At 34.5% G+C, this 69,993-nt stretch overlaps 8 protein-coding genes across 15 annotated transcripts; 4 read left to right on the forward strand and 4 right to left on the reverse strand.

Moving 5' to 3' along the window:
• Nucleotides 1-1,998: 1,998 nt before the first annotated feature.
• LOC125201226 (transcription initiation factor TFIID subunit) lies at nt 1,999-6,611 on the forward strand. 2 transcript variants are annotated; one of them, XM_048099255.1, is made up of 7 exons: nt 1,999-2,299; nt 2,696-2,802; nt 4,429-4,526; nt 4,590-5,213; nt 5,429-5,564; nt 5,830-6,227; nt 6,308-6,611. In XM_048099255.1, the coding sequence occupies exons 1-7, from the start codon at nt 2,026-2,028 to the stop codon at nt 6,426-6,428; spliced, it is 1,758 nt and encodes a 585-aa protein (XP_047955212.1). In that variant the 5' UTR covers nt 1,999-2,025; the 3' UTR covers nt 6,429-6,611. The 2 variants fall into 2 exon arrangements, with proteins under 2 accessions (XP_047955212.1, XP_047955211.1); XM_048099254.1 differs by having other exon boundaries at nt 4,429-5,213.
• A 1,541-nt stretch (nt 6,612-8,152) lies between these two features.
• LOC125200674 (Exostosin family protein) lies at nt 8,153-11,681 on the reverse strand. The gene is made up of 6 exons (XM_048098399.2): nt 11,337-11,681; nt 10,919-11,242; nt 9,946-10,232; nt 9,373-9,605; nt 8,742-8,899; nt 8,153-8,612 (listed from the first exon to the last, which is right to left on the reverse strand). Exons 1-6 carry the CDS (start codon nt 11,529-11,531, stop codon nt 8,511-8,513), a joined length of 1,299 nt encoding a protein of 432 aa, XP_047954356.1. The 5' UTR covers nt 11,532-11,681; the 3' UTR covers nt 8,153-8,510.
• Nucleotides 11,682-11,776: 95 nt separating this feature from the next.
• LOC125200673 (uncharacterized) lies at nt 11,777-15,128 on the forward strand. The gene is made up of 8 exons (XM_048098397.2): nt 11,777-12,227; nt 12,609-12,743; nt 12,954-13,142; nt 13,424-13,485; nt 13,607-13,764; nt 14,044-14,192; nt 14,350-14,493; nt 14,844-15,128. Exons 1-8 carry the CDS (start codon nt 11,856-11,858, stop codon nt 15,030-15,032), a joined length of 1,398 nt encoding a protein of 465 aa, XP_047954354.1. The 5' UTR covers nt 11,777-11,855; the 3' UTR covers nt 15,033-15,128.
• Nucleotides 15,129-20,050: 4,922 nt separating this feature from the next.
• LOC125201792 (tRNA/rRNA methyltransferase (SpoU) family protein) lies at nt 20,051-22,138 on the reverse strand. Of its 2 annotated transcripts, XM_089064473.1 has the most exons (5): nt 21,736-22,138; nt 21,025-21,056; nt 20,768-20,955; nt 20,633-20,683; nt 20,051-20,548 (listed from the first exon to the last, which is right to left on the reverse strand). In XM_089064473.1, exons 1-5 carry the CDS (start codon nt 22,017-22,019, stop codon nt 20,159-20,161), a joined length of 945 nt encoding a protein of 314 aa, XP_088920599.1. In that variant the 5' UTR covers nt 22,020-22,138; the 3' UTR covers nt 20,051-20,158. The 2 variants fall into 2 exon arrangements, with proteins under 2 accessions (XP_088920599.1, XP_047956001.1); XM_048100044.2 differs by having other exon boundaries at nt 20,768-21,056; nt 21,736-22,136.
• Nucleotides 22,139-25,209: 3,071 nt separating this feature from the next.
• LOC125204394 (Di-glucose binding protein with Kinesin motor domain-containing protein) lies at nt 25,210-30,538 on the forward strand. The gene is made up of 18 exons (XM_048103052.2): nt 25,210-25,514; nt 25,875-26,173; nt 26,265-26,436; nt 26,525-26,595; nt 26,687-26,870; nt 26,966-27,075; nt 27,154-27,253; nt 27,325-27,411; nt 27,482-27,658; nt 27,752-28,022; nt 28,106-28,267; nt 28,352-28,567; nt 28,666-28,703; nt 28,805-28,968; nt 29,061-29,312; nt 29,417-29,557; nt 29,647-29,715; nt 29,799-30,538. The coding sequence occupies exons 1-18, from the start codon at nt 25,313-25,315 to the stop codon at nt 30,303-30,305; spliced, it is 3,222 nt and encodes a 1,073-aa protein (XP_047959009.1). The 5' UTR covers nt 25,210-25,312; the 3' UTR covers nt 30,306-30,538.
• A 6,706-nt stretch (nt 30,539-37,244) lies between these two features.
• On the reverse strand, nt 37,245-38,295 carry LOC125202353 (dof zinc finger protein DOF5.7-like). Its single transcript, XM_048100733.2, has one exon. The coding sequence runs from the start codon at nt 38,213-38,215 to the stop codon at nt 37,391-37,393; it is 825 nt and encodes a 274-aa protein (XP_047956690.1). The 5' UTR covers nt 38,216-38,295; the 3' UTR covers nt 37,245-37,390.
• A 3,188-nt stretch (nt 38,296-41,483) lies between these two features.
• On the reverse strand, nt 41,484-45,678 carry LOC125200681 (uncharacterized). The gene is made up of 16 exons (XM_048098410.2): nt 45,483-45,678; nt 44,598-44,670; nt 44,380-44,501; nt 44,189-44,242; nt 43,984-44,100; nt 43,791-43,910; nt 43,579-43,714; nt 43,305-43,475; nt 43,073-43,228; nt 42,902-43,008; nt 42,704-42,794; nt 42,475-42,616; nt 42,236-42,392; nt 42,046-42,162; nt 41,847-41,973; nt 41,484-41,773 (listed from the first exon to the last, which is right to left on the reverse strand). Exons 1-16 carry the CDS (start codon nt 45,578-45,580, stop codon nt 41,525-41,527), a joined length of 2,037 nt encoding a protein of 678 aa, XP_047954367.2. The 5' UTR covers nt 45,581-45,678; the 3' UTR covers nt 41,484-41,524.
• A 4,363-nt stretch (nt 45,679-50,041) lies between these two features.
• On the forward strand, nt 50,042-53,470 carry LOC125200682 (E3 ubiquitin-protein ligase HAKAI homolog). Of its 6 annotated transcripts, none has more exons than XM_048098413.2 (5): nt 50,042-50,304; nt 50,413-50,772; nt 51,649-51,707; nt 52,191-52,663; nt 52,741-53,470. In XM_048098413.2, the coding sequence occupies exons 2-5, from the start codon at nt 50,521-50,523 to the stop codon at nt 53,280-53,282; spliced, it is 1,326 nt and encodes a 441-aa protein (XP_047954370.2). In that variant the 5' UTR covers nt 50,042-50,304; nt 50,413-50,520; the 3' UTR covers nt 53,283-53,470. The 6 variants fall into 6 exon arrangements, with proteins under 6 accessions (XP_047954370.2, XP_088921530.1, XP_047954368.2 ...); XM_089065404.1 differs by having other exon boundaries at nt 50,432-50,772; nt 52,756-53,470; XM_048098411.2 differs by having other exon boundaries at nt 50,043-50,304; nt 50,432-50,772.
• Nucleotides 53,471-69,993: the final 16,523 nt, after the last annotated feature.

The raw sequence follows: 69,993 nt of genomic DNA on the forward strand, positions 1-69,993 counted from the left end.
GTTAAATTGCATTATGGATTGGATATGTAATTTCACAAAATTAACTCAAGTATTTTCGGAAATGTCGCAACGAATATATAATATACTTATGATGGATGAATCATAGTTCGCATTTTTTTCTTAAATTGATTTTTAATGTAATCTTTCCCTATTGCGTACTATATTTCAAATCATAATAACAATCTCGATTTACTACTGTCTTAGCCTAAACTGTTCTATAGAAAATCTTTAGTTAATTTAAAAAATCCCATAAAGCTTACATCTAGTTGGCTGTTTGTGATTATAAAACAATCAGTCAAGCATGAACAAAGGGTTAACTTTAATCACTAAATTAAATCTAACATAAGTGAGTTTTCCATATTTTTAACCTTTTCACATGCAATTATATCTCCTTCATGCTTGTCCATTCTCGTGATCAGATGGAGATAAAATCCACCACACAAAAAAGTAAATTCAACTTATTGTTTGTTATACATACTTATTTTCGCCAACAAATTTAAATAAAATGTCGCGTTATATAATTTGCTTATTGATATTGATTTGAGATATTTTTTTACTCAAGAGTCAGAGGAATTAAGACTTCAAGGTATAGTGGTTGAACTAAATCAATTGCTCGCGCATTCCAAAATAAAAAGGAAACAAAAAGAAAGAAAGAGATTATAATATCACTAGGTTTAATGTGTACGAAATCCATAATTGATGAATCCACCAACCTCACCAGTCACTAATGTCAATACAGTTAGAGAAGTATGTTTAACCGATTTTTCACAAAGTCCACATGTCCTAGTCAAAGGGGTATACAATTCTAATTTTTGTGTGAGACCATCTCACAATAATATTTTTAAATTTATACCTAATTCATCTCGTAGAGATTTTGGGAATAATATATGTTTTAATGCTAAAAATTAATAAAACATAAAAGATAATCAGAAGAAAGTACTCCGTTGAGTTAGTATAGTAAATAGCGAGACCCACATCATTAAACTTACGATGAAAAAACATTTAGTATAAATTAATTTTATGAAATAAACAAAATAGCAAAATACAGTAAGGCTTTTTTTTAGATAAACTTATTTCAATCCTTATATTTCGCCCATTTCCTAATTTTAAAAGCCTTGTGTGCGTAGAGCTTCTTGTCATTCTTGTTGTTGCTTACTGATTTTGATTCAGAATGAATTTAAAATTCTATTTATTAAAAAAGTTGTACTATGAAAATCCTGCGACATAAAAATGACTTGTTGTATACAAATTAGAAAAAAAGATCACGACAATCCAAGGTAGTTTATTCTTGACTGGATACAAGCCACCAAAAGAGGAAAAAAAAAAGTAATCATATTTATGAAAAGAAATTGCTAATTGGATTTGGTAGTCCGAACTCAAAAGGTGGTCCACCAAAAAAACTGAGAAGTAGACAAATATTAATGTGATGTAGTCATACAATTATTTATTACTTAAGCAAATTGATTTTGGGTTGGTTAGGGGTGTGTGGCCTAATTATACATACTCATAATAAATAAAAACCCAAACGTGTAATTCAAATAAATATTATAGAGGTATAGAAAGGCTGTGTGAGTGACATAGATCTGCACTGAGATGTATAGTGCAAAATATTCAGTAATCAAGCATTTATCACACTAAAGTGCATCTATATTGGAGCATTTATCACACTAAAGTGCTTCTAGCTCAACCAATCCAATAATTCTCCCCATTAATATATCCTTATTGTGTGCTCCCTTATAATAGCAATTCTTAATAGCCTTTTGTTTTTATAATTGATAAGATAGATCGTACATTAGTACTATATGATATGATTGCATATCATTATTTTTATTACTATGAATTTTCTATAAATGGGTCAATTAGATAATAATGGGCCATAGTAGGCCCAATGTTGTTATCATGGTAAACCCAATAAAATATAATGGGCCAAAATTGGCCCAATTAGAATCGGGTGATAAGAAAAAATGAAAGTAAAGTAATCTGCAAAATCAAGTGAAAAGCAGCAGAGCAAAATTCAAAGTAGGAATGGCGTTGTTGGGCGAGGACGGGCGAGGCTACGAGCTGGCGCGCAAGCTGGAGAGCCAGGGTATTTGGCGGTCGTGGCTCGGCGACGCACTCTACTCCTCCTTCATTCCGTTCCTCTCGTCGCCGGCAGCCTGGGACTCCTTTATGCTTCCCGACGACTCCAAGTCTAGGCCGCAGATCTCGCTCGAGCTCCGAGCCCGCGCTCTTCTCTTCGATAAGGCATCCGTATCTCTGTTCGCGCAGCCTACCGCTCTCTCCAAGCTCAATCCTAATTGTGAGTCGAAGTTACCGTTTGCTATAACTTTGTGTTTTCCCCAATTTTTTAGCTCGGTTTGAAACGAAGAAGTTTAGGTCTCGTTAGGTGATTAGGTTTTTGGTTGTGAGTTACGATTGCTTTGTTTGTTTTCTGTCTGCTGCTATATCAATTTATTGATTTATAATTTTGCTTGAAATCAGTTTATTGATGTCGTAAGTTTGAACTCCAATGTTTAATTCGCTTTCTTACTGTTGTGGAAATTCAATTGAAGTGTTGCCTTATTCATCCACATTAATTACAACGTCCATGCTTGCAGCAATTGTTTCTGTTATTTCCAATTTTTGATGTTAGTAGTACTATTTTTTTCTTTTCTGTGCTTTTGATAATTAAAATTTACATGATAAATTGGTCAAGATCTGGAGCTGCACGGTGATGATGTGTATTTTACGTTGGAAAATGGTGGGCAAGATGTGGACCAACGACACCCAGGCGTTGCTGCTTCAAGTACTACATCATCAAAGGTATTTAAGTTTTTATCTTAGTAGCTTGTTCGGTTTTCATTGGAGTGTCTTTTATTGTTTTATCTAATTGTGTTTTTCGGCATTATCGTGTCTTTTGTGGGTATAATCGATTGAACAGGGAAGAAATGGATGCATTGTAGATTTAGGGAGAACTAGAAAGAGCATTTGCTTGTGAGAAACTTAACTAGATTACCTTGAATTGAATTTAATCACCATTCTCACTCATCACTAAACCCTTCCGTAATGAGTTATTCCTCCAAGTCGTTGTTGGTTGCTGATCATTTTTGTGCTTGGATATTATAGTTTATCCAGAATGTTAGATGTCCTACATTGACTATATACCTCAGAAAATATGTATTTTCACTATTCAAGATGTTTAAGACGACAAACTTTCATGTCATTATCATTGTTGTTTTCGGAGGCAGATATGCTGTTCACTAATCAGAAAAAAAATGCATGTAGCCTAATTTGTAGATTCCTATGAGTATCAAAATCTCTCTCTCTCTCTATCTATCTCAGCACACATCTCCCTCATATAAGTCATGCAATTTGCACTTGCACATGTCTTCTTTAAATTGCCGCTGCACTTTGAGTGTGCAGTACTGCAGTTAGAGTGTTCAATTTCGGCTGCACTACCATTTTGTCGTTATAGAATCTGGTAATGATATGTTACCTCCATCTGGACTGAGGGCTATTTTATATCAGGTACATGTAGAATGTCTTTCTTTTCTTCTAGATGTTAAACCTATCCATCTCTCATAACGTCAACTGGAATTTGGTGTTAGTAACGTACTTAGTTTTGAGATAAATTTATCGATCTTTCCTCCATGTCATTCATTGTCGGTTGCTGATCATTTTTCTGCTTGGTTATTGTCATTTGTCCAGAATGTTCGGTGTCCAACATCGGCTATATACCCCTCAGAAAATATGAAATATTCAAGATGTTTAAGACGTTAGACTTAAACCCAACAATTTGATGACATTTCGCGCCATTATCATTGTGCTTTTCCCAGGCAGATATGCTACTTTACTAATTAGAGAAAATATGCATGTAGCCTAATTTGTAGATTCCTATGAGTATCAATATCTCTCTCTCAGCACACATCTCCCTCATATCCGTCATTGCACATGCCTTATTTAAATTTTGCAGCTGCACTCCGAGTATGCAGCACTGCAATTGGAGTGTTCATTTCAGCTGTACTGCCATTTTGTCTTAATAAAATCTAGTAATGATATGTTACCTCCATCTGAAGGGAGTGTTATTTTATATCGGGTACATGTAGAATGTTAAATCTAGCCATCTCTCATGATGAAAACTGGAATTCGGTTTTAGTTTCCAGTGTGAGGCCAGGCCAGGCCAGGTAATATTCTCCCTCCACTATATCCCCAGCTGTTAAAGAAGAAAATATGAAAGACAAGAAGTAATAAATTTTCTTTCAATCAAGTGTCCAATATCTCCATGCTATACAACCATCTTAGTATGTGGATATTTAATTTATGATCTGGCTTTGTTAGTTGTGTATATTATTGATCTGTAAATCCATGAACATGCAGACATGTCCTAATGTTCTTTTTCATTGTTATTTATGCTGTATAACATATTAACATTAGTATGGCACTGTACAGGGGCGCTCAAAAGCATCTAGCATTGGATCAAGATTTAGTGAACCAGACGTTGATGCTGTATCACAAAGACTTAGGCTGGAAGAACTACCGGAAACATGGTACAATCAGTTTTTTGAGAAATATAGGGCAACCAAATCTTATACATTGATGTTTGGGGATAGGGATTCTGAAAAACGGACACCTGAGCAGATGTCTACTTATCTTAGTTTGATTGAGAATCACAAGAGAAGGAGAGTAGCCTTTGTGGACAATATATCAAGCTTGCGATCAAACCCGGTAATGGTTGATGGCAGTCCGGCTGACGATGCTCCCTTGTTCCCCGAAACAATGTCCATTTTTAATTGTGTTCCTGATAGTGCAGTCCTTATAACAAGGAGACTTGAGAATAATCAGAAAGTTCCGTTCAATGGGGTTTTAGACAACTTACCTCAGACCATGACGAAGAGCCCAGTGATGAGCCCTATTATGATCGAGAGACTTGGTATCCGACCTGAGTATCTCAGCATGGAACAAGGACAAGGTTGGGGAAAGAATGGTTCTCAAGGGAGCAGGAAGCTTCTTAGTCAAGAACAAGCATCACGGATTTCACAGAAAGTGGTAGTGCGATTGCTACACAATGTGGGGTTTGAATCTTCTTCAGACACCTCCTTAGAAGTTATTGCACAACTTTTGAGTAGTCATATCAATAAATTAGGGCGCACCTTGAAGCTCCTTGCGGATAGTTATAGGAAACAGTGTTCAGCCACTGAATTACTAAAGATGTTCCTTCAAACTGCAGGATATAGGTTAGTGATGTACGTTTCAGTATTGTTGAATATAAATTGAATTTGTTGTTTTCCATTTTGTTTTTAAAATACATACTATCTCAGTAGTTGTGTGATTGTATCTGATGCTGATCGTCGACTTTAACTAATTTACTTATGTTCTTAATAACATTATCAGTGTACAGTTACCAGACAACTGCCATAAGCATTAACCTTCTGCCCTGTTTTATTTCCAGTAACTTTAGGACCCTTGTGGAACTTATGAAGGATAACTCGAAGAGTGTTGCTCCACAAACTCAGCAGCAAGGGCTGAGCATCCAGGGACAGAATCTACCGCAGCAGCAGCAGCCTTCCGTTCAGCAGTCTCAGCAGGTATGAATTTTTCTTTATCTTGCTTGATAGCCACTGTGAAGCCTTCCTTTCGCTTTTGTCTGTCAGCAAGTGTCATGTTTGGTTCACATATTTACGAGGAAAACTAGTACATGTCAGAAAATGATTGATTAATAGTCAATTAGGTTGGAATAAAACTAGCCTGAACTATAAACTTTCTCGGGTCATGTCACCGTTTTATTTTCTAACTTTTGGCTGTTAACAATATTTGTTACATTCTAATCGATCTACTCTGGTCATGTCACAGATGCTAAGGCAAATGAATCCCCAAATGCAGCAGATGAATAATCCTCAATATCTGGCGTTCCAGCAGCAACAGCAACAGTGGGAAAGGATGAGGAGACGGCAACAACACCAGCAACAGCTACACCAACAGCAACAGCTGCAACAACAGCAACAACAGTCAACACCTCGTCCTGGCATGAATATGAACATGAGTATCGACAAGGATAGGCCTCTAGTGCAAGTGAAGATGGAGGCTCCATCCGATTTTCCACTGGATACAAATACCTTCACATCGATGAATCCCAGACAACCCCAGCTGCGGCAGCAACAACTAGCTGCAATATCTTCTTTTCACGCTCAAGCCAACAACAATGCCTTTAGGCCTATGAATTCTCTCCAAATCCCACAAATTCATTCACCGTAACTATTTCTTCCTCATCTCCATGTCTTTTAGGGATCCCATTGCTATTTGGATCTGATGCCTATTTTCTCGTACGCAGGACCATGTCAATGGCAAGGGCTCCACCTGTAAAAGTTGAAGGTTTCCAGGAGCTGATGGGCGGGGATTCTTCCGCGAAGCATGATTCAGAGGAAAATAAGCTACTTTCTCCTCGTAAGTAGTGATGTAAATGCTCATCTTTGAGTATGTGAATTAGATAAATACTCATTGGTCATATCTCTGAACCCAGTTGTAGAACATCCCTTGTTTGTGTCTACTAATTCAACGTAGGAATTATATAGAGAATCCAATCTCGCACAGCATTGCACTTGGCCATTCTCAGTTTATCAGTGTTTATATTTTAAGTAGAGTTCTCCATCTTTAGATACAAAGTTAGAAAATTTATCTCTTGCTTCCGTTTTTCATTTTAGTTAATGAAGAATGATTATTCGTGTGAAAAAGAAAAGAAAATGAAATCAGTTTAGCGGCAGAAAATGCTTGCAATTTTTGTGAGTATCAGAGAGTACCTTCTCCTCTTCTAGTAGCGAGTAGACATTTCTGAGAAGATGCTAGAAAGAATAAGTATCAAAAAATAAAAAATCCAAGAAAAGATATCAAGATACAAAGAACACACATTTTTCTTGGCATCAAATATTGAATAAGACCATTGGAATTTGATCATGCAAGATATGAACAATGGCTCAGTTTCAGGCCTAGTGGTTTTATAATTACTCCATAAATGAAAAAGAAAGAAGTTAATTTTTAACCATCCATTTCTAGATACATGGATGGCCGCCTTGACGCCTTCACCATCGATATCTGTCAAAATTTGAGTAGTAAGAATGATACTGCTCCATCAATTCTTGGAAAAATATGAACAACTTCATAATGTTTAGGACTCGAGGTTAACAAACATAATGTTCTCGACCAAAATCACACCATGTTCATATCATCATATGTTTAAAACAAAAAACCTAAAATGATAATATATTTTTGGACCAAATATAGACTTTGGTCTAGTGTTTTAGTAGGTAGGATTTAAGTTACTAACCGGATCAAAATCACTAATACCGTCAAATTTAATAGCATCATCACTTTTTCAAAAAAAAAATAATACTTCATCCGTCCCCTCTGAGTGAATAATTTTTTTTAGATGTCCCACTCTATGACACATTTCTAAAAATATAAACATCACTCTCTCTACTTTTTTCCTCTTATTTCATTCTATCTACTTCATTCACAAAACAACATTACATAAAATCTCGTGTCGGAATAGAAATGTTCCATATAGAATGGGACGGAGGAAATAATAAATTATTCCCTCCGTCCATGATTAAGAGTCCCATTTCTAAATGGCACGGGTTTTAAGAAAATGTTAAGAAAAGTGGGTGGAAGAAAGTTAGTGGAATAGGGGTCCCACTTGTATATATTAGTTTTAAATGATATGTGAGTGGAATGAGTTAGTGGAATGTGGGGTCTCTTTACCATTTATGGTAATTATGAATCGGGACTCTTATTCGTGGACGGACCAAAATGGAAAAATGGGACTCTTATTCATGGACGGAGGGAGTATATGTTAAGGACTTGAAGCAATCAAAATCGTAAAATGTCATACATTTAGGAGCAAAATAGGCTTTTGGACATGGCAAATGATCTTTCTATAACCACAATTATTTGAAATCGTGATTGAACTTAATGCATATTAAATATGAGAGTGGTTCAATTGAGTTGAAAACTTATCTGTTGGAATCACAAAACAAGTCATTTAGTGGCATAAAACCACACAGTTTCCACTTAATAGTTAATATGTTTTCTGCTGTCAATTGATAAATTCTCAAGTTCTTTGTACTACTATTTCACAAATGACACACATCAACTGTCAAACTAGTACTCCAAAAAGGCCATAGAACTAAAATTCAATCAACCAAAATTCTTGCATTTGAGTCCTTTAAATACATATAGTACATCAACTTCAACTATCATTATCTCATAAAGATCCATACTGTATTTTCCAGATAGTGTAAATGGGAAGAATATGCATGTGTACTAGGGCACCCCTATGGGCCCTATCCCACCTAAATTTTTAGTATCGATACAAAAACGCACTCAATCCCTCTTTTTTCTATCTGCAGATCCAAAACATTTTTGATAAATTGTCACAAACGAATGAACAAATTGCAACTCAGTAGTAATATACAAGTTTTTTCATATTCACAGCCAGCGAAAGCTGGCCATGTGTTGAGCTGGAGTTGAGCGATCGGACTTTAGTACTTGACAACATGATGTCGCAACCATAGCTCATACATGATCATATGAAAGGCGTCGTGACTAACAGCAGGCGAGTTCCAATGGAAGTGCTTTTGGACCTGAAAACGGAGCATCATAAAGTTTAACACGGTCAGATGCTCTACACTCCAAGGTGCAAACCCTAATTGTGCAGAATAGGGGAGGTGAAGACAGACTATTTAAGTCGAACAGTGGGAATCGAACCATACCTTGACCAAATTGTTGTGCAGTCTGACAAACTCTTCTTGTGTTATATTCTTCAGGATTTGCTTAAGCTGATAGACATCTTTCTCCTTGAGTACCACCGCAAATTTATGCCAATTTAATATGTCATTGAAAGGCAAGTCGTAGTAATTAGAGAGTATCACTGCACAAACAATCCACAGTCGATCAAACCAGAGTTACGAAGGACATTGAATAATCACAAATATATATTTCATGCTTAATAACAATTAAAGCATCATTATGCACCCCAAAAAAATCACATGCTTAGTATTCTTCAAATATTGTTACTGAAATTCTTCATTTTTCTTTTTTGGCATAAGTATTTCTTGTACGAGTCGTACTCCTTTTCTGACAGTAGATTACTACATATCCATTTCTATAGTTAGATCTCCATTTTTTAGCACAGCTACATTCTAATCTTATATACCAAGACCAAACTGGAAAATATAGCAGCTTTAGTGACTTGCTCTATGCATGATCCCATTTGTCACAAGAAGGATTGTTGCCTCTGCGTTAGTGAGGTTTTAGCTATTGTATTGGCATATCAAGATCAGACTACCACTTAAACTTATTATTGGATATGAATTGGTGAGATGGGAAAGGATTAGTTCTCACCAGGTATGCATCCGTAATGTATAGAGTCTGCTATACGGGCACTATTGACCTGAGAGCCACCAGGGCAAATGCAGAATTTTGTTCTGTAAAATCTCTTTTGATATACAAGATGCCCAGTGGCCCTGTTAATTCTGTTGTTGGAAATGTCAAGTTCAGTATCATTTTCCCATACCCGTGCCAATATGACACGAATCTTGGAATTCCTATGCCCTGCCCAGAAACCAAGTGTCGTCCTGCAACATATGATGATTAATTTAGCAGCCAAAAGTTTACAAACAGAAAATCCAGATTTCATCCAGACAGCAGTATCAGAAAAAAGTCTCCTTTATTATTTTCTTGCTCATGGGGTTTCAAGGCATGAAACATTTTCATTTCACTCACAGCCAAGGAGGTTAGTAGCAAATTTCTTAATACTATTACCCTCAAAAGCAGATTGAAAAAAATATTTTATACAAGGTCAAGTCGATAAGTTTAGGAGGCAACAACAAGCACCTTAAGAAAGCAGCATAGCAGCAAGTAACCAAAGGATGAAGTGAGGAAGAATAAATAGGTCCAGATTTTGAAAGTAAGTACCTATTCTCTATATCATTTCCTCCAGCAGGAAGGGCAAAGGGCTGAAGAACTTGAGGGAGTGCAACATCTTTGTGTGGTATAAACCCAACATCATAGCTAGGAGAGCAAACAACACGAATCGAGTTCTTTATAAGGTTTGGGAGTCCTTCAGTGGCCCTCACACCAACATCATGGCAAGTAACAAAGAAATGATCTGCACCCAGTGTTCTATTCCAATATGGGTACTTGGACATCAATCCCTCCACATAGTCCCGGACAATTACAGTCATATTCTCATATGAGATACCCTGCATGTTATTTTAAAAAGATACATACATCAGCAACCAAAACCCTCAAAATTTATAGTATTGCAGGTAGAGAACACAAGAAGAATGCAAGCAAAACTATTCAAATTAACCATCCCTAATAACTCAAACCACATGGTAAGCAATTGCACATAAACTTTACCCCTTCTTCACATGAGTCTGAGTCCCTATAGATAACAAATAATAGCAATAGCAGAGCTGGTGAAATACACATTAGCACTCTGCTTTTATAGCAATGAAACAGATCATGGTGATAAGCTCTAAAGCAGACAATTGAAGTGGAAGGAGATAGGTATTTAACCATGGCGTACACTATCACACTCAAATAACAAGATCATTAAGCATTCTGAGGAACAATTCAAAAGAAGGAACAATATCAGTTTATTCAGGAGGCAACTGGATAAACAATTTCTTACGAAAGGAAAAAATGAATTAAGAAACAAGGCAAGAGAAGATAAACTGAGCTCTTAAAATAGAACGCCATCAGAGTGAAGATACATCAATGCAGTTGAAAATTCAACATCTGAATGATCCGCTTTTAGCAAAAAAGATACACAGCATCTACTGAAGAAAAGCGTTCAATAGACTCAATTATGTATCCAGTGATCCGATTTACAAACATTAAAAGCAACCGAATTCCGGAACAAAATTCACGAATGTCGGCATACCTTTCCTCGCATCTTATGGCAAGAGATCGGGATGAAGAACAAATCCGCCCGATCTGGATCATCCGTCACAAATTTACTATCCCTAAGATTCTGAAAAAAGTATCCTTCGCTCGCATATTTACCAGTCAGCTTCCGCGGCGTCTGGTAATAGGTCTTCGGATCCCCATCGGAGTAGACGTACACCTTAAATCTCTTCAACATCTCCTCATAGTTCAACCTAAAAACCTTCGGCAAATGGTATACATCGGCATCGTCACTCTCATTTCTCTCTCTCTCCACAACCAAACTTTTCTCCGCATTATCACCTTCGCCGTAATCAACATCCTAATAGCAGAAAACGACGAAATTGATCGAATCAAACCGTAAAAAACAGTGAATTCCAGGAATTGCATAAACGCAGAGATGGAAAGAATAGTACCTCGGGCAGGGAGGGTTGTACGGAGCGGGCGATAGAGGTAGTAGTGGGGGAGGATAGGAGAGATGGTGAGTGTAGCGATTTGAGGGAGACGTAAGTGAAGGAAACGAGCGTTACAATAGCGACAGTGAGGAGAGAGCGCCGGAGCGTGCAGACAGCGGCGGAGGGAGGTTGCTGCTGGAATTTCGCCGCCGACATTCCGGAGGCGGATGTGGTCGGTGGCGTTCAGTAGCGTAGATTTATTATCTTCTGAAGCTAAACGCGTGAGCTTTAAAGCGACGGTGGCTGAGTTTGGCCGGAGCCAAGAGTGATCGGAGAAGTATTCTGTGTCCCTTCGAATTCGATAACATATCTACATTTGCGGTAAATATGAATACCAAATTTGCAATTAACTTATTTTAAAATAGATAAAATATCGAAAAATATGAAAAATGACTAATAATAATACTCCAATAATAATAGTCCAAAAATCGACAGGAAGAACGACGCGAGTCAGAAGTGATATGCCCTGAATTTCCGGCAATGTGGCGTCGCAATCACACCAAGGAGCTCGGATGTATAGCCGGCGCCGATCTGTCGGCTGTCGGCGCCGGAAAGGAAGGATGGCTGGTGGAAAGCCCCAATCTCCTTGTTGCCCTCGACACCAATTCCATCGCTCTCGCCAACCGTTCCCTCATCCTCATCCTCAATTGGTCTCAATCGATTAACGTCGGATCCCTTATGGATTCAAATCTGGCTGCAAAGATCAGGCCTGAGCTCTCCCCGATCGAGGCCGAGTACATCTCCGCCATCGAGTGGCTAGTCTTCGATGACGACATCAGAGTTCTCGCCGTCGGCACCTCTTGCGGCTATCTTATGATTTTCTCCATCCAAGGTCGTCTCATCCACAGACAGGTCCCATTCACAGACTTTAGTTGTCAATTTATTTTTTTTTGTGGTGTAGATAATTGGATGAGCTATTCGTTTCTCGACGATTTTGGCCGATGTTTGCGCGTTTATGTGTTTCTGTTTGTTGAAATGCTGTGTAATTTTAGTAGTTACATGATCAAATTAGAGCACATCTCATTGCTTGCTTTGAAAATAAGGTGCGTATTACGCTTTTTGTGTGTGTGTTTAGTTTACGTTAGTGAGGCAGATGACCACTTGATCAATGATATTGTGAAGTTACATACTCTCTTGATGTCTACCTTGTATTGAGCTTATGAGGAAATAAATGGTTATCAAGAGTTAAGCTTAAATTGTTTGAATTTTCTGCTGATGGTGTACATTTTGCAGATTGTCAATCCGGCAAAGGTTCTTAAGATAAGGGTCCGTGGTATTAAGCAAGATCTGACTCAAGATACATCGTCAGAGGAGGTTTGCATTGTAATGCCTGGTGTAGTTGGTCGTTTTGATGGATCTGATATTAAGGTACTTCAAATTCGTTGTTGTTTACTTGAGCATCCAACTTTTGTTATGTGCATTTGCTTTGAACCATGCTTGGTATCTGATTTTCTCTTTTGTTGGAGTGATTTCCAGTTTGTTCTTTGTGAAGATGAGATTTTCCCTGATCTTTTCTTCTCTTTGCTCTATGAATGTCTGTTCAAATTGTGTTGTTTACACAACTTTTATGAAATGCAGAGTCTGCTGCAGCAGTGGTTTCAAGAATCAAACTCTCGGCTTTGGGATCAGGATTCCAATGCGTTTCAGGATAGTTCTGGGAACCCAATTAGGAGCCTTCCTTACCAACTATGGAATGTTAGCAAGTATGGAGTATGTGCTGATGCTGCTATAACTGGGGTCATGCCCCCGCCGCTGATGGAAATCCAGGTAGTCATATAGTCAAACCGGTATTGCCTGGAACCTCTATTAGACTATTAGACTTACTATGCAAATCATGTTGATGACTGAAAACGATTCTATGCTTCGGTGCATAGTACTTATGAAAGCAAAAATTCAGTCTCTTGTTTTCTGTTACTTCCTTTAAATGTCTACTTTCCCCAGTTAGAAGTTCTTCCACAATGTGGTGGTTTCTATCTGTCATTTTTGTAATTTCCTGGGAAGTTTCTGAATTTATTCTGGTATTTGAATTCAGCTGATTTTATTGGCAGTCAAGTCAGCGCTACTATTGTGCAGTCACCATTGGAGATGATGCTGTCATATCAGCATTTAGGTTAGTTAGATTTTGAAATGCTTAACTTATTTTCTTTGGAGTTTTTCCTCTTTCAACCTAAACTTGATATTGCCTTGATTCATGTTTCTTAATTTTATTGGTTGATTTTACTTTCCTGAAGGCTTTCAGTTGACAACAGCAGATCACTTGTGGGAGCTATCTTGTCAAAAGTTGTTCCTGCCACATTTTCAACAATAGCTTCACTCTCGAAATTGATTTGGCGTAGCGAATCAAACAGTCCTAAAAAAGCAGAACCTAAATCTCAACCATTTGCCCGAGGTGAGAAAATTGCATGTAAATTTTGGCTTCTATCTCCAAATCACTATATTTTCTTTGCACTGAAGATAATACTTATCTAATAGTAATGTAAACTATTTGTATAATTTTTTTTATGAGCAAATGAATATAAATTTAAAGGCGGTGCCACGAGGGACTCAAACCCTGGCCAGAGGCATTACCAATCTACCACTTGACCAACTCACACAAACTAACTATTTGCACAATCTTAGTATCTAAGATGGTTGCTGGACTTTTTCTGACAATGTCACTTTGTGACAGCCTCTCCTCTGACTTGTCTGAAAGATCATCCAAGGAAGGGTGAGAAGCTCACACTGTCACCTAGCGGTTCTTTGGCTGCCATTACCGATTCACTTGGGCGTATTTTGCTCTTAGACACTAAGGCTCTTGTTGTTGTGCGTTTATGGAAGGTACCTGACAATTTAACTATGCTATTCTGTTTTCCAGTAAACCCGCCTTATTCCAGAGTTTTAGATAACTATATTCTCGACTCTACCAGTTTGAGCTTCAAGTTCTCTCTACATCATCACCATGTAACATATACTACAACCTTAATTTACTTTCCAGGGATATCGTGATGCAAGCTGTTTATTTGTAGAGATGCTTGCCAGTAAAGATAAAGCTGCCTCACGTCCTGCTTATTATGAACACACAAAAAGTGATTATTGTCTCTGTCTAGCAATCCATGCACCACGGAAAGGAATAGTTGAGGTATATTTCTCTTGAATACTGGCTTTCCTTGTAGATAATTATGATAAAGTCAGTGATGATGAAGCTTTTATCTCAACTACTAATTGATTTATAGCAGGAAGAACCAACATGTATTTTCTATAAAACTCACATTTTCCTCTGCTTTGCAACTGCGTAATACACATGAACACGAAACAACACCACAACACATTCTGCCGTAGTCTTGAACTCTTTCTCTCTAAGGGTGTCGCCATGTTTCATGAATGTGCCTTGTCAGACGAACGTTAATAACTAGTTTCAATTAACCGTGCATAGTACTAATATTTTGGATTCACTTACAAGGTCGGAAGTTACTTACTTTCTCCTCGCAGGTGTGGCAGATGAGAACTGGGCATCGCCTTCTGACCATTCCGTGTCCTAAGGGCACAAAAATTCTGCAACCAACTTACAGATTCAGTTCAGCAACGACATCTTCGTCGTCATCTTATGTTCCGCTGGAAGTTTTCTTTTTGAACGGAGACTCTGGTCAAATATCTGTTCTCAATCGATTTCTTCACTAACCTCTTGTATCCAATCAATTTCTTCCTACTGTTTACTTTAGGATGCTTAAATATTGTCTTCGTTTCTAGATCATATACTGTACTTATTTGTTTTAACATTCCTTCTGAAGTTTGGTTGGCCAAATAATTTCCAGTCAGACTAACTAATCTAAACTCATATACAGTACACTATAAACGATGCAAAATCTAGAATAACTTATTGAAAAGTAGTATGCAGATTAATAACTACCCACCAATTTATTTTTAACAAAATCAAGCCAAACATATCAAACCACCCTGTAAATATAAATACAAAATCAAATAAAATCAAATCCATTAGTTAAAAAATTATAAGAACTAATCAATTGGCATTTTATATATTTTTAAAATACTTTTGAAAATACAAAAAATATAATTTTTTAAAAAATATATGGGGTATTATGATAAATCTTATTAATCTTACATAGCGTAATTAAGCGATTGATCATCCTAATCTAATGGCTCTAATTGGTCTTAGTATAAAATGAGTTTTAGTTTGATCAATTTCCTCTATATATTGCGGTATATACTGCTATTAGTATATATCACAAGGGGAGTGTTAGAGTGTCACCATCTCTTAAAATAACATCATACCATCATTCTTAGCCAATCATTTAATGACGGACCCATAAAATATAGTTCGTGGGGTCGGATATAATACATAATTAATAATAATTATTTAAAAAATATTTCAAATCATGTAGTTATATCTTCTGTTATGAATGATATTTTCGTAGGAATATCTATATTCAACAAAATCTATTCAAAAATTTCTTTAATTTATAATAATAGTACGTAGTAATTAAATGTTTCCCTCTCTGTACATGTATTAAGATATTTTTCAATCAAACACCTCCCATCATATTTTTACAGCTTATATAAAAAAAATTAAGAAAATATTATAAAAATAATAATCACTTGGTAATTTATAACTAATTTTAAAAACTCAATAAATGAAATAAAAGTAAAATGAAATTATGGTTAATAACTTATACTCCATATAATAATTATGGTGATAATAATAATTATGGTGATAACGGGAGAGGATCCCCTACTGTGGGGGAAATCACAGCACTAGGTGCTGTGATGTTAAACGACGTAGTTTCGTAACATTTGTTTTATCAATATTCATTGTTTTTAATTAAAGCCGTTTTCTTTTTTTTTTCATTGTACATATGACACGTGTTTTGCTATACTGCCTCCACAAAGTAAAATATAGAGGTTATGTGAATTGGAAGCATAATTTATTGAAGTTTGTTTTTATTTTGCATTTTTGAAATTTTTGTTAGATTTTTCTTTTACGGCTCTTTTTTTGTAAAAGAAATACCATTCTTTAGATGAAATATAACTAAAATTTGAAATTAGGTACAAATATAGGATTGTATGGGATCAAATCTTTTATTTCTTACTTATATTTTTTAACCTTGATTTAAATTGGTCAATTTATTGAACTATTTTTTAAATAAATAGTTATATATTTTTATTATATATATATTAAAAATTATAGCATTATTAAACTAGCTTCTATTCTCTATTAAAAAGGAGTTGTAAAACAGCTAGTTAAAAATTTAACTACCAAAAAATGTTTGCAAATTAGGTTTCCTAAAAAAAAAATTTTACAGCTCTTTTTTGGTACATGTTATTATGGTAATAATACTATAGAGCGGGTTTATATTCTTTTGTTACAGATAAAGTGGTGTAAAATACTACTTAATAGAGTGGCGGATTTGTTCATTTGTTGCTAATTACGCCATCAACATGTATGTTAAAAGAAACCGACTGATTTTATATTTTAATAGGCCGTGATGCCCTATCATCAAATTTTATTACTCCCTCCGTCCCAAGATAAGTGACCTACTTCTTTTGGGCACGGGATTTAAAGAATGGTATTTAAATAAGTTAAAGTGGAGAGAGTAAAGTATGAGAGAGAATAAAGTAGGTGAAGAATAAAGTAAGAGAGATGACTTTTTGCTAAAAATGAAAATATGTCGCTTATAGTGGGACACCCCAAAAATGAATACAAGTCACTTATTTTGGGACGGAGAGAGTATTAAATAAAGAAGTGGGGAATAGTTTAATCTATTACAGAGTATACCGATTCTACTCCTATTTTTTACTGTATCTCTCCCCCATTCCTAATGTCTCCTCAATCCGACTGATTCGTCCTCTAGTTACTCCGATGAAGGCCAAACCATGGGGTGGAGATCTGCTGTGTGGGGTCGGAGATGCTGCTGCATTGGGTCGGAGGTCAAAAAATGAAGTTTCTCGGCAGCCTCATCGGACGGCGGTGGGGTCGGTCGACCCCACCCGACCCCACCTGCATCCGTCGTTGCAATTATTTGTACACGTGGACGAATAATAAGCTGCCACATGGCAAAAAAAAATCTGAAAAAGACGGCCAGCAATATTTTGTACACTATACAACAATTTTTCTTGGCCAGCAATATCCAACACGCTATACATCAATCTATAGATTGTTGTGTAGCGTTTATAATATTGTCGTGTAACGTTTATAATATTGCTGTATAAGTGGTGTCACGGTGTCATTTTAAGAGGTGTTGTCATTTTAACACAAACCTATATCACAATATATAAAAAATTGTGGTATGTACCGTATATGAAAACTATTACCGTTGTTGTATCATATATTAACATATACTCTCTTTGTCGCTAAAATGTATAAACTATTTTCTTATTAGTTCGTCCATGAAAAGTATGAACTTTCTAATTTTGGAATTGTGAAACAACACATTACTCCTACACATCATTTTATTTACAACTTATAACTTTAGTTTACACTACTGACTACACTACTAATGATGTGGAGTCCACTCTCCACTAGCACTACTTACACTACTATTTATCTCTCTCTTTCCTATTTTATCAATTATACATTAAAACTCGTACCAAACCAAATGTTCATATTTTTCAGGGACGGAGAGAGTACCAAAACTTTAATATTATCGGTATTTTTGTGGTACGACATATACCGACTTTTTGATACTCCACATAAAAATGGAATGTTTCTCTCTTATACTCCCTCCGTCCCCGATTAGGAGTCACACTTTTCCATTTCGATCCGTCCCCAGTCCCAGTAAAGAGTCACACTTCATTTTTACCATAAACAGTAAGTAGGTCTCACATTCCACTAACTCAATTCACTCACATTTATTATAAAACCAATATAAAAAATGGGTCCCACATTCCACTAACTTTTTCAACCAACTTTTCTTTATATTTCTTAAAACTCGTGTCCGGTCAAAGTGTGACTCTTAATTGGGGACGGAGGGAGTACTTTACATAGTTCTTCTCCTATCTCGTATACTACTTTACAACTTTTTTCTCTCCCTTTCTCTTTACCTACTTTATTTTCTCATTCTCTCTGTTATTTTACCAATTTCTTATTAAAACTCGTATCGTCCACAAATGAGATTTTTTTTTCGGACGGAGTTATGGAGAGAGTATTCTTTTACCAACCTAACATTAACAAATTTTTTTTACAGTACATACATGCAAAAAATTATAATAATTCTAATAATAATGTTAAGTGATTATAATATTCCCCCTGTCCCTAAAGAATATACACTTTGAGTTCAGCACAAGTTTTATAGTAAAATTGATAAAGTAAGAGAGATGTAGAGAGAAAAAGTAATTAAAGTATTGTTAGTGAAGAATGAGGTCCAAAAAAGAGTTGACTCCCTATTATATGCTATTGTGATAAACATATAAGATAAGAAGCCCTAACTTAACCCATAAAACCATGGTCATAGCCTCATAGGTAAAGGTTGACTCCCATTTATATGTTATTCCACACTTTTGTATGAAATCGATGTGGGATCGTATCATAATGGAAACATAACTAAATTTAAGTATTCATTTCAACTTCCTGTTTCTAAATTTTAATGTCAATTCTAAACAGTTTTGTGTTTGTACAAGTAAATATTCATAAGAGTGAATTACATTTTTAGGCTCTATACTTTCCGCGACGAACATTTGCGGTCCCTATACTTGCAAAATATCATTTGCAGTCCCTATACTATATACCACTTGCTCGTTTCAGGTGCTTTTTCACTTTTTGACCATATTTTCGGACAAAAATGCCCCCAAAAGCCTAAAGGACATTTTTGCACTTACTCTCCAAAAGTAGGTATGTATTTTGATATTTATGTTAGTTTGGGTACTTTAACTATAATTTTTGTTTTCTTCGAATAATTTTTGTTTGAATTAGTTATAGTGTGCACATGGCGGAAACTAGTAAAAAGAAGGATGTGGCTTAAACCCCTACACAATTTTTTTTCTACTTTTTCTTCTTTAATTTTTACATATTATGTTTATCCCTTACAAAAAATTCTACTGCAAAAAAGTAAATGGTTACAATTGAATGAATGAGAAAGTTTGAATCTGTGAATGTATAAACTTACAAAGATTAAAAATAATTTTCGAAAGCTTCAAGAAGAAACAGCTTACTTGACAATAAAATAGAATAATAACAATATAATATTATTTTTAATCGCTATCACTATACTTTTTAAATATTAATATATTAAAGTAATTGTGCTTAAAAGCCACGACATTTAAAATTTTTTTAAAGATTTTTAAAATGTGAAAACCCCTCCTTTTTTTTATAAATCACCATTTTATTTGATTCATCTTAGTTTCAGGAAATAGAATATGTGCTTTTTAATAAATTGATTTTTATTAAGTTAAAATCCAATATTAAAACTATGCATAATTTTTATACTATAACGAATCCAAACAAAAATTATTCGAATAAAATATAAATCACAGTTAAATCACCTGAATTAACATAAATATCAAAATAAGTACCTACTTTTGAAGAGTGAGTGTACAACAATGCCCTTTAGACTTTTAGGAGCGTTTTTGTCCGAAGATGTGGTCAAAAAGTGAAAAAGCACCTGAAACGAGCCATTGGTGTAGTATGAGGACCGCATATGATATTTTGCAAGTATAGGGACCGCAAATGTTCGTCACTGCAAGTATAGAGCCTAAATATGTAATTCACTCTATTCATAATATCATTTATTATGTCGCTATCGCATCGGCAAACACTGCACATTTATGTATTAGTAAAAAGTGAAACATGTTTACTATTTGTGACGCTGCAACATATACATGAAAATCCCACCAGCTACTGATACATTAAGAGACTCAAATTCTCCAGCCATGGGAATGCTTACAAGCTCACAATCCCTCCGGCTAAACTGCGAGAGCCCCGCACCTTCGCTTCCTAAAACCAGGCACAGCGGCAAATCCTCCATGGACTCTGCAAGATCTTTAGAAAGCTTCATCACCGGTTTCAGGTCGTCCCCCTTGGCTGGATGGCCGGCCAACATCCTCATCTGAAACTCATCTCTGAGATCTCCTACATTTTCCCAACTACCCGAAACAATCGGAATCTGAAAGCTGGCTCCCCGGCAAGCTCTGAGTGCCTTGTCGTTGAACGGATCACAACAGCCGGGTAGAAGGAAAACACCATCCTGTTGAACAGAGAAATGTTGGAACAAAATACATGTAAAGAATAAAAAAGATTGGATTTTTTCTATGGAAATAACATCCCTTACCCATCTGAATGCTGTTGCAGATCTTACAAGTGTGCCTAGGTTTCCAGGATCCTGTTTTCAAGAAAATTTCTATTGTTTTCATGTTCATTACATGGTACATAATTAAGGTGATTGTCTGTAATTAGTGAAGCATACCTGGATCCCATCAAGAACTAGAATCCTATGAGGAAATGGAAACAATGTCCGGCAATTTTCATCATGCTTGTTGACAATCCGAAAACTTGAAGGGATTCTCATCAAAGCAATGACTTCAACAGAATCAACAGACTGGATACCGGATATTTTTCTTATCACCTCCGGACTAACTTCAACTACGTGAACAGCTTTATATTCGATTTCTTCAGGAATAGAACAATTATCCACTACAAACAAGCACTCAATTATAGGCTTACCTGATTCTGACATATGAGAGCTGTAAATCTCCCTGCAAAAAGTAGATTTTCACATTAACAAAAAGTAGATTTTCACATTAACAAATGACATATGAGAGCTGTAAATCTACTTAGATAAGATGTAATTTTCACATTAACAAAGCACTACCCTCCAAATTATAGGTAGTAATGGAGCACAACTGAGAAATGGTCTGCATTAACGTCAACACTCTAGCAACAAAGATAACCTCTAACTCTCTAAGACTATTAACATCACTAACTTTCATTTTAATTCATTTGTAGGGTGCAGAAAACCCAGGTGAATGCAAAGCCTCCTAGGAAAATTCTTACAGGCACCAAAAACTCACCAATAATGAAAGCAAGGTAGAATTAACAAGCAGCACATATACATGATAGAATTTTAGAAACAAAAGAAGCCCAAAACCTTCAATGAACACTGACATTGTTCAACTAAGTCTAATAATCCTTGACTATTGGGCTTTTCCCCTTCCTTTTTCACTTTAACAACACAGTTGATAGACTCAACACCTGGTGAATTAAACAAAATGCTATAGTAGACTTTGCAGATAAGCACATGGATATGTTGTGATTGTTTGCATATAGATAGGATAAATGCAGTTGGTGAATTTCTTCACAGGAAACAATAAACAAAAATATAAATAGCAATCTTGATAAAGACAAGAAGAATTTGAGAGGAGAAAATGAAGTCACCTTAGAGGAGTAGTGCCGACAACGAGAACCATGCCATGAAGATGGCGATACGAGGAGCTCTGCCGAAGCTTCACACAATGTTTAACAAAGGGGTTGGACGTGCTTATAATGGAATTCACATTTGGAGGTAAAGAAAACGCCTTCTTTGAGGCATTTTCACGAACACCTTCGTCGCTATGTCGAATTCTACAAGTGGCGTGAAAAGCTGGGTTCTTGGCCTGTGAATTTGGTGGATTAGTAAGAGAAACAGAAGCTGAGATGAAGAATTTGTTCAGACATTGCATTTTTGTGTGTACTGAGATGTTTGTTGGGAAGGTTTTTCGTAATCTTAAAAGTTAAAACGGTTTGGTCGTTGGTTTAGACTCTAGATATCATTGACTTTTCTCTTTAAATTCTCTATCTTTTTCCTTTTTCAAATAAATAAATGGAAAAACAAAAAGTTAGTAGAACCCAACAAAATCAAAATAAAATATTGAAAACTTGTATACAAACAAAATTGTTTAACCGATAAGGCTAGCTCCTTTTGTACACATTTTTACATGTAAAAAAATATTCCCTCCATCCCACAAAAGATATCACACTTGTGGTAAGATACGAGATTTTAAGAGATTTTATTTTATATGTTAAATGGAGAGAGAAAATATATTTTTTATATTTATGTGAGAGAACACTTTTGCAAAAACTGAAAATGTGATATTTTGTGTGAGATAAACTAAAAAGAAAAATGTGACATCTATTATGAGATGGAAGGAGTAGTAGTAGAGTAGTAAAATAGTTGCTTTATTGGAATAATACACAATAACATTATGAGAGACAAATTTTCTACAATAAGTTACTCATCTAAATACTCCATTTCCTAAAACCCTTTACAAAGTGATAAATGGATCTCTACTTATGAAAAGAAAATCTATGTCTTATATAAACTCACTTTATCTCTATACTATTTGGAAAACTATACGATTGAAATAATTGTGTTAACATTTACTTATTTCAAAAGATTAACGAATAAAAGGGTTGAATTTTTTACCTACTCCATAAAATATAAAATGTTATTTTTTATTTTCTTTTATTTTCTTTTTATAATTATTTAGATTTTAATAACACTAAAAGATATCAATTTATATACTATAAAATATGATTAAGTAGAATTGAATCAAATTTCATAACGGTCAATAACTATTATCTCAACACAAAAGATTTACATATAAAAGGTATAATTTTTACTTACTCCATAAAATATAAAATGTTATTTTTTCTTTTATTTTCTTTTATTAAAATATTTAGATTTTAATAACACTAAACGATTTCGCCTTATATACAAAACTAGTGTTAGGCCACGCGCTATGCGCAATATAAAATATTTTTGTTTTATTAATTAGACATTGTGAATAATTCAAATAAAATAAAAAATAACATCGTTACATAAAATTAAAAAATAAAATATAATATGGTATAGTCACAATATGTTAGATAATTATAGATATAAAATTAAATAAGTTTTAAATTTCATGAAAATATTTGTTAATTAAAACACTTATATCAGTCTTTATAATAAAGAAAATTACCATCCTTAACACATACACACTTTAATATTAAAATACTATCAATATTCAATTGATATAAATATTTATTATACAACTAAAAAATATAATTAGGACTATGATATTGCTAAAAATAAAATAAAATAATGAACAATAAAAAACACACATATATAAACATTAGAATAATAAAATAAAAGTTAGTAAGTCATGAAAAATAGAGAACATATATAGTAAAACACAAACCACATCTACCGCTGCCTTATTTTTCTTCTTAATCTCTAAATTGACGATTTATGTTGTATGCATGTGCGTAGATACAAATGTGATATTTTATGATTTTTGTCTTTGTTGCTTCCTTTCGCCATTTCGTTGACTTTAGGTGTTTTTCTTGCATGAAAATTAGTATGAAAGTGACGAAGTTGACGACGAATGCGTAACGCTGTAGGTTCAAAATATTATAGATAGTCAACAACTTATGTGGTTTCTTTATTTGTAAAAAGCAAAATATTGTAGCCTAGACAGTAAAATAAAACAAATTAACATGAAGAAAATACTTAAATATGAACTAATAATATCACTAAAATAGAATGATCTTCAAAATAGGATTTAAAAGTGTTATTTGCCTTTTATCATCTTTTGCACAACTCTCTCTCCATTACCTCCGACTCACATCTTTGGCTCTTCGTCTTTCATTCTCCACATGACACATGTTCCGCCTCATTTACGGTTTCCACAATGATAGAACATGTATTTATAGACAAAGATCACCAACAATGTCTAAAACCTTTCAAATGCAACTATACACAACATTTATCTAGCTAATGGAGTAAATAGTAATTAAACAAATATTAATTTATGATATAAATAAAAAAAAAAACGTTAGAAATCATTGGTATAATCATATTCAATCCATACTCTTAATTGATTATTATTCCCTCCGTCCGCGAATAAGAGTCTCGTTTTTCTATTTTAGTCCGTCTGTGAATAAGAGTCTCGGTTCACTTTTACCATAAATGGTAATAGAGTCTCACCTTCTACCAACTCATTCCACTCACATTTCATTTAAAGCTAATAGTATGTACAAGTGGAACCATATTCCACTAACTTTTTTCTACCCACTTTTCTTAACATTTCTTAAAATTCGTGCCGTTCATAAATGAGACTCCTAACGACAGGCGGATGGAGTATTAGCTTAATTTGACGTCTAAGATATGGACTATAGTATAGAGTCATTCACTAAATTGTGAGTAAATAATTGAAATTATCTTTGACTATGTGTTTGAAAATAATGCATAATTAAATTATTAGATGCAAAATTAAGGTAATTTAATGCCACACCCTAATAGGCGGTTACATCATTTGGTCAAATTCCAATAGAATACTACTTTACCATCAAATGAAGTGAATTAAAAGTAATCAATGAGAATAATCATTGTAACTGCTACATTAAAATTTTTAAATATTACATTTATATCTATGGCACAAAATAGTTGTTCAAAACCTCCCAAAACTCTCATTTTATATATGTATAGATAGATATGATTAAGTAGAATTTGATCAAACTTCACACGATGTAAATAAATATAATCTCAATATAAAAATAATGGCAAAATTTTCATCATCAAATAAGTCATATATTATAATGTTTGTTACTGTAAAAATATCTATTGCGAATTGTTATTATAGGCGCTATAATGTTTTTATTTTATTTTAATTAGATTGTATATAATGACTTTTTTTTGGAGATATTAAAAATCAATTTGTTTCAACAAAAACATTAGTCATTCGATCCTAGCGCTTACCAAAGTTAATTTGTTAATCGGTCCCTGTATTTTAGTTAATCACATCGTTCCCCATTTTTCAAATTCTACTTTAGTCCAAACACCCCAGAAAGAGTAACGGTCATATAATTTGAATCCAAATTCAAACGCATCCGAAAACAGTCAAAACACAGACAAAGGCGCACTCAAATTGCAGAAAGAAACGCCCATTTCCCCTAATCAAAAATCAGAAAACCCCAATTCCCGAATTCGAAAATGGAACAAAATGACGACTTCCAATTGTTCAATGACAATCAAGAAATTCGCAATTCTTCCACCGGTTTCGATTTGGGAGAAGCACAGAATTCGACTCAAGACATGGAAGAAGACGAAAAGGAAGAGTCTGTGGCTGATCTAATGGTTTGGGATTCTTGTGCGAGATTAATCCCTAACGGCTTCACAGTTTCTTATCCTACAGGTACGCCCTCTAGATGTTTTTGAAATTGTTTCAAACAATATCAAGATTAGGGTTTTGTTCTCTGAAGAATACTAGTTCCTTTTCTAGAAACATCTATCTTTCTTTGAAGTAAAGATTTGGGAAATGTGGCTTTGTTTTTTTTGTCTGATGTTAAATAGTGTTTTTGTTTTGCTATTCTTTAATGAGGAAATGAGAAGTTTGAAGATGAGGGAATAAATTCAAGATCTCTTCCTTCTTCCCTTTTTGAACATATAAATAGAGGGAAATTCATGAAAAATCGTTTTTTGTTCATGTTAATGCCTTCTGAAACTGCTAGATTGTTTGTTGTTTTTTACTAAAGCTCATTTCTTTGTTGATCAGATGAAATTATGCTCTTTGTCAATGCTGGTTCCATGACATCGCTGAAATCAGACTCGGGGGTTGAATTTACAGCAGACAATTTTTATGAAGGCGGAGATGCATTTCAAACAGAGGATTTCATCTCCGAGGGTGGAGATTGTTCGTTCGTTTATCAGTCTGCACGACTCGGAAACTTCAGCTACAGCTTTGAGAATTTTCCGACTGGGGATTATTTCATCGATCTCCATTTTTCTGAAATTATTAATGTCAATGGCCCCAAAGGAATGAGGGTGTTCAATGTTTTCATGCAAGACGAAAAGGCAAGGGAACTTGTCGATATTCACTGTCTTACATGAGAAAATTTCAAGTATTTGTGCCTGTAGTTTACAGTCAAGTTTGTTCACAATGCAGATTTTGTCTGAATTTGATATCTTCTCCATTGTGGGGTTCAACAAACCTTTGCAAGTCATTGGTGCTCGAGCTGCTGTTAAGGATGATGGGATTCTTCGGTTAAGGTTTGAAGGGGTATTCGGGAATCCAATAGTTAGTGGAATCTGTGTAAGGAGAGCGCCTAAAAGCTCAGGTATTTTGTTCTGTACCTAAATGTTTCTATCTGGTGGGAATGTTTAGAAGATAACTATGAATGTTCAAGCATTTGTCATTGGTTGCAGTCCCTCAGCCAACTCATGAGTACTTTACGTGTTCAAATTGTTCTACTCAGATAGAATATCCTTCACCTCAGGTAAGTTGTGAATAAACATGTTTGTAGATTTCAGAAAAAGCTATCCTTCAATTATCTTGCTATTTATAATTGTACTATTTGGATATTTCAGAAAAAAGCTATACGAACAAAATCAGTAGCCAAGTATGAGAAAGATATACAAGAGTTGAAAGACACATTGAAGCAAAAGACTGATGAATGTTATCAGTCTTGGATGTCTTGGAGTGCAACCAACGAACAACTACAAAAGGTTAGGATGGACCTTGACAATAAGACATTCCAGACATACTCCCTAGGTAAGAATTGGTTAGGATTGTTGTCACATTTGTGAACTTATGGTAATTTGTGTCACTTAAGATTCTGTGATCCAATTTTGTCAAATTTTCGGTAGACAAAACTCTAGAGGAGCAAGCCACAAAGCTTAGGGACCTTGCAAGCAAGTATGAGCACGACAAGGAATCTTGGACCAAGGCGATCAGCGACTTAGAACAGAAAGTAAAGGTTTGTCGACGCTTCCATATTAATACAGTGCAGAAAAATATATTGTATTGTATGAAGCAAGCTGATTTTTTTTTGCAGATCATGAAACAAGAACATTCGGAGCTTTCTCGTGAAGCACATGAATGTGCAGACTCCATTCCTGACTTGAATAAAATGGTTTTTGCAGTTCAGGCACTTGGTACGTTTTAGAACAACATCAAATAACCTATTATGTGAGATGCGTATAACATAATCCGACTCATTATGCAGTTGAACAGTGTGAAGATCTCAAATTTAAGTACAATGATGAGCAAATGAAGAGGCGGAAGCTCCACAATCAGTTGCAGGAGACCAAAGGTTAGCTTGTGATACCTCTTATCATGTATCTTAGATTTGAATCTGTTCTCAAAATTTAGCTGTGTATCAGGGAATATCAGGGTTTTTTGTCGTTGCCGTCCCTTAAGCAAGTCTGAGGTCGTAGCTGGGTGTGCATCAGTGATGGACTTTGATGCTGCTAATGATGGAGATCTTGGTATTGCAGCAAATGGCTCCAACAAAAAGAGTTTCAAGTTTGATCGTGTTTACACTCCCAAAGATGATCAAGGTGGGCACTTCCTATTATATTTTTGGGTTTTGGAGGAAAATATCATTCTAACACAATATCTAAATTCTTACCTCCTGTTTTCAACATGAGCAGTTGATGTGTTTGCCGATGCTGCACCCATGGTGGTTTCTGTTTTAGATGGATATAATGTTTGTATATTTGCGTATGGACAAACTGGAACAGGCAAGACATTCACAATGGAGGGTACTGAGGAGAATCGAGGAGTCAATTATCGGACCCTGGAAGAACTGTTCAAGATTGCCAATGAGAGAACTGAAACAAACACTTACAACATTTCAGTTAGTGTGCTTGAAGTTTACAATGAACAGATAAGGGATTTGCTGGCTATAGAAACATCCAAGAAGTTAGTTGTTTTCTTCCCATAAATTGAACAATTTTGGAAAGTATAGTTACACAATTAACATACTAATTGTGGAATGATTCTAGATTGGAGATAAAGCAAGCTTCTGAAGGATCACATCATATTCCTGGAATTGTTGAAGCCAAAGTGGAAAATATCCAACAAGTTTGGAATGTTCTACAAGCAGGAAGTAGCGCTCGGGCTGTTGGATCGAATAATGTGAACGAGCACAGCAGTCGATCTCACTGGTAATGCCTTTTGCAGACTTTTAGTTTCTTTATTCCCTGTTATCTATAAGGTCTCATCTCTCTCTCTTTTTTCACACATTTCAGCATGCTCTGTATTATGGTAAGGAGCAAAAATCTAATTACTGGAGAGTGCACGAAAAGCAAACTTTGGCTTGTGGACTTAGCAGGAAGCGAGAGGCTTGCAAAAACTGACGTGCAAGGTGACCGACTTAAAGAAGCTCAGAACATTAACAGGTCGCTCTCTGCTCTTGGAGACGTAATATCTGCTCTTGCAAATAAAAGCAGCCACATACCATACAGGTTGATGAAGTAACAGACAGCCCTTCTCATTTTGCTCTTAGTTATTACACCTTTATATATGAAACCTGACTTTGGTATCTAATTGTTGCAACATTCAGGAACTCGAAGCTGACTCATTTACTGCAGGATTCATTAGGTAAACTTAAATGGTTCATCAGATTGTATAAACTCCACGTAGCTACGAGGATAGATTTCCCATTCTCTTGTACAATTACATAATGTATCTCTTGTTTGCAGGTGGTGACTCAAAAACATTGATGTTTGTACAAATTAGTCCCTCAGATAAAGATCTAAGCGAGACTCTGAGTTCACTTAATTTTGCAACCCGAGTCAGAGGGGTAGAGTTGGGTCCTGCTAGAAAACAAGTTGATACAACTGAGCTCCAGAAGATGAAAACAATGGTATGCTATTCAGAAAGATCAAATTTAGTATAGAATGAGTGCATGCTTTTAAAACAATCTCTTGAATCGATTCCGTCTATTTCTTGATGCAGCTTGAGAAAGCACGACTGGAATGTAAGTCCAAAGACGAATCCTTGAAAAGGCTTGAAGAAAATCTACATAACCTAGAGAGTAAAGCTAAGGGAAAGGATCAGTTCTACAAAACCCAATTGGAAAAACTAAAAGAGTTGGAGGGTCAAGTAGAGTTGAAGTCATCACTGCAATGCCAATCCGAGAAACAGGTTTCACATCTTTCGGAGAAGCTAAAGGGGAAAGAAGAATCATGTTCCAGACTTCAACAGAAGGTAGAGATATCGACTTTTATGTGCATACCCACTCTGCTCAGGTAAGGTAAACTTGGAAATCATGAAAATTAATCCATCTATCGGTTTCCTCGTGTTTGTTGAAGGTCGTGGAGTTGGAGAACAAGCTGAAAGAGAAAGACGAAAATCATTCTACAACATACCAAATTAAGGTTAATGATCTTGAGAAGAAGTTGAGAGAACAAATGCAACAATCTGAGTCCAATTCTCAAACACTTGAACATAAGGTTCTTGCTCTTGTTTTTACATAAATAAAACATGCAGTATTGTTTCGAAGAAAAGTCACATGTATAATTGGAAGTTCTATCATGATTAGGTCAAAGAGCTCGAAAGAAAGTTGACAGAACGGGAAGAAAATGCAGAGTGTCTCTCCCTGAGGCAAACGGTACTCACAACATTCGTAGCTTGTAACGAGCCTGTGGATGCACGTTCACTGCTAACATTATTATTTATATGTGATTATTGCAGATTAAAGAACTCGAAGACAAACTGAGAGAGAAAGAACAGCAGCCGGTGAAAGAGGAGATGACAAATGAAACTGAGCATCGCATTCTAAGAAGTTTGAGTCTAGCAAACCGCAGAGGCAGTCACGGCTCTGCTATGGCCAAGGAGAATGACAATCTCCATGAGGTCAGAAGGAAGAGATTATCAAGAAACAGTGAAGTTGGAGTTACACCTCCGGTGAGCGACCACCACGCCAAGGAGAATGACAATCTCCATGAGGTCAGGAGGAAGAGATTATCTAGAAACAGTGAAGTTGAGAATAATGGTGCAGTTCCACCTCCGGTGAGCGACCACCGCGTCTACAAAAGCAGGCGTTCAGATCCTCCAAAGCCTGCTGCGGCTGGAGTTTCAAGAGTGACGAAGCCATCCATTGCGGTGCAGAGGCCCGTTGCACGTGTGAAGACGACAAGAGATGCAGCAGTCCAGGGGATCAAGGAGAAGGACAGCAAGAAAAGAATGTGGACCAGATAGCGAACTAAGTAATGCCGCATTGCTTCTCTAACTCACAAATTGACATCCTGATGCCTGCCTTGGTAGTGTGTGTGTGCATGTTTCAAAGCTGTAATATTAGTGAGTTTGTCTACCAAATCAGTATCTATATCATATAGTACCAAATTGCTGATTAGTGAGTTGTTTTCGTGTTGTTTGTCTTCCGCTAAAACACTTTTTGGCAAGATTTATATAGTTAGTGCCCGTTCAAATGATTTTTATTATTAATATCATTCATAGGATAAACTTTTCCATAACTTTTGTTCATTTTCACTTCAAAAACACTAGACACTGAATAAGCAATGTTTTTTCAAGTTTGGAGAAGCTCAAAATGAAATAAGCTGTTTCTTGAAAATTCAGTTTCCTTTGTAGTAAGAAATTTCCTGGAAAAATGGATGGAAAAATTGTGAGCTAGACCATCTCCAATCCAACAAATACACAACCATAAATGCGAATTGCAAAATTAGAAGGGGCAAAGTAATTAAAGTCGGGTGAAAAAACCGTTGAAGATGTGAAAAAACGAAAAAAAAATTAAAAAAGAGTGAACTATAAAAAAAAAATGTGCACCTTTTCGGTAGATTTAATCACAATTCACGTACTTTACACTATTTTCGTAAGAAAGGAGTAAAAAAATGGGAAAATAGCCACAAGTGACTGACTTATTTTCAACATGTATTTTGATAAAATGAATATAAATAGTTAAAGTGAAGAGAAAATAAGACAAGATGAGAGAATAATGTAGAGAAATCCAACTTATATATTATTCTTTCTCTTACTTTACATTCTCTCCACTTCAGCTATTTATTAGAGTGTCCATAATAGGTGGGCCGCAGCGGCCGCCGGCTCTGTGTCCATCTATTGCTGGACGTGCAAGAGGCGTGACGGGCTGGGGAGGAAGGGTGCAAGCCGCATTTGCGGCGAGGAAGCGGCGGTGGGGTCGAGGGAGCGACGACAGCCGAGAGCTATGGCTTTTTTATTTTTATTTTTTAAAAATCTTTATCTATAAATAATCTATTCCCAATTCATTTTTTTCATTCCATTCTATTCTATTGATTTTTGTGCAATTAATTTTGTTCCCGTCTAATTAAAATATACCAATAATTGATAAAATAATGTGATTTTTGGTTGTGGCGTGACCACTATTGGGTTGGACAAGTTTTGTGGTTAAGGAAGAGTTTTTGTGGCTGTGCCTTGGGTGGATTTGTGACTGTGCACTCTATTGTGGACACTCTTACTTTCTCCAACACACTCAAAATGTCCACATTCTTGAATGACACGGGATTTTTGAAGAAGTTGTTAGGTTGTACATATTCTTGAGTTGCACGGAATTTTAGGAGAAATTGTTAGATGGTGGATTAAGTAAAGAGAAAAAGGTGGTGAATTAAGTAGAGAGAAAAATATAGTTGAATATTTTAATAAAGCGAGTGAATGATTTAATTTAAAAATATAGAAAGTTGACCTTTTAAGTGGGATAAACTGAAAAGAAAAAATTGAGCATCTTGAATTAGACGTGGGATATCATTTTTCCCAATAGCCCCAAAAAGAAATATATATATATATATATATATATATATATATATATATATATATATATATATATATATATATATATATATATATATATCAACCACATGGACAGGGACATAAGTATAAAAGTTCGATATTGAAAAGTGTATTATTAAATGACTTTTTTTTGTTGTTCACTATAAAAAGAGGTATGGAGATGAAGCATTGGATTAAATAGCGATGGAAACACTATATGATGTTTGGGCCCGCCCAATTTGATTATTGAGCTTTTTTCATTGGAATCTAAAAATATAAAACTACGTTACTTGGCGGTCCAGTTTCTAGTTCAATTTAACATGGTTTTGTGACATGTTTATACTCCCTCCGTTTATAAAATATTGTCCAGATTTAATTCGGTATGAACTTTAAGAAATGTGAAAAAAAATGAGTTAAAAAAGTTAATGGAACAGTGATCCTACATTTATATATTAGTTTTATAATAAAATTTGAGCTTAAAAAGTTGGTAGAAAGTAGGGTCCATTTACTAAAAATAGAAAAAAGCAGAATGGACAACTTTTCACGGACAGATCAAAATAGTAAAACTGGACAATATTTCACGGACGGATGGAGCATTAGGCCATCCGCAACGCTATCTCTTATCCGTCTCTTAACCGTCTCATCTCTTGACTATTCATGGGTCCCACTGTACTTTTCAGCTCATCTCTTAACTAAGAGACAGCACCTGCAACCCTCCATCTCTTAACCATCTCTTAACTATCCATTCAATTTCATTTTTTATTTTTAATTCCAACAAATTCAATTAATAAAAACACACTTCATTAAAATAAAATAAATATTACAACTTAAAAGCCTAAAAAATAGAAAAAAATATATAATTTAAAATCCTAAAAAATAAAAAAAGTACATAATTTAAAATCCTAAAAGATAAAAAAACTACTCCGCCGGCGAATCATCATCCCCCGAAGTCGGTGGTACAACTATACCAAGTTAAGCTCTCATATACTCAATTCCGGCCATATGGGCTGCAACTTGGCCAGGATTTATTTTTGAGAGGTCCGCCATCGTGGCGACTAGGTACATGGATATTAGGGTGTGCGAGCCCGTGCCCGTGCCGGAGCCCGAGCCCGAGCCCGCCTGGCTTGGTCCGCCGCGGCCCATCCCTCTCGCTCTCACTCTCCCCCTGGCTCTAGCCGCCTTCGCCGCCTTGGTCCCTTGCGGCCGACGTCGTGCACCGGAAGAAGACCCCCCTGCATCATCGGTTGGCGTGCCCTCACGTGAGGTGTTGTCTTCGCCGCCATCACTTGACGAGTAGTGGCCACGCTTCGTGCGTTTCGAGCCCGAGGCCGACTCGACACCGCCAGCCCACCTGTCAAGGTGGTGGACTTGCGACCAAACATCGACAAGCTTGAAATCTTTGCCGACGTCGTCTTTGAAGACCCGCAACGCCGCTCTCAGAATGTCGGCTCCACTGGCTCCGCTCTGATAATTCGCCTCTTCTCCCCTGTATATCGCGCAAAAATTTTTGACATCTTTGTCGGTTCGGTCCCAATGACTGCGGAGCATCTTCACGTTGCGGGGAACGGTATTCGTCGGCCTTCGGGCGTTGTAAAGTTCGGTGACTTTTTCCCAAAAGCACTTGTGGGTTTGTTGATTCCCGACAACAGGATTGTACGAGACGCTGATCCAAGCGTCGTACAGAGCCAACGTCTCGGCTTGGCTGTATGCATGCCGGCTGCCGTCTCCACCAACCTCTGCAGCCGCTGCCTCCTCTTCCTCCTCGGCATTGACGCCGAGACTGAGGTTGATCCTGCCGGAGCCGGAGCCTCCACCGATTGGCCAGTCGGGCAAACTGCGATCAGGCGCCAAAAAATTCTCCGGAATTTGGGATAATCCCGGCGATTGCCCGTACCTCTAGGGGGGGAGGGACGATAGTATGCATGCACATCAAAATGTGGTGTTTGGTACGCCGGCGGGGTGGTCGAGCCTTGGGTGCCCGGCGACGAACCGGGAGTACCCAAACAGTTGTACATGCTCGCCCAATCGTCGAACGAGTTCAAGTCGAACCCGACGGAGCGCCGCCTGCCGGAGCCGCCGCCGCTGGAGTTTCCATCGCCGGACAATTTTTCAACAATTTGAGAGTAGTGTTTGTGTGTAAAATGGAAGAGGAATGAGGAATGAAAGTTGTGTTTGTGTGTAAAATGGTGAATGGAGTATGGAGTATATTTATAGAAGAATTAAAAAAAAAAAAAAAATTGAAAATTCGACCGTTTGGTCCCCAACGGTCATTTGACCGTTTGATTTTTTTTTTATTAAATTCGATTTTTTCGAATTTATAAAAAAAAAATTGTTACGTCATAATTACGACGCCCACTCGCGGGTCGGCGAGTGGGCGTCACGCAACGCTCCAGCGCGCGCCACGTGGGCGCGCGCGTCATCTGGCCAGCTCGAGGCCGGCCTCGCCGTGTCGCGTCGCGCAACGAGATGTCTCGTCTCGTCGAGACGAGACGAGCCTCGCAACGCTGACTCGATGCTGGCTCGTCTCGTCGAGACGAGACCGAGCCAAAATCGAGCCCGCGTTGCGGATGGTCTTAGATAATTTACTTTAAACAAATTAGGTGACCAAAATAAACAATAATCTTGTCAGAGATTAAGTAATTAATGTTACTTATATTTTTACATTTATTTTTTGAAATAGGGGGAATTAGATTTGACGACAAAATCCCAATTACTCACTCATTTAATACGAAGATGTGATGGAAACAAACGTAATTATATTGATGAAGTCTATGTTAAGTTTTTTTTTTTTTTTTTTTTTACCACAGTGTACCGAACCCACCTTCGGCGGAATCCGACTAATCCTGCTCGATCGGGTTTGCGGATTAAGGCTGAAAGTCTCCCAGCGGATGATGGAGTTTGAACCCGTGACCTCAAGGTCACCACAGCATACGAGTATGACGCACTAAATGCTAAAATAAAATGATGATTTAGGAAAGGTTGTATGGTGTGAGTGTAATTCACAAGGGGCAAATTCAGCTCACCATATATTATTCACACGATTCACACCTAAAAAGTGATAATTCCAAATCTAAAACTTCGAGTTGCTTATTGTCAAAAGTGATATATCCAAATTTAATTGAGATATAACATATGAATTATGATAATGAAACTTTGCAGCATGGTAATCAATTTAATACTACTAAGTCTAAGACTATTCTTATGTCCAAATACATATGAAAATTATCCATACGAATCGAATCAAATAAATTTTAAATAATTAAGAGGAGTCTCAAATAATAAGTTTAATTCGAAATAAAATACAAGATGAATGATCAGATGATCTAATTGGAGATAGAATTTGGAGGCTAACGTGTAGAGTGAAGACACACGCACACAAAAGAGTTTTTTCTTTCTTTTTTCCTTAAAAATATAGTTGTGATGGCTCATGATATTCTTGCAGTTTGTAAATTGACAGTTGATATCACGTTAATCATACTATGCTACATCCATCCTCTTCTCCTCAGCCACCAATTTCCTTTCATCATTTTGTACCTATTTAATTTAATTAAATATAATAATAAAAAGTTTCATTCGGTTCAGTTTCTAAAATTATTCTAGAAAGTAAAAGGAGAAAAACAAGAGAATTCAAGAAAAAGTAAAGTTAAAACTTATCTAATCATGATCATAGAATAACAGTTTCGATACTTTTTATATTCTCACTAAAAAGAGAGGCAATAACTATGAACTACTCCCTATTTCCCAATTTTAACCAGATTAAAGATTATTAATACTATCTTCGAATAAAATATTTAGATGTAACTAGAATCAGGAATTCATAGCACATTATGAATATGCTAGTAAAAATATCGTACGTACTAATTCATTCATATGGATGACCTTAATAATAAAGAAATTATAGAATAAGTATTCAATTATTAATCACTTATTAAGATATAATCGTGTCAAGTACATATAAATTGTGAAGAACTGTACATTAATTAACTTGATTAGGAGCAATAATGAACTCTAACCACATAATTACGTGGTGCTAAGGTAGTTTAGTGCATTAAAATATAGTTGCGCTATTAATTAACAACATATTAATCGATGGTTGTTCTAGCCTGCTTTGTCGAAATGAATTCAATTAATTTATAGTGTCTTCAATCTAAATTAGACTAATTAGTTTATCGTTTCTTCCTTACGTCTATAAGTTCATGATTTCTTTTTTATTTTATTTATGCATAAAATAATATTCTTCTACTGACGTTTATTAAATTGTACTACTGCTACTAATTAATTAGAGGGAAATTGCATTGTCCCTAAAATTGATTTAAAATATCAAAAACTAGTATTTTATTTCTCATCAATCTATATCTGACTAATGTACATGGTCTTTTTAATCTCGTTTGGCACAACTAATTAAAAATGGTCTATAATTAATACTTTGTCCCCTAAAAATAGAAGCTATTTCTATTTTAGTTGTCTCTTAAAAATAGAAATTTTCTAAATTTCTATTTTATAAAGTGCACCCCACAGTTCACTAAAATTATTTCAACCGTTTTTTCTTTTTCTTTCTTACTATACCAAGTTACCAACTATTCACTCATACTTTAACAATTGTGCATTAAAATTCGTACCGTTTTAAAAGTTTCTATTTTTCAAGGGTAGATGTAGTATCACAAATGTTTCACGGTGACCCATATAGACATAGTTTCGAAAATATCTTATTCAGGTCGGATTGTGAAATAACACATGGAATATAAAAGTTGTATTACTCCCTCCGTCCCGGCTAAGATGACACACTCCTTAGCCGGCACGGGATTTTAGGAGTTATTGATTAAAGTGTTTAATTGGAGAGAGAAAAGGTGGTGTAAGTATTAAAATAGAAAGAGAAAGAAAGATGAATAATTTAATAGGTGTGAGAAAAAGTTGTTGAGTGTATTAATTGGAGAGAGAATATTACCAAAATAGGAAATGTGTCATTTTAGTTGGGACAAACTAAAAAGGAAAACGTATCATCTTAAACGGGACGGAGGGAGTAATATTTTAGACTATTTTTTAAGTTGGTGAAAAATACCGGATCACCAAAGTTCATGATTTTATAACCAAAATCCATTAATTAAACCCATCTAAAAATGCATGGTCTTAGCCTCTGTGCTGTGCTATTATGCATTGTCAGTAGTTGATCCCAAGTCTCCCTACTTTCCTCTTTCTTACATACAGACTGTCTGACTCTAACCAATCAACCCCATCTCCAATCCCCAACAGTATTCACACACAAAAAGATTACATATATCGATGCACTTGTATATTTCAACCTTCTCATATTGAAAGTTTGTGATGGAGTATCTAATTAAGTACACACAGCTTCAAGTAATTAATCATGTGTTCTTGATGTAACTGTAATTGACACACACATATATATATATATAAAAAAGGAAAAAAAAAAAACAAAAAACAACAACAACAACAAAATGCTACAATTGGTACACACACATTGATTAAACTAATTAAGCAACATTTTTTATAAAGCCTACACCTTTTCACGGCAGCGAGGAAGTGTAGTGACTCAATTCCGCCCACGCTTGAATCCCGCCGCTCCAATTTCCGGCATTGTTACTATTGAGGAACCACTCCGTGTTGGAGAAGCTTCCATCCGTCTTGTGATTTTCCAGGCTCTGAAACTGGATCGTCTGCGCCTTCTCGATGCTTCCAGAACCTTCCTTCTGAGTCTGACCTCCACCACCGTCGCCGCCGACCAAGAGCGCCGCTAGCCTCTGCTGCTGCAATTTCCAGTGCAAATCCTGGTTGATGGAGCTCAGCGATTCAATCGAGGTCGCGAGGCTGCTGTGGCGAGCCATTTCCTGAAACCCTAAATCCTCCCCTTGCTTGAACCCTAATTGAGAGGGGTCGAGGCCGAAGCACGGCGGCTGCGGCGACAAATCGGCGAAATTGGAAGCGAATTGGTGGAAATTGTCCATGGCGGAGGAGAATTTGAGGGGGGCGGCGTCGGTGGGGAGGCGGGGGGAGGGCTTGAGCTTCTTGTTCTTGCGGCAGCCGCCGCCGATGGGGACGTTGCGGAGGGCGCCGCCTTTGGTCCAGTAGCGGCGGCAGGTCTTGCAGAAGTGGCGGGGCTGGGAGAGGCTGTAGTTGTTGTAGTAGCAGAATTTGGTGTTGGGGGAGTCGCAGCGGGGGCATTTCACGGCCGGATCTTGCGGTTTGCGGCTTTCGTCTTTGCCGGATGCGGATGGTTTGGCGGCGGCGGAGGACATTGAGTTGTTAGGAGAGAGGAAAGTGGTTGTGGAGTTGGGAAGTTTGGAAGTTTGGAGAGGGAGGGAAAGGTGGTGATGGGAATTAATTGGATTCATGCATGGGGTTGATGGGAAATGAGAGGGTGTTGAGGGCCTCTTGTGATCTTCATCAAGTGGAAAACCATATTTCTGATTTCTATGGGTGTTTACATTTACATCTACAACTAGCTGCACCTATATATAAGTATGAAAATTAATTTGATAGATTTTAATGTTAAGATAAAATCATCATATTAATTCTCTTCATGAATAATGCACTTAACTTGTTGATGTCATCATCCACCACTATGCCATGGACAGTTAAAGTGTAAACATGCATTAGTAGAAAATTCTACCGTATATTACTCCATTTGTTCACTAAAAATAGAAATTATTACCTTTTCTGCTATGTTCCCTAAAAATAGAAATTTTTTCTTTTATAAAATTTCTTACTTTAATGAGATGGAACCCATTTTCCACTAATATTTTTCTTTTTATCTCTCTAATTTTATCAATTTTACATTAAAATGTTGTTTCAAATGTTTTTAGTTTTAGGTGAAGGGAGTACAATATAAATACTATAGTAATGAAAAATATACTACTACTTTATAAACATGATTTGGGGGTAAATTAGAAAAATAAGTACACTAGGTATAGTCTGGTTGGCAGGGGTGATTTGGAGTTTGCATGCAAGGGACAGAATGGAGGAAATCATGTAGTACTTGAAAGATAAACAGTAAAACGAATTAATGAAGGAAAAACAAGAAACAAGAGCCACAATGCTACCACCATGAGAATCTGGATAAGAATTTATATTCCCTAAAAGGGAAAGCTTGACAAAACTTTATTCAAATTGCCTCACAAAATCTAAGTGTTTGTTGCATTAACAACGATAGATATTCCTTGTTAGCATGAATGATTTCTAAGGACTCATACTTCCAATCTCGTTTGTTGTTTATCACAAGAACGTGATATCAATTTCAGGCCTTATTAGATTAGTGCAAACATGGGTTCAAATCATAAAATGTGCAAAAAAGCTATTTTTCAATATAATTAATTTCACTACAAATGCAGTTGGTCTATACTTGAAATACATATATTCTTGTTTCTTTTTTTATGAGCATTTTGAAATCAATAAATCTATGTGACCAAATTTTGTACAACCAAATTCTTGTTTATTTTGACAAAAAAATAGGTTTATTTATGAATTTAATTAAAATATTAGATACATATATAGTACATGGAAAGTGCATAATATTGTTTATGATTTTTTATATTTTTTATATTTTTTAAGAATTATATATGTAACTAATGCCTACTTTAATTCAAATTTTAAAAATATTAGAAAGAAAATTCAAATATAAATATAAAAAATGACGTTAAAGGCTAATAAATCTTTTTAACTTATTCACTTACTATATTTATAATTTTAATATATAACTAATACATCAAATTATTAATATAACTTTATTTTGAAATATAGAGTAATTAGTTATGGTAGTCACTAGTCTATCTATGAAGGCTAGCACCACAAATTGAAAAAGGAATCTTGACGATGCCCATAATTTCCTCATCATCATGTAATTGATGTAAATTGAAATGCAAAGGGAATTAAATTCGAGCAGAGCTTCCAAGGTAGTGGAGTACTGTTATTCAGAGTTATGCTAGAAGAAAGGAATTGAAGTTGGTTAGAAGTGATGAGGAAGTGTGTCAGTGTGCAGTGTTGATGTGATGGGAGATGTTAGAGAGAGAGAGAGAGAGAGAATCCAAGTCAAATAATAAGTAGCATGGTAGATTTGGAAGAAATTGCAGAAGCAGAATGGAATAGGCTGGTTTGGGGAGACAGCCTCTTCACACACCCAACTTTTGTCTCTTCCTTCTTATGTAACTTCCCTTTCCATATCTCCATTTTCAAACTCTTTCGCTTCCCTATTTACCAACTTCATTTCTCTCTTTTAACTTTTTCCAAAATACTACATACGCTATTTCAAAAATCAAAACACAAAATCGTACAATCATAGCCATATATAAACAAATTAGTGTATCTAAGATTATAGTGATTAGATTTTGGTGCATAGGATAACTATGCTGGAAGTTAGTCAGAAATTAGATTTTAATATAATGAATAATGGTGTTATGAAATGTAATTATTGAGGATTATAAATGTGTAATGCCTGAAGGTCTAAACACATAAAAATGAATTTTGCTTCTCTAAAAATATTAATAGCCTGCAGCTCATATGCAACTGTAGCCAACTGTACGAGAGTTACTGCACCGTTCATACTAGTATCAGTATGCTTCACCATCGAGGATCTAATCTGAATCGTTGATATTTGTATTATCGTAAACAAATGCATTATCATATGGATGCATTTATATTGTGTATGTACAAAGATGCATTGCTTAACGTGAAAATCAAAACCACAGCTTCGCACCGTCAAGTTACTATCGTCAAGTTACTATAATCCATTGGTATATAATTAATTACTAATCCCTCAAGTGGCGAACACAGAAATATTTATACTAAAATTTCTAAATTTTATTTTAGAGTATATATTTGAGTAGTGTAGATAATTTGTAGGGGCTTTTACACTATAATTTACACCAAATTTGAATAAATTTTTAAAACAATTAATAGAAAAAAGTAATAAAAATAAATTCATTGAGGGCTTAAGCCCTTCCCCCACTATACTTAGGTCCGCCCATGACTCCCTCCCTTTGTGAATAGGAGTCTCATTTCTATATGGCACGGATTTTAAGTAATGTTACGAAAGTGAGTGGAAAAAAGTTAGTGATATATAGACCTCACTTGTGTATATTACTTTTAAATAAAATGTGAGTGTAATGAGTTAGTGGAATGTATGACCTATTACCATTCAGAAATGAACCGGGACTCCTATTCGCAGACGAACTGATGAAAAAACGAGGCTCTTATTCGCGGACAAAATGAGGATTATTGAATGAGCTATATTTGAAATTTACAAATTTATCTCGTACTGTAATAAAAATAAGGTGTGGGGCCTATAAAAGTTTGGACTATGCCCAAGTACTAATAAAGAATTCAAATTTTCTTATTAAGCCTTCGCTAACCAATAAAACGATAACACGTCTTCTTGTGGGCCTCCAATATGGAGTAAAATGTTATGCTCCTGGGTACATATAGTCTGATATATAGTACTAAGAAATTCAAATTTTCTTATTAAGTCTTCGTTCAAAAATATTCTAAATGAGCTTAATTAGCTGATGTTTAGTCATAGAACTGCATTCCCATTCAATGATTTTGGGTTAACTATAGATGAGACGAGAACATAATTCTACAAACGATAATTCTCTCTTTCTTTCTACCTTAGTTATAATGTACTATCATAGTATAAGAGACTATATTTTTCATGTCTGAATATTCGAAAATGGACCCTCCAGACGAATATAATCATACATGATCCCTCTCCAAGGGCTAGATCCTCTCAATTGAGTCAACAACATTGCATTTTGCCCACAAACAAGAACAGAACCTCTTACACTCACACTATAAAGCCAATACAGTCCATGGATTCCATGTCTAGCAATCGAATTGTCCTTCCCAATTAGCCCCGTCGTAAAACATGGAGCCTCTCCTACCTCCGCGTTGATCCTCACCTACAAACACCAAACTCATAACATCAAAACACAAACACTAGCTAAACCTCATATCAAGTCCAAGAATGATCACCTGCAGCTCAGCATCGTTGGCCGAGGCCAGTGCAATCCGCAGGGTGTAGTTTGCTGATGTGTCGACGTCTGTGAGGTTGAATAGAACCCTCCATGTTGTTGGGACATAGGTTTTGTTTCCTATGTTTCTGTAAAAAAATATTTCACTTGTATCAAAGTTTAAAGATGTACTAATTAGGTATATGTTAAAAAACACCTACCTATTCACATGAGCAAAGTACCAATCTGTCTGATAAACGCTTGTTTCGACTGAATATACCAAATCCCCATCCGGATACAGATCCGTGTAACGATCCCACAAGCCATACTGCCTGAATCTGTGGAATTTCAAGCAAAGTTTATTGCTGCATTGCTCGTGATCATGTGAAAAAAACCACGGTGTTTACTAACCTGTCGGGGTGGACATTGTAGAGCTGGTTCATGAGAGCCGGGTTTGGATCAGGCACGTAGAACTCAGCAGCAGAACGGTCAGGGACCCCGATTTCCCACACTGTAGGCCCATCCCTCGGAGGATCATACACAAGATTTTTCAGCCTAATCTTGCTTCCTTCAATGAAAAACACATCATGTTTTATGTTAAGGAAAAAACACTAGGCTTATGACGTAGTGAAGAGACAGACTGTCCTAACCAGTTTCGATGTTGATCGGAACGTTGTATTTGTAGTCTCCAATGATCCCGGGCACCCAAGCATAGAGGCTATAGTTCCCAGCTCTGATGTTATTGATTTTGAAGTATCCTAAAGCATCACATTGGCTCCAGAACTGATAGCCCTGTATACATCCAACCAAAAGGAACCATTTTAGGTTTTGTGAAATCTTGTAAACAAGTTGGATTGTGGAAGATTTGAAGATATTTACCTTGTTTTCTCTCTGCCATGATCCCAGATCCCCGGGGGAAGCAAGTCCAATGTATGCATTGCTAGCGGTCATAAGGCGTTTGTAGATAAAACTGAAGCAAACCAGGCATAATCGGGGACGGACGCAGAAAAAAACATGGAATTAAACTTTCCAAATTTTGAATTTGTGATTCAAGAAATAAATTTTTTTATTTACTACCTGTCGCGGACAAGTAACCGGCCGCTTACTCTGCCTCTCTGCTTGGCACGAGGGAAGTCGTCCGATGCCAGGAAATCATACGGCCAATGTTGCGTTTCTACGAGCATCTAACAAAGTATCTATGTAAGAAACATGCTAAAGTCTTGAAAAAGAAAACTGTTTTGCAGTTACCTGTTGCTTGGCATCAGGCCACAATGAGAGCGGATCTTGGCCGGGTTGGACCGAGTTCAAGTAGACGAACACGGGTCCGAACACCTTCTTCCACGGCTCGCCACCCCGGAACTCCAGCTCCAGCGGCAGGCCGGCATAGTGAGCGCTGAAGAACATCTGCATACATCATGCATTTTTCAAGCATTGTTTGCAAAACAGAATATTATGTTTTGTTTTAAACGGGCCCACTTACAGACAGGGCGATTGGGCCGGCGTGCGAGGTGAGGTCCTGCTTCATGGGCCCGGCCGTCTTGAACTCGTTGCTCGGGGTGATGATCCAGAACCCTGTTGGAAGGTCCGTGGCTATCCAGCCGTGGACCAGACTGTCCTTGTTGTCGCTTGAGTATTGGTACTTGTCGTCCACCTGTACATGCCGCGTGTATAAAAAATTACGACTTCAAACTAGTAACCTCACATTATTTTCAAAAAGGAGGTTAGGAGTTGAGTCACTCAACAAAAATTAGTACCTCTCCTGCGAGGAAAGCGTTGCTTGGATTCGTTAATAGAACTGCTTCCGGGTAGTCTAGAACCTGGCTTCTGTTCCGGTCTTCGCTTGTTGGCATAATCCTCTGCCTGTCGTCCGATATTGCCATGTATTGAAAGCTAAATAACAAAACATAATGCTTCAATCACCAAACCTTAGCTAAAATTAGTACAAAGAGAGATGACAAAGCTTTACATCTTTTCTTGTAGCTTAAACACTATCCTCCCCTGAGACAAGTGAAGATCCGGCCAGCCTTCGAGGCGCTCAAATATTGCATACGAGTAGAATCCAGGGCACCCGCGCAGCATTATGAACCTTCCCGTTAAGACATAAAACTCACGTTAGACTCTCTGACAAGTCAAGATCATGTTAGACGAGTCGAATATACCTTTTGTCAATGTTGAGGGGAGGAACCCCTGTCTGCGAAGAATCCCAAGTGCGAACGAACGAGAGCTCCACTTGTTCTTCGTCTTCGTGTACAACAAAAAGATTAGTCCCATCAAGCCTGCACCATTTCAATGAAAACAAATACTATAGATTAATTTAATTTGCTTTACCAATTGGAATTGAGAAAAGGATGGAGCATTACTAACTTGTCAAAAATTTCTTTAGGGTGGTCAGGTGAGCTCCAAACAAGATCCCAATACCTATAAATTTAATTTCATTTTTTCATAAGGCATGGCATCTGAATATTCATTACATGATACTCCATTTAAACTAGAAATAATTTTCTATAGACATCAAACCTTAACATTGCACAAAGTAGAAAATGGTGTGTATGTACCCTCTGTTGTTTTCATTGTACTCTTGTTTGAGTAGATTTTCAATTCCATTGTATGTTATTCTAGTGATCATGCCCTCTGGGGTTGACAGAGTCACATTGAGGATGCCATTGTCCAACACTACCTGCATATAATAAATTTAATTTATTTTTTATGAAAATGTAGAACATGTTTATTAGGTGTATAGAATTGTAAAGAATTCAAGAAACATAGTGCTTACGTGGTCGTCGAAATCATGCAACTTTACTGGAGGGTAATATGTATCGCCATCGGTCTCAATTTTGTGAACCTTTCTGCACTTAAATAAAAATTAGTAAAAAATTTTCAAAAAAATTAACAAGACCTAATTGCATATAATATAAGGTGTAGAGAAAATTTCTTATGTGATGCTGATAAATTATTGCAAAGTGCGTAGGAATGAAGAAAAGAAACATTCCTAGTTCTAAAGATGAGCAATAATAAATAATTAAATAAATCATATAGTAGTATCTAGATAGAAGGGATGCAAAGAAAGTGAATAGTGTGTGATGGAATCAACTTTTTTGTTGGGAATGGGAGGTGATCACGGGAGTGTACCAAACTAACTTTCTCTGCCACATAATCATGCTACTCTGCATGTGATGTATACTACAATACATATCTAGAGAGAGAATGGGTGATCAAAAAACATATAGTAGTAGTACATACATATGGAGAGAGAGAGGGTGAGACCAAATAGCTTTTCAAGGCAAAACACAGGAATTCATGTCCTCCAAAACCAAATTCGGTTTGTTGGGTTTAATTCTATTGTTTGTAATAATAATATATAAATATAATCCTACTTCTTGAGCCATGTACTATTTATACTTTACTACTAATATATGTCCACTAGACATATTAATAAGTTTACAAATTCACTTTCCGAGGCATGCATTCAAATATGTGAAAACAAATTCAATAAAAAGGGAATTGAGAAAAGAGTGAAGAACAGAGAAGAGATTAAATAGTCAAATTAAACATAAACAGACTATCTTTACCTCATACATGCATGTATATAATCACCATGCACATAGCATAACTATTTGAAGGAAAAAATAATTAAAAGATGAAAAATTGGAGACTTAACTGCCATCTTGATGCAGAACATTGTGTAAGCAAGAATATTTGAAGAAGAAGAAGAGGCAAGCAACTCAAATTCCAACTACATTGTATCTTCCTCACCATTTTTCTCTCTCTCCCTCTCTCTCTCTCTCTCTAGTTGTGGAAGAGAAATAGGAAGTGAGATAAAATAAATTTCTGGTGTTTTGTGGTGTGGAGAGAAGTGTGTGGGGAATATGAGAATGTGTGAGGCAACAGTTACTGCATCATATATAGTGCGGCTGCGGCATAGCATAGACCATAGAGGCTTATTATTCAAGGACAATTCGCAAAACAAACATTTGATAATGACTTTTGGCGTTTCTTTTTACCCAATTCTTTTCTTTTCTTGGATTTTTCTTTTTTCAATGTTCTACCTCCTATCCCAACAATCGACTTTTTCATTGTCTTGATCCGCTAATTCATCTACTTACATATTTGCTTTTTCGCATTGAAATACGGTAGAGCCCTGGTCTTTTTTTTTCCTTTAATTTTGTTCCTTGTAAATTTTACTATTCAAAAATTAATAATGTCATCACTTTTTAAATTTATTGCAACTTAAATTAACATCCCATATTTTCTTTTCTTTTTGTTCATTGCAAGTTGACAAGTATTAAGTCTGAATGTAAAAATTTTTATTAGAACATAAGTAAAGTTTGTGTATGAATTGAAAAATAACGTTATTAATTACTTTATAAGCAACAATTATATTATTTCGAGAAAGTTAACGTTGATGGTCAGTGGACACTACACTACCTAGCAAATGAAAGTATTCTTAGTATACTGTAAGAAGTTGTGTGCAGAGATAGAAGCTATATTTGGACCAAAATGATGGGTGGTATAATTAGTTGAATAATCCAAGCTATTAGCTCCATAAATACGGTTGAGACATTTATTTTAGTATTTGCTGGAATCCAGACTCAGTGAAATCTAGCTAATCACCTACTTTGATTCCTTCACACTTATATTATGGTAGTACTCCAATTATATATCACTTATTCTGGTAAATAGTATTATGGTTATACTTGTATTTTTCTGTAAAATAACTACATCCGTTCATATAAATAGTTTTAATAAGACTATACCGATTTTAATATAATATTAGTTGTGTAGTAGTAGAGATAGAGAGAAAAAGTAATTCATAGTATATTATATCTGAAAAATAAGACTCAATTATGTAAAAACATAGAAATATGGGATATGCGGGATGATATGTTGTTTTTATTTATTATCTATACATTAACGAATTTGTCCTTTATCATTCTTGATGAGTTTGACTTTAAAAACAACTACTAACAAATTTGTTCTTTTGTATTCTTGATGAGTTTGACTTTAAAAACAACCAACAAATGTGTTCTTTTGTATTCTCGGTGAACTTGACTTCTAAATTATTTATAGAATGAGCAAACATCACTTTGTAAACCGTTGCATCACTATTCACCACTTAATGCGTTGAGTGTAGCGACTAGCATGATCAATTATTTCTAAAGGTTTGTTGAGTTCGTTGTCCAAATTTTGACTATTATTATGCATATTTACATCCATCCCACGCCAAAAATTTATGTATAGAGTGATTCGTTTTCAGTAGTAAGTACTGAAAATAACCCAAAATAGGGACTTTAGAGACAATATATAATTAGCGCACAACAAAACTAAGTAGTATTTTAGAATAAATGAATATAAAAAAATTATTTAACTAAAAAATAAAGTATAACCATAATACTAGTATAAACTTTTTGTACCACAAAGTATTTTAAAGATTTATTTAAGCATGATATAAAACAACATGAATCAATATTTATTCAATAGAGTACTGAATTATATTGTTTGACATAATCCGAATTTACTCATCATTCCATACATATTTCTTTAGGGAATTAGGGTAATGGTCTTCCATTTTTAAACCTTAAGCTATTCAAGTGGAGAATCAATTTGAATTTAATATCTTATCAACAGCACGAAAATTATTAAATAATTTTCTTGTTAATGCTCTCAAAAATTGGGTGAGCATTGCATTAAATGGAATGGAAAAAGATGTCAAAAAATATGGCATATATAGCTATATAAGACTTTCGGTAAAAGTTATTATCATATTCTGTCATCTTTATATAAATAGAATAAAAAACAACAGAAAAAAATAGCTTTTTTCGTAAGAGGAATGGTATGCTGTAAATCTGTAATCTATTACTCCTAATTATTTACAGAACAAAAGTACCGTTCATATTAATATGGAGTATTACATTAATTGGAATTTATAATAAAGTAGTATTTCATTCTTTTAATTATTTTATAAAACACCCCATTTGATTTTATTATTTATATTTCTTTTAGAAATATTTTTAAATTCTAATAATTGGCAGAATTTGTGAAAAGATAATAGTAGATAATATAATTGGTTGCAAGTAGAGAGAGAATGCATACAAATTAATCACAAACTTCCTAAATATGGCACATAATAAAAAAAACTATACTACTAAATCCGGTATCATATCGTTCGATAGCATAATAAACGTATTCATGTTACGTATCACTAATTCAATTTTTTTCCAACTTTAGAGTAACAGCTATCAACTGAGTTTAAATTTGAAATATGGTAAAATCTTTAAACTGTGCAAGTTATGCTTCAACACGAAATTGGCAACGTTGAAGTTTTAATAAGATACGGAGAATGAAAAATATGTTACTAATACAAAAACAAAAATAAATTTATATAAGTAAAGCTAGCTAAATAATAAAATGTGACGATGCACCCATTAGCATTAGATTGACTAGAAAGGGGTGTGGCAACTTAGGCACTTAAATTGTAAGAATTTTAATAACAATTTTGTCTGTTTATATCATAAAATAACTATGGTATAAAAGTAGGTATTGCTTTGCTTATACTCAAAGGGCGGTTTATCTTCTTCCAGCTTTCTTTTTTTCCCCTCAATATTTTAATAATCTATGCCACCGCCATTAGCAATATGCGCATGTATATTTAAATTTCTGCTTTGAAATGTTTACCTACTTATATTCAAAATCTTAAGTCAAATTTACTGTAATTGTAAAATATATATTCATTACCTTTTGATTTCAAATTCAATTTTTACTTATTTATGCCCAAAATCTGAAGTCAAATTATGTTGAAGTTTAAAGGTTGTTGACACCTGTTCAAAAATGTAAAAAGAGATGGATTATCTTTTCCACTTATTCAATTTTAAAAAAAGGAAAAAGATAAATGAGTCCAGTACTGATCAATTTTGGCTCCCAATAAAGGTAAAAAAAATATTACTCCTAGTAACCAAAACATAGTTTTGCTCTTTCGAAAATTATTTGATATTGGAACATAGAGAAATGATGTCTATGTATCGTGAGTTCTTTATTTGAGTACAATTCTCGTTCGATCGTATGTTTAGTATTATTTATTTTATTTTATATATTTAGTTTAATTTTAATACATAAACAAAATCTTATTAATTTCATAAAAATCAAAGTTCGGTTTACTCGTTTTCTCTATGACTTCAAATAAATGAATTCAATAACAAATTAAGTTTTGATTTTTATGAATTTTGTGAATTAAAATATTTTTCAATAATTTTTTTAAGAATCAAAGTAAATATATACTAAAACAAAGCTATACATACGTCAAACGAAAATAGTGCTCACATAAGATACGTAGCATGTCATTTCCCGTACATATATATCACATAACATATTGTTAAAATTTCAGATCAATCCCATTCCCAAGTATTCCATTCATATGATGAAAAATAGGTAAAAACAAACATGAGAAAGAAGTACTATTTAATTAAATAATTACAATGCAATAAACTTATAGTTCTTGATACCAAATGGTGTGAACTAGGGGTTAGAAAATTGTGTGGGTTGAGTCGTTAACGGATCAGCCTGATAATGATTTAATCCAATAAGGTCTAATCCGAACTTGACCTGTTAAGGAAAAATTGTCAACCTGAACACGAACCCGACCTACTGCCTTCAAACTTGAATACGATCTACACCCAACACGAATCCATTAATGACACGATATTATATGGGTTGACACAATACAATAATGACCTGAACATGATATTACATGATTAAAACTTAATTTTACTTGATTAAACCTGATTTTACACGATAAAAATATACTAGTTAATACCATTTATTTATAAGAAATTAATGAATTAAAGCAAATCATAAATTTTTTTAAAAATAATAAAATAGAGAAAAATAATAATATTATTTCTTAATGGGTTATCCGTATCCAACTCGCACCTAACCCGAACCCAACACGAAATTATTAGATTCTTAACGGGTCAACCCGATAATGACACAAACCTAATAAGGCTTGACCAAAACCCATTAAAAAATCACATGTGAATTTGTATCGAATTATCGTGCCGTGTTAAAAATGTTCAGCCGGAATGTAAACCTTATCCTTATGGAATTGAATTTCCCAAGACTTGCCTTGAAGCACCAACAAAATAAAATAGAAATAGTACTACAAAAATAGGATCCCTTGAACATTCTTCAATGAATTTGAAGGCAGCCCAATTACTCTGGCCTAAATAGCTGCATACCGAAGCCCAATTCAAGCGTAATATCCTTTTAGGGCTAAAATCAGATCCTTTCTCTTTTACCAAAGAACAAAAGATTCTGGAATTCAATCACACAAACTTCGATCAATTCATAAATTTTACGCCATTAGTAGTATTAGATTTTACTGTGAGCTTCGTCATTCAATTTTCTATACTTCCGATTCCGTTAACAGCTTCTGTTTCCAGATAGCTCAGCTGCAATGTCGTATATTCACCGATTCGAAAATCAATAAGGTAAATACTCATCTCTTCATGAATTTTCACAAACAAACCTAACCAGCTTATTGTTATCGTTTTTAAATTTGAACCGTTTCATTCTGAAAGTTTCAATTGATATGCCAGTTTTTCAATTGTGACCTAGGCATATTGCTGGATCATTGAAGCTATAGAAATCAAGCAGTAGTTGTTTTCCAAGTTTGAAGGCGAAATTGTTTACGCAACACTAGTAAGATGCTGCAGATTCGGCTTAGCAAGCCAGCTAGTGAAGCTAGTGCAACTGCAAATCCTGCGCCTGTGGATACTGTCACAGTGGCTTGCCCCGATCATCTTGTGCTAGCTGATCTTCCTGTGGCCAAGGGTATGGGTGCAGCATCTGCAACTGCTGTCATCAAGTCTGTTGGGCGCCGCTCCCGTCGCCAGCTCGGTGAGCGTGTCCATTTCTGCGTTCGATGCGACTTTCCCGTTGCTATTTATGGCCGTCTGGTGAGTGACATTTACTGTATTTTAATGGCATTTGAGGTTTAAATAATTAGGGCTAATGAGTTGATTGGTGAGTAAAGAAAATCATACTACTATAGGCCTATAGCTTTCGTTGTAGTATTCATAAGACGAATGCTTCAATTCATTAACAGCTTTTGTTGTGTAGCAGACAATTGTATATTATATGTAGTCTCACTGTAACTCTTTGCAACAATGTGTTTGTGACACATTTGTCTCCTTCCAGAGTTTGAACTTTGAACATTAATTATATTTGAAGACTTTTAGGCTTTAAGTATTTGAAAAGTTATATTTCCCCAGCAGCCTCAGGCTCTCCCCGTTCATATCACTTGCCCCAGCCACCTCAGGGCAATACCAGTGTGCCTCATGCCCTGGGCGCAGACGATCTTTTAGAAGGCATTTAGTTGCTACGGTTAGCCTAGATAGAGCTATTTTTTTGTTGATTCATATCCCATTGAAAGGATAGGATGAGAGAATTTTCTAATAATGAGGATAAAAATACTCAATTGTGTATAATGTCAACCATGCAAAGTAAATGCCTGATTAATGTATTGCTTTAAAAATATGATTGTTACTTTTATTGGGATACCATTAGCTACTTCTGATCTTTTATTTGAAATGTTAGTTTGTGTATATTGGTTTACTTTGTTATGAACCTTACTTCATTTTGTGTTGCAAGGAGCATGTGATAATGGTTTACCTGAACCTAGACTTCTATGTGTGGCACATCTTGATATTTGTGTTGAATCCGTTTGAAGCTATAAAATGTTCTACCAGGAGTGTCAATGCCAATTCCTACATGAAGCTATTTTCTCTGCACGTATCATTAGCTAATATGCTGACAAACTTATTTTATTGCAGAGCCCATGTGAGCATGCCTTCTGTTTGGACTGTTCCAGGAGTCATTCTTTTTGTTATCTGTAAGACATACTACTTTTTTATGCATCTAGTTCCTCTCTATGATATTGTTGCATTTTATTTAAGATCTTGGTTTTAATAGTATTTGTCAATGATCTCATGAAGTCTTTCAAAATTATATTCTGACACTTCTGCATCAGACACAGTGGGGTAATAATATACAAGTAAAAATGTATCAATGGACTAGGACTTGCTATCCAGTTTAACTAAAGAGTGCTTCTTTTAGAAATAGAAAAAGTGATGAAAGTGGTTAACTTTATGCTAATAAATTGGAGATTCATTTACTGGTTATTTGCCAGTATTTTGTGTATTGAAGGGAATGGTTTACAAACTCTATCTGAGCACTAGGGGGGATGCTGATGGTGTCAAGAATTCAATATTCATACCTTTTTCTTTTGGTTGTTTGCTTTGATAGATCTTTAGCCTTGTTAATCATCTGTGGTAATGTATGACTTCAACTATACTTTGCCAATCATCTTCTACAGTTGTGATGAACGCATTCAGAAGATTCAGACAATTAAAATGATGGAAGGAATCTTCATATGTGCAGCCCCTCATTGTCTGAAGTCCTTCTTAAAGAAGAGTGCCTTTGAGTTGCATATAAATGAGGCCCATTCTGATCTTATTCACCCCAATAAGGAAAAAGAAGGGAATGAATCGGAAGCAATGAGTGCTAGGAAACCTTCAGCCTCTGATTCCACAGTTCAAGCACCCCCAAGGCCAGTTTTTTCGCCCCATTCAAGCTCTCAACTTCATGATAGTGAAGACAAAGCCCAGCTGCCTCAATCCAGGGAACAACCACCTCCGAGACCTGCTGTACAGCAAAGGCCGGCGCCACCTTTTCCAAGACAAATTTCCGATCATCCATCAGAGCACCCTGATAGAGGTACTTCCCAGAACCACTTTCCTCATCATACTTTTGAAGCTCATGTGCAGGGTAGTGGTCGGCAAGATTCAGGTCAGTTCCTAAAAAATATATCCGAATTTCATGTCTCCTTGTACCTGCAACTCACAACCTGCTAATTCTGCTACCAGTTAACCCGAATTCAGGTCCAGCTCCAGCTCAACCTCAATATGATTATCCTCCTTATGCAGCTGATGGAACACAACAGTACTTTGGCGGACCATATGGAATGCCAAGACCAGGTTCTACACCAGAAGGTGGACCAGGACAGGGCTCGTTGCTAGGTTTCCCACCTGGTCCTGCCGGACCCATGAATTTTCCTCAAAATTATCCACAGTGGAATGCAGTGCCCGGGTCTGTGCCTCTGGAACCTCCTATGGTATCTCAGAGGTCTACGGATGGCTTTATGAATGTCGACCCTCAAGGAAGAGGATTCTTTCAGAATGCTGGGAATAAGAGTATGGAACAACAGAGGCAGGGTGGGAACTTTGTGGACCCAAGAGACGGTAAAGGAATTTTGGCGCCCCAACCACTTCATCTTCCTCCACCACCTTCGGTGCCTCATCCCCACCTGCAACGAGGCAGATCATACTCTGGTGACGGGAATAATGATGGGCCTCCAGGCTTCAGCTGGCCAGCTGAGAGGCGAGATAGCTTCGGAAGTGGAGACTAGGCTTTATATTTTGCACCCTGCTGATATATCTTCATATTGGGTGTAGTAGTCAAGCTTTTGCCCATTTAGTTCATGTTTGGAAGCCTACTTAAACTGTAAATTTCTGTCTTCAGTGAGTTTTGAAATGATAGTTCAATATGTGAACATTTTGTTATATTTTTTAATTTGGGACATCGTTCGAGGCTGTATCCAAGTATTTGGGGTTTTTTACACATCATAGTACATCACTAGTTAGATCATTAAACATCATATTGCAGTATATTGAAATAATGTAAAATCAGTAATAACTTAAGGTTGCGTTCTTTATTGAGGAAAGTGATTAAAATATTTTCACCCAATCCAAATTTTGACTTGAAAATTTTGGGCACCTATTGTGCACTCCAATTGATGATAATATTATGGTGAGGTTTTAGTATGATACTCTCCTCGTTTACCCACAATTGACTCGGCTTAGGTTTTAAGAAATGTGAATAAAAGTCGATGAAAAAAGTGGAACATGGAATAGATTAGTTTTATAATACATTTAACTAATAATTTATGTTTAGTTATATATATTTGCTACAGTATGATACTCCCTCCATCCGTGAATAGGAGTTTCATTTTGCAATTCTAGTTCGTCCACGAATAGGAGTCTCGATTCACTTTTACCATAAATGGTAATAGGGTCTCACCTTCCACTAACTCATTCCACTCACATCTCATTTAAAACTAATACTCCCTCCGTCCCACCTCAAGTTATCAACTTTCCATTTTGGGTTGTCCCACCTCAAGTGATTGATATCCTTTTTTATCTAAAAATAAAACTTCAACCATCTCTTACTTTATTCCCTCTCTTACTTTATTCTCTCTTTATCTCTCTTACTTTTTCCTCTCTCATACTTTACTCTTTCCATTTTAACTCAATACATATCATTTTCTTAATTCTCGTGCTGAAAAGAAATTCATCACATGAGATGGGACGGAGGGAGTATGTGCAAGTAGGACCCCTATTTCATTAACTTTTTTCCACCCACTTTTCTTAACATTTCTTAAAACTCCTGCTGCCAAGAAATGGGACTCCTAATGACGGACGGATGGAGTATTACTTTTCTACATACATTTTATACATAAATTATTAAGTTTTTTATATACTTTAATTATTTTTATTCTCCAAAAATTACTTACTAGTAGTAAAATTTATCATTCACTAAATTTTACTAATATTTTTTATATCTATAAATAACTAATTATAGTGCTATAAGATCTTATATTTTTGTGATATATTATTAATCATATTTTTTCCTTCACTAAATTTAATACTCCCTCCGTCCCAGATAATTCGTCCCAGTTTTCTATTTCGGTCCGTCCCACATAATTTGTCCCACTTCATTTTTACCATTTTTGGTAGTGGACCTCATATTCCACTAACTCATTCCTACTCACATTTTATTATAAAACTAATATATAAAGGTAGGACCCACTTTTCATTACAATTCTTAAAACCCGTGCCCGGTCAAAGTGACCTGAACTATCCGGGACGGAGGGAGTATATATTCATATATTACTCCCTCCGTCCCACAAAAGAACACTTTTCTTTTTAGTTTGTCCCACAAAAGATGTCACATTTTCTTTTATGAATATATAAAAATTATATTTTCTTTTTTTATTTAACACATAAAATAAAATCTCCTAAAATCCTGTGCCATTTCATAAATGTGACATCTTTCGTAGAACGGAGGGAGTATATAATCCGCTAGGTGGAACCATAATCATGTAGCTTTATCAGTTTGGTCCAATTTTAAAACCTTGTGTCAAAGTCAAACACAAGCTTGTTTTTGTAGACTTACAGCCACAACTCCACTCACCTTGATTGGCAAAGCACCCTGTAATTATTTTTAAATATCCACGACTTCCTACTCATTTTCTAAATTGTATCAATATCATCAAATAAAATTACTAGTATAATGCACACCCCAAAAATTCCACGTTTTTTAAAGCTCAACATATTTTTATAGTAACGCACTTTCCATATCTCCAACAAAAAAAAACATTGCCTCTTTCTCCTCTCTATTTATAGATAGTAATTTCCATTTGATGTCCGAAAACAAACATGAGCGATCATCATCATCATCATAGCCGTACGGCTAACTACGACAGAATGACGAGCAAGAGATGGTGCGGAATAAAGGGGCTTCGCCTCAACTCAAGAAGATTCACGGTGCACCGCCTTCGCACCAATTTCCTTTCTATTTTGCGAGTTTTCAACAAGTGGAACAATTCTTACAGCAAGTGTCTCACACTTCTGCGCCGGATTCTGGCCCGAAAGGCCGGAAACGCTCCTCGGCCTCGGTGTTCGTATTATGCGGCCGTGAGAACGATGAACCACTCCAATTCATTTTGCTCTGAGGCGATTGCAGACTGTTTGGAATTCATCAAGAGGAATTCTGTCTCCAATGATGATGAGAAAGAGTGTATGCTTATGCAGGATTAATTAGGACTTGATTAATTACAATTAGAGATATCATATGCTCTAATTTTTTAAATTTTTTACACACCGATGATTTCAGATTGTGATTGGTTTGGTATTTTTATATTATAAATCATTAAATTTGTTGATATAACTATGAGGAAAGTTTATATTTTGCATATATGTGCAATATTTGAAATTTTCTACTGTTGCAATGTAGGATTAAATGGTATGCGTGGCAATCTGATAGTGTAGAGCAATACTCCTTAGTCAAAGATTGACGCAATGAAATTTAGTTTATACTTATTTGTCAATAGTTAATGGACTTTATTACATTTGAATTTGAGGAGATTTGCAATCATGCACGGCAATTTAAAATCAATCAAAAAATATTGAGAATCTAATTCTAATTTAATAAAAATGAATGCCAACTCTAGAATCTAGACCATGAAAAAACAAGTGTATCACGGAGTTGTTAATTTCTTGAAAAATATTCAAATGTGCAATTTCAATAATTTTTTAAGATTTTGTATACTGGGATGTGGGAGTGGCGCTATAAATTTGTAATATCCCCGGAAATTCTGAGGTTGAATATAGGTGTGAACTGTAAAGGAACTTTTTTAGATGTTAGAAATAATAAAAAATGAAGACCGAAAATACAGTAAATTGTAATCTTCACGCACCTAACTTGACCCCATTATTTTGACTAACTAAACATAATTTCGAAAGTCATTAGCCAATTAATGGCAAAAATCAGTAACTAATGGCAATCGAAATAAAACATTTATTAGATTATTTCAAAAGTAAAGGAAGCAGTTAACTTGTTTTGATTTGACTATGCCATCTCCAATACTTTGGTGAAGACAATTTCTCCAACCATACATTAAATTTAAATTATTTTTAGATTTTCCAATGGAATAACACCAAATATGCTGTTAGTGCAAAATTTATGTGAGACAAATACTTAAAATAGTGGGAATTTTAAATAGTATGGTTTAAATGGTTGGAGTAAAACTATTTTTTGGTGTTACATATACTCAAAAATGGATTTGAGTTTGACGTAAATAGTTGGAGATGACCTAAATATAATTGATTAATCATATATCTCTAGCTAATTTTCAATTCCTAAAAGTTATTTTCTGGTAGTAGTATATCAGGTAGTATTAATAAGTTGAGTTAATAAAATTATTAATAGATTAATAATGCTGACAAATAATTCGTTAAGGAAAATGATTTGGTCATCCATTTTTTTGAGCTAAGAAAGTCCTAAATTTCTACTTCTAAAATGAGGACAAATAAAAAAATAAGATAGGTAAATAGTAGTAGAAACATATGCAGCCGCAATCACAGGATTTTGCATAGGGGTGAGCAAAATAACCGAAAACCGAATATCCGAACCGAACCAAACCGAAATTTTGAAATTCGGTTCGGTTTTAAAAATATAAAAATTTTGGTTTTTCGATTCGGTTCGGTTTGGGCGGAAAAAAAAATCGAAAAACTGAATTATATTTTAAATATATTATTATATATATTTATCCTATTAATTTAGTATATTATATCATATATATAATATATATTCTTCTAATATATTTTTATATAATAAATATTATATATATTATATTAATTCTATATTATATATATTTATATTCTATTAGTATACATAAAATAAAATAAATTAGATAAATTAAAATATACTATTTTTTTCGATTTTTCGGTTTTGTTTTGAAATTTCGATTTTTTCGGTTTGGTTCGGTTTTTTAAGTTTGGTTTTCGGTTTTTCGGTTTTTGGTTTTTCGGTTCGGTTCGGTTTCTATTTTAGCCTAAATTCGATTTTTCGAGTTCGATTCGGTTTGGGCAAAAAACCGAACCGAAATCCGAATGCCCACCCATAATTTTTGCATATGTAAGAACTCCTTAAATTATCAATATTTGCGTCCCTATACAATCAAATTGAACTAAAATTAGTATTGCTGTTAATAATCAAAATGTATCATAAATTTTAAGTACCTTGCATCTTATGGGGCATATGATGCCACATCATTCGTTTCTTAAATTTCAATGATGAGACTTTCTCCAATTGCGAAATTTCATCAAGTTGAAAATAACAAAGTCGATGACACCACGCAGTTTTAAATTAAATAAATCAACTTTAATGATTGTTGAAATAGTTGGCTGTCGCAACTATTATTGTAGTAGTGGAAATGCAGATATGTATTTTCCACAATTCTCTAATTCTCCACGTTTTTATCTTCTAAAACTAATTGGCTAGCAAATTATGACTTACTATTTTATTTAGTTTCAAGATATAAACATCGATCCCTTTATAATGTGAAATCGTTTTATGCTCTATGTCGGTTAGAAATCAAGTCAAATCGCGTCTTAGCACAACATAATTAATTCAAAATAAACTCCTTTAACATGTTTAAACTAAACTTTACGAGTAAAGTGTTAATCATTGAACATCTGTTTCCTATTTCCCAAAAAGAGAACATTAAATAAAATCATATTAATCCTTTTTGACTCAGCCAGCAATGGTGCTGAGTTTAAAAATCATAATTAGTGGATGTGGCATATTAAATTACAATAAAAAGTAGTGGAAATGCAGATGTATATATAAAGTTGTTTATTTCACACACGAAAATTGTCCAATAATTTTTTTAGGAAACTTTTTAGAGCAGAAATATTTAACGAATAATTTTTCTTTTGCTAGTCTTAAACGCATTCTCAATTTATTCTAATCAATTTTATGAATTTTAGAAAAATAAAAGCTACAAACAGAATTTCTGAAAAAATTCACCACACTATTGGGCTTAGTTGTATTGGGCTTTTCAATATTAAATGGAACTTGTCTTGGACGCTGCTCACTTAACGGGCCTATTCGACTAAATTCGGCCTGTTGTCTAAAGTGTACTGTTTGGATTTATAGGCGGGAAGTACTAGTAAGTATTAACAGCATAATTGAGAGGTAAATAGAAATAAAGTACAAGGGGAGTGATCAATGGCTAACTAATTAGCAATTTCGAATTAAGATTAAATTTTAGTCATTAGATTAAAAGATCTGGTTGAAATAATGCCACAGATTATATTTTTAATTAAGAAAATTAATAAATAAAATTAGAGGGTATTAATGTCAATTCACTCTCATTAAAATCATCTAAAAACTTTAAATTTACGTAACTCTCTCGATTTAAATTATTTTTTCACAAAAAATATATCAAATTAAAGATAATTTTATAAGGATTCCAACAAGATTCAATTGCATATGTTCCGACGACGTTCGGATGATGAAATTTGATATTTTTTTATTTTAGTTTTCGTAAATATTGATAACCAGATTTTTATCAACAAATACATCAAAAAATCTCAATAAAACCATGTAAAAATCTCAATAAATATGTGTTGATATTTTCTTGTACTAGTGTTGATATTCTTATGTCATATTGTTGATATTTGTAATACACTATGTTGATATAAAAAAACATTCACGAAAATTATCATATGATAACATAATGACGATATTACCCTTTTGTTGATATTTTGTCTACTATTTATTGAGATTCATAAGATTTTAATCTCATCCACTCATTTTAAAATCTAAGGGTGTAGATTTGGTCTCAATTTTGGATTAGGGTGCTTTAAGCATTAGAATATGACCCCAAAGTATAATATTTAATTCTTTTATATAAATTTTTATGCTTTAACAGAAAGGATATTTGAGAAGGTATTATACCTTATTTTATTTTGAGAGGAATCTTTACATCTTCTTCATGCAAAAGGTAAAAACTAGTTATTTTTGTTTGCCTTTTTAATTTACCTTCTATACTAGAGTTCGTTATTTTTTAAGAATGTATAGTTATTCTTTTACTTTTAGATAACTATACCTTCTCAATTTACCTTCTCATTATACATACTCTAATTAGACTGCTTGACTAATCAAAGCGATTAAATCAACAAAGATCGGATCCACGTACTTGCAAACATCATTAAAAATTTAAATCTTTGTTTATTTGAGTGTAGCATCATTACAACTTTATAGTAATATTCTCATCGAATTATCACACATGGGTCTCTGTAATAAAATTTGTTTCTATACTTCCCTTTCTTGATTGTTTCTAAATGTTTGAGAGAAAAATTAGATAGTAGTACAATTCTGGTGATCCAGCTATTTTTTAAAAAAAATACATACTATGAAACATTACGCAAATTTTGTTTTTCGACTTAAAGAAATCATATTTCAGAATGGGCTTCAATTGAACTAAAATATGACGAATTCAATATTTTTAACGAGATTGGCCCAATGGACTAAAGTCTAGCAATATACAGTGTTAGGCCCATTTACTATTAAAATCCACACGTGTATAAACTCATACTTGTGGATTACAATATACTACCTCAGTTAAAAAAAAATAGTTATAGTTATAGACTACACGAGTTGTAAAACAAAAGTAATAAAATAAAAGAGATATATAGAAAAAAAAACGTAGTTCAAAATAATTATTAGTAGAAAATGGGATTATTTTTGGAAAAAAATACTTCGTCCCACAAGAATATGCATTTTTTTTCCTTTTTAATCCGTCTCATAGATATTTACACTTTCGAATTCTGAAAACTCTTCTATCTCTATTTAGGTGGGATGATAGAGATATATCTATAGAATATCTTCAATATCTCTATTATTATATTATCATATCTTTTCTATATCATTATTATCTTGTTCACCAAGTTAGGTTGTTCATAGCCCATAGGAGTATTATAAATAGGACCTATTGTTATTCTCATTATTCAATCAATGAATTCATAATTATTGTCTTTTATCTTTTATTTAGTTTTCCGTTTAGAATTTACGATTGTCGACGGAGCAAGGTTTCTCTAGCACTTTATTTAACTTTTTCACTCGATAAGGTTTTTTTCCTTATCAACTGGTGCTTTCATTCGATCTCACCCTCCATCCATGACTTTCAACGAAGAAATCTATCTATCCTACTTATGTGACCAGATATTGGTTGCCTGCAACATACTACACAAGAAGCTGGACAAGTATGACGAGTTTCTCTCGTCGTATACAGCTCTGGTGATTCCCTACCACTAACAATCTTCGTGGCATTTTGCAACTAATGTCGTGCAGCCGCAACCTCCACCAGACCCGCTTAATAGACAGTCGTGGAACTACGTCCAACCCAGTCACGACCAGCAAGTCCCGAACAATTCCATAGGCCATCAGCCCAACACTACGTTTGTTGCCGTCGCACAGCCGCAACCCTACTTCCATCATCCCTCACACCCGCCTTGTAGTGGCCCGGATATTGGTTGCCTGCAACAGAATACACAAGAAGCTGGACAAGTATGACGAGTTTCTCTCGTCGTATACACCTCCGGTGATTCCCTACCACGAACAATCTTCGTGGCATTTTGCAACTGATGTCGTGCAGCCGCTACCACCACCAGACCTGCCTAATAGACAGTCGTGGAACTACGTCCAACCCAGTCACGAACAGCAAGTCCCGAACAATTCCGTAGGCCATCAGCGCTACACTAAGTTTGATGCTGCCGCACAGCCACAACCCTACCTCCATCATCCCTCACACCCGCCTTGTAGTGGCCCGGATCCTTATGTACAACAGTGTCTCCCCAATGCTGGTTATCCTCCATGGCAACCGGAATATCAACCCCCACGACCACTGCCGCTTCCTAACCGTTCGCCAACACCGACACACTCAACATCTTTCTGATCACCGCCGATCAGTAGCGCCGCTAACTGCTGTTGCTACTGCCCCGCCACCTCCACCACTGCGATCTGGCTCCACGCACCCACCTCAACAGCCTAAGAAGTTCATTGATTCAGGCCGGCAACATGGCCTCACCACTAATCCCAACCTCTTGGTTCGATCGCCTTCTCCTGCCCATCTAGTTGTTGTAAGTGATTACAACGAGAAATTACGTGTGTACAGATTAGACCAAGCCGCCCTGCATGCCCGTGTGACTACTTGGTTTGAGAAGAACATTGATGATGAAAATATAGCTGAGGATAACTTTGAGGATGCTCCTGTTGTAGCTGATGAAGAAAAGATTGCTTCCCGAAACCAAGTTGAAGAGAAGGAATGTGAGCATAAGAAGATTCTGGAGGAGAAATGAACGGCTCTACATCCTACGGCTGAATACCTTGGCGTTGCTCGTGATGTGCGAGGCAGCACTAATAATTATGATGGATCCACTTGGCGAGCCCTTCCGTGTGGACCGACAAGAATCTGATTGTTTTCTGATCCTACTAGAGATGGAACGTGTCTTCCCAAAGTATGGAGTATGAATGATTCAAATGGAGTACTTGGGGTTTCCAACGGTGCTGCATTTGTTACAAAACAAAGACATTTTGCATTTGATCTAGGGGTATACCTTGCAAAGTTGTACGAAATGAGAAATTCACTTGTTATGTGCCCATTTGTTCCCAGAGGGTATGCCTCGCAAGGTTTTTTTTTTTTTTTATCGTCGCTCGTCGTTGCTTCTTGATTTTCACTTTGAGGACAAGGTGATTTTCAACCGCGGGAGAGTTGATACGTATATGTCTATAGAATATCTCTCATATCTCTATTATTATATTATCATATCTTTTCCATATCATTATTATCTTATTTACCAAGTTAGGTTATTCATAGCCCATAGGAGTATTATAAATAGGACCTATTGTTATTCTCATTATTCAATCACTGAAATCATAATTATTGTCTTTTTTCTTTTATTTAGTTTTCCGTTTAGAATTTACGATTGTCGACAGAGCAAGGTTTCTCTGCGACTTTCTTTATCTTTTTCACTTGATAAGGTTTTTTCGATACGGATATATCTATAGAATATCTCTCATATCTCTATTATAATATTATCATATCTTTTCTATATCATTATTATCTTGTTCACCAAGTTAGGTTATTCATAGCCCATAGGAGTATTATAAATAGGACATATTCTCATTATTCAATCAATGAAATCATAATTATTGTCTTTTATCTTTTATTTAGTTTTCCGTTTAGAATTTACGATTGTCGACAGAGCAAGGTTTCTCTGCGACTTTCTTTATCTTTTTCACTTGATAAGGTTTTTTCCCTTATCATGGGACTTATTCTCCACTAACAATACTTTAATTGCTTTTTCTTTCTATCTATCTCTTATCTTTCAATTATGCATTAAAACTCGTGTTCAATTTAAAGTGTATATTCTTATGAGATGGAAGGAGTATTGAATAAAGATCGGTGGACCATCAAAAATTTATAAATAAAAAAGGCACTATTTTTATGGTAGTGAATCTAGTGATATGTTTCAAAAAAAATTATACTACTACTAGTTTAGTGAACAATACACATTACATTTCGAAAAAAAACATATACGGAGTACTATATAAGAGTATTTTGTTTTAATAAAAACCACTAATGCTCTATCGAATATAGTAGAAGATTATTTTCAATTAGAACAGAGTATAAAATTAAAGAGGTTTCATTTTGCACATTTGAGTTCTGAAAAGCTCGTGAAATTAAATATATCTATTTTTTAATGTAAGCTGAAATATTTTAGGGTGCAACTAGTAGATGGAAAGGGATCCTTCAATGTATAGATTCTTCCACAGTAGCGTTGGTCGTATTAAAACAAAACACCAAATCACAATTTTAAATGCAATCATTGTTAATGACGAGTGACTATTTAGTGCACTACACCCGTTCAATTGTAAACAATATTTATAATATTAATATTTTAAAATTGACATTCCGATTATTGCACTTTTGCTATTCTCATTAGGCCTAATCTCACCTTACTTTCGATGTGATTTATGAACCGACGCAATTGTTTATTCATTATTAAATTCAAGATGTATTTAATATTTGTGCACGTCCAGTAAATTATCGTCTCTTGATGCGATCGTTTTATTATTTTATTGATCCTTAAAATCAATTTGGTTCACAATTCAGAAGCCATGATGTTGATATAATAAAAGGTTTGAGCTACGATTGCGATGGGAATTTTATTTCGTGTTGTAAGTTAAACGTACTACACGTAGAAATGAGGCGTAAAGTGACTTTATATAATAGTAGAATTGTTTCACCTCTTCTAATATTTTCTTGAATTTAGAATACAGTTTAATACTATTATTTTTATTATTATTATTTTAAAGTATCAGGGTTTGACTTGATTAGTTTATTTGAATTTGATTTGTTCCCTAAATTATTGGATATCTTTTAGTATAACACATAGTATTATTTCTTTTTTATGATTTCTTCGTCTGGAGAAAACCGATTTCTCTCACACCTCAAAAATACTTGCAAACTCTCTTCCCTTCTGTTATCTCTCTTCTAATAATGTCTCTTATATGTACCAATTCCTAATTAAAATTTACATTATGTAGTTTTTGCTATTTAATTTTCAATATCCAATTAATATTCTATTTAATTTGTCATTATAGATTATCATTTTTTAGTCTGTTTTACTCAAGATATCTACTTTTTAGTCTGTCTCACGCACGCGTGCCTATTTGTTCAAAATGATGTTATTTACGCGAATAAAGTACTACATCTGTCTCATGTTACTCACACTTTTTATTTTCGGGCTATCTCAATTATTTGCACTATTTCTATTTTAACTAAATATTAGAATATTTAATTAAAATATTAAAATCAATTAAGTTTATTAAATATTAGTATCTTATTACAATTAAAATGTTAATTTAATTATTAAGATTAGTCATGCTTTAATTTACGCTGCTAAAAAAATACGAATAGCATAGGCAATAGAAAGTACTATACAATATTCGCTGATAATATAAAAGCAATTGGTTAATTTAGGTGTGAAAAAATGACAAGTCACAGCAGAGACGAAGATAAGGCTACTCCTGCATAAGCATTAAGCATGCTATCATTCCACCACCACTCATATCTCAACACCCAACTTTGATACAGATCTGCAAATACCAACATTTATTAATCTGGGTGCCAATTATTAGCTCTTTTCCCATTTCATTTTATCTTTAATTCTTAATTGCTAAATATTTTTGTTGAGTGTGACAAGTTTCTCACTTGGAATAAATTGGGGTTTCATACTCTCATTCGAAGGCGTATTAAATTTTTACTGTGAAGTATAAGCTCTTCGAAAAGAATTAGATATTTAGAAAGTGAAAATTACTTACTTAGGAGTAGTATCTAATATTTTATAGAGGGAATATCTTTTTTTTTTCTATGAACTTTGCCAAAGTATCATTTTAGGTCCGTAAACTTTAAAATTATCATTTGAGGTCTGTCAACTATGGATTAATATCAATTGAAATACATTTTTACTATTCCCAAGATTTTCTGAACGAAAATACCCTCAATATTTTTAAGGGTATATATTTTTAATAAATTTATCATATATTCTAATATTTTATAAATATCTTTACTATATATTTTTAATGAATTTTCTAAATATAATTTGACCTTCAATATTATCACTTAATTTTGTGACATGGAAGAAAAGATCCTTATTCAATTTTTTATTATTAAAGAAATTTTTTTATTTAATTTTAAAAAAATTTAATATAAAAAATTGAAGAAGCAATTTTACTTCCATGTCACAAATTAAGTGATAATATTGAAGGTCTAATTATATTTAGAAAATTCGTTAAAAAAATATATTGTAAAGATATTTATAAAAAAATATGAGTATATGATAAATGGGGAGTGATCAATTGCTAACTAATTAGCAATCTCAAACTAAGACTAAATCCTAGCCATTAAATTAGAAGATCTAACAGTTGAAATAATGTTACATGGATTATATTTTTAATTATGAAAATTAATAAATAAAATTAGAGGGTATTAACGTCAATTCTCTCTCATTAAAATCATCTTAAAACTTTAAATTTACGTAACTCTCTCGATTTAAATTATTTTTTCGCAAAAAATATATCAAACTAAAGATAATTTTATAAGGATTCCAACGAGATCTCAATTGTATATGTTCTGACGACGTTCGGATGATGAAATTTTATATTTTTTATTTTAGTTTTCGTAAATGTTGATAACCAGATTTTTATCAACAAATACATCAAAAACTCTCAATAAAACCATGTAAAAATCGCAATAAATATGTGTTGATATTTTCTTGTACTAGTGTTGTCATATTGTTGATATTTGTAATACACTATGTTGATATAAAAAAACATTCACGAATATTATCATATGATAATATAATGACGATATTACTCTTTTGTTGATATTTTGTCTACTAATTATTGAGATTCGTAAGATTTAATCTCATCCACTCATTTTAAAATTTAAGGGTGGAGATTTGGTCTTGATTTTGAATTAGGGTGCTATAAGTGTTAGAATATGACCCTATGATAAATTTATTAAAAATATATACTCTTTAAGGTGTTGAGAGTATTTTCGTCCTAAAAAATTTGAAAATAGTAAAAAAATATTTTAAATGATATTAATCCATAGTTGATAAACCTTAAATGATATTTTTAAAATTCACATATCTAAAATAATACTTTAATAAAATTCGTGGAAAAAAAAATAGTTCCCTCTATTTTATACTACTAGTAAATAAAATACCAACTAGTCAACCTCACTCAAAATGATACTCCTATTTCGAAGGGCACTTTTCATTAGTACATGACAAAATTCGGAAATTTCATTCTTATCTCATTACGTAAAGAGACATCTTAATTAATTGAAAAATAACGGCCGGATAAAATCAGCATTAAATGAGTATTTCTATACTCCACTTTTGTAATGAGTTACTAAAATTGTTGGTGGAACTTTTAATTAGTCGATAGGTATCAAATTTCACAACCTCATACTCCCTCCGTCCCCTCTTTTCTTAAATTTCTTTACCCCTTACTTTGTTCTTTTTTTTTAATTGTTTAATACTATAACCGTCCAAGAAAAATGACTCAGTGACACAAGATTTTAAATTTTGTTGAAAATAAAAGATAATTAATAAAATAGAGATAAAATTATGAATATTTTTCGTAATAGGAATCAAGACACACTCCAAAAGAAAAAAATAGGTCCTCTTCAATTAGAGAATTAGCATTTTTTTAAAAAAATACATGCAAAATAAAAATGACTCAATAATTTTGAGACAGAAAGAGTATATAATAGCCGCTCCGATACACCGTAAGTCATGTTATTAAAAAAAAGTTTAACGATTGATGAATTCTAAATTTCATATTAATATTAAACATAATTTTTATTAATTTAATGCTGCATTACGCGATTATTCTATCACATAATTATACATAAAGTAGTCTTTTCTGAATTCGTAAAATTTAGGAGTCAAATAAATGAAACAACATTAATGGGGACAATGGTATCCCACTAAACGTAGCACTATCACGTGAAATGTGGGTGGACGGGGTCCATGTCTCATAATCAAATTTGCAATGCAACTCCCAATTCATCTACACCTTTTTTTTTATCTACTGTTAATTAAACTACCCATTTCTTTTTCTTCTTTTTTTTACTGCGCCATCCTATTCTATGCCTTTCATTTACTCTACTAATTAAAGTTAAACTACCCATATCTTTTTACTGCGCCATCCAATTTAATTACCCCCTTCATCCTCCTCCATTAATTGTCATTTTCATCCATCTCATTTAATTAATTCTCTATTTTCACTTTTACAAAATAAATGACAAATAAATTTTAAAAGTATTTTTAATAATTCATTTCACTCATATTATATTATAAAATTGATATATAGAAATGAAATTTATATTTTATTAATTCTTTTAATTAATTTTTATTTATATTTCTTAAAATTCGTGCTGAAATCAAAGTGAGTAATGGTTGAGAAACTGATGGAGTATAATTTTTTATTCTAATAATCATACCACTGGATCATATTGCCGCATTCAGTAAGAACCAATAAAGTTCAAAGATTTTGAAAATGATATATTTCAGCCAAAGATCACCTTCATTTAGACATTACATTCTACTTGAATTCTAATAAAAAAATCGACCCATACAGTTTGTTTTTATTAGTAGTATATAATAATAGGGTATAATAAAGTCCCAAACCCCAATGCCCGAATAAGTCACAAAAATCCAATAGATTCTAACAAGATTCAATAAAATAAAACGCAAATGCTATAGTTTAGTGGCATACTTCTCAGCTACAAAATTATTAAAAATAAATGGATATAGATCTTCTGGCATATATTCATATTTAACTCTGAATATATATGGAAATCACAAAATACTTATCAGTCTATTGAGGTGTGATCTAATAATTAGATTAATATCACCTATCATCTAATACTATATACTTAATTTAATAATATAGTTCGACCAATAATATAGCTATAGTTTAATAATGCAGATTTTTAGTCTAATAATATGGTTCGATAGTTATTATCACAACCATCTCATTTAAGGATTCAAAAGTTATGCTCCATCTGTCCACGAATAGGAGTCCCGTTTTTCCATTTTAGTTCGTCCGCAAATAAGAGTCCCGATTCATAATTACTATAAATAGTAAAGAGGTCTCGCATTCCACTAACTCATTCCATTCACATAGCATTTAAAACTAATACTCTATATACAAGTGAGACCTCTATTCCACTAACTTTCTTCCACTCCTTTTTTTAACATTTATTTAAATTTGTATTAGAGAAAATGAAACTTTTATTTGCGGACGGAGGGAGCAGAAGTATTGTGTTTTATAGTACTCCGCTAAAAAGGTGTAAGAATCACACCCTGAAATCTCCTTCTTCTTGTTCACTATCCAAAATAAACATATAAATATATTATATATATCTACTATGCGTGCCATTCAAAGAAGGCATCAATATGCGGTAGACAATTAGTTTCGATAATTCAACATTCAACGAATAAATAAGTGTCATACTTTTGAGACTGAAGTGCTTTTATAATTATTTGGATAACGAGTGATATAAGTTATAATACTCTCTCCGTCTCAGCTAAGATGACACATTGCTTAGCCGGCACGAGATTTTAGGAGTTATTGATTAAAGTATTTAATTAGAGAGAGAAAAGGTGGCTATAAGTATTAAAGTAGAGAGATAAAGAAAGATGAATATTTTAATAGGAGTGAGAAAAAGTGGTTGAGTGTATTAATTGAAGAGAATAAGTTTCTTAAAAAGGAAATGTGTCATCTTAGTTGGGACAAACTAAAACGAAAAACGTGTCATCTTAAGCGGAACGGAGGGAGTAATAAACGTTACAGTACTATATTTTGTGTGAAGAAGTGCGAGGGCGAAGGACCATTCTATTTGAATTAAATAAAATCAAATTTAGTCACATTAATTACAAATAAACATGACCAGAAAAGGAAGTTGTGTTTATATATTTGTGGTAACTATTGACTTATCGCTTAAAAGCAAAATCTAGACACTAGTAATCACTGTGAACTGAAAAGTGAAACATTCACGTGTGGATGCCTGGAATTTAGAAGCCAAATTTATCTCCTAAAAAATTTAAATTGAAAAAAGAGAGATAATACCACTCATTTCGTCTAGTCATCAAACTTTACTCCAGTCTCCCGCCACGTGTTTTGTATTCATTTTTTTTATTTTTACTTTAACAAAATGTAAATATAAACAGTGGTATTAAAAACTAAAATAACAGAACGGGCTGTATATGTCATATCCGTAATTCTATTCACGTGGAGTGGGCCCCTACTTGAAAGCTCTCTATACGATGTTGACGTCTGAAACACGATGTGGTCCCCGCCTCATGTGCCCAGTTGAAGCTGCGATACCTTCGGCGCGTGCAGACTCACCGATACATTCAAGGTAAATAGTGGTGTGCGTAATTAGTTCGACGACGGGTTCATCGGTACAAAACAACCAATTCTTTACTTCGTTTTTTAGAATAACTCCACTATTTTTAAGCACTCACTTTACCCGCTCAACATGTTAATCCTTTTCTTTAAAAAAAATTATTCTATTTAAGATAATTTATTTTTTATATTTGAAAATATTTTTTTTCTCTCTCTTCTTATTAAAATATTCAACTACTTTTATTTCTACTTATTCTACTTAACAATTTTTTCTAAAATCAAATTACACTAAAAAATGTGGACATTTTGAGTGGGACAAAGGGAGCATATCGATAGAATTTCCTTCGTCCTAACTAAGTTGAGTCGTATTCATTTTTTAGATGTCTCAACCAAATTGAGTCATTTTATTTTTTGACAAAAAAACAAAACATCCAATTACTCTTATTTTACTTCATCACCTTCTTTATTCTCTTTTTATCTTTACTACTTTATTCTTTTATCAT

Source organism: Salvia hispanica, chromosome 2, assembly GCF_029641045.1.
Source record: "Salvia hispanica isolate PSC_SH4W2 chromosome 2, Shi_PSC_v1, whole genome shotgun sequence".
Taxonomy (NCBI): Eukaryota; Viridiplantae; Streptophyta; class Magnoliopsida; order Lamiales; family Lamiaceae; genus Salvia; species Salvia hispanica.

Bases quoted from the DNA above. Each gene is read 5' to 3' on its own strand.
- LOC125201226 (XM_048099254.1), top strand. From the start codon at position 2,026: ATGGCGTTGTTGGGCGAGGACGGGCGAGGCTACGAGCTGGCGCGCAAG. The intron at 5,214-5,428 runs GTTAGTGATGTA...TTTTATTTCCAG, and splicing joins CTTCAAACTGCAGGATATAG to TAACTTTAGGACCCTTGTGG. The intron at 6,228-6,307 runs GTAACTATTTCT...TCTCGTACGCAG, and splicing joins ATCCCACAAATTCATTCACC to GACCATGTCAATGGCAAGGG.
- LOC125200674 (XM_048098399.2), bottom strand. From the start codon at position 11,531: ATGTCGGCGGCGAAATTCCAGCAGCAACCTCCCTCCGCCGCTGTCTGC. The intron at 11,243-11,336 runs GTACTATTCTTT...TTCTGCTATTAG, and splicing joins TACAACCCTCCCTGCCCGAG to GATGTTGATTACGGCGAAGG. The intron at 8,900-9,372 runs GTGAGAACTAAT...TTGTTTGTGCAG, and splicing joins ACATTACGGATGCATACCTG to TGATACTCTCTAATTACTAC.
- LOC125200673 (XM_048098397.2), top strand. From the start codon at position 11,856: ATGTGGCGTCGCAATCACACCAAGGAGCTCGGATGTATAGCCGGCGCC. The intron at 13,143-13,423 runs GTAGTCATATAG...TTTTATTGGCAG, and splicing joins CGCCGCTGATGGAAATCCAG to TCAAGTCAGCGCTACTATTG. The intron at 14,193-14,349 runs GTACCTGACAAT...TTTACTTTCCAG, and splicing joins TTGTTGTGCGTTTATGGAAG to GGATATCGTGATGCAAGCTG.
- LOC125201792 (XM_048100044.2), bottom strand. From the start codon at position 22,019: ATGCAATGTCTGAACAAATTCTTCATCTCAGCTTCTGTTTCTCTTACT. The intron at 21,057-21,735 runs GTGACTTCATTT...TACTTTTTGCAG, and splicing joins GTCGGCACTACTCCTCTAAG to GGAGATTTACAGCTCTCATA. The intron at 20,549-20,632 runs GTAAGGGATGTT...TCTGTTCAACAG, and splicing joins CTGCAACAGCATTCAGATGG to GATGGTGTTTTCCTTCTACC.
- LOC125204394 (XM_048103052.2), top strand. From the start codon at position 25,313: ATGGAACAAAATGACGACTTCCAATTGTTCAATGACAATCAAGAAATT. The intron at 26,437-26,524 runs GTATTTTGTTCT...CATTGGTTGCAG, and splicing joins GAGAGCGCCTAAAAGCTCAG to TCCCTCAGCCAACTCATGAG. The intron at 29,716-29,798 runs GTACTCACAACA...TGATTATTGCAG, and splicing joins GTCTCTCCCTGAGGCAAACG to ATTAAAGAACTCGAAGACAA.
- LOC125202353 (XM_048100733.2), bottom strand. From the start codon at position 38,215: ATGAATCCAATTAATTCCCATCACCACCTTTCCCTCCCTCTCCAAACT.
- LOC125200681 (XM_048098410.2), bottom strand. From the start codon at position 45,580: ATGGTGAGGAAGATACAATGTAGTTGGAATTTGAGTTGCTTGCCTCTT. The intron at 43,911-43,983 runs GTATATTCGACT...CTTAACGGGAAG, and splicing joins CCCCTCAACATTGACAAAAG to GTTCATAATGCTGCGCGGGT. The intron at 43,229-43,304 runs GTAAGTGGGCCC...TGATGTATGCAG, and splicing joins CCGGCCCAATCGCCCTGTCT to ATGTTCTTCAGCGCTCACTA.
- LOC125200682 (XM_048098413.2), top strand. From the start codon at position 50,521: ATGCTGCAGATTCGGCTTAGCAAGCCAGCTAGTGAAGCTAGTGCAACT. The intron at 50,773-51,648 runs GTGAGTGACATT...ATTTTATTGCAG, and splicing joins TTGCTATTTATGGCCGTCTG to AGCCCATGTGAGCATGCCTT. The intron at 52,664-52,740 runs GTCAGTTCCTAA...TTCTGCTACCAG, and splicing joins TAGTGGTCGGCAAGATTCAG to TTAACCCGAATTCAGGTCCA.